General features: G+C 36.8%; 1 long non-coding RNA gene across 1 annotated transcript; it reads right to left on the bottom strand.

Moving 5' to 3' along the window:
• Window positions 1–14,797: 14,797 nt before the first annotated feature.
• LOC142333197 (uncharacterized) lies at window positions 14,798–70,944 on the bottom strand. The gene is made up of 4 exons (XR_012758551.1): window positions 70,702–70,944; window positions 57,005–57,217; window positions 47,502–48,286; window positions 14,798–14,969 (listed from the first exon to the last, which is right to left on the bottom strand). It is a non-coding gene; the product is annotated as an uncharacterized LOC142333197 (long non-coding RNA).
• Between the last annotated feature and the right edge of the window lie 1,145 nt (window positions 70,945–72,089).

Here is a 72,089-nt window from a genome sequence, read left to right as displayed (position 1 = left end):
TCCCCAAAGGATTTTGAATAGACTGAGGATGCTATGATAATCCACTAATCTTTTAAATAGCAAGAAAACAGAAATTGTAGAACCGATTAGATCGCAAGTTGAACAAATCCAACCGTCTATGTTTCACTGACGCAATCCAAAGCAAATCAAATTGCGGAGCGTGAGCATGATTAATTCTTCATACCCAAGTAGATACTTTCTAAAAAGAGCCTCTATAAAAAAAAGGCCTTGATAACTATAGTTGATCTGCCCTTCTTAAAACTGTGATAGGGATTTAAAAATAAACCGTTCTCCTCAAATAATTAAGCCGGAAATTCATGACATATCCAAGTTTATTTATTATTAGTGTTGTTTTAAATACTATCATGTCATGATATAAATATCAGGACTGTTCAAGTCCTTAAAATGAAAATCCTTAAAAAATATCTAGGAAGAACCCTCTTATCAGTTTAAAAACTGGATATCTACAATAGCCTCGACACTGTTAGCAGTTATTTTGTCTTTATTACACATCCGATTTACAATTTCATTATTGGTATAGCATTGGTAAAATTTTTTAAATGTATTATTGGGAATATTATTTAAATTTCATAAGACTTGCAAGAATTATATGATCCTCAATAAATTTGGCGCTAGTAGTTTTCTTGGCTAATCGCTCAACCGATAGAGTGAATAAGAGTAAACCGGTTCGATATAAACTAAAAGAGTAAAAAATGAATTTCTACTTTCGTTAATTTCACTCCTATTTAATCACTCCTCCAGGTTTATAAACTATGAAATTTATAAATTTATTTGGTAAAACTGTTTACTGTAAATGATTTCAAATGATTTAATAATGTTATAGGGATAAAGGAAGATTTTTTCAAACACACCACTGCCACCAAAATAACAAACAGATAAAAATTTTAGGAGGCTAAAGATAAAAATCGATATTTTAGCGTAAATGATGACCACATTTTTACAAAATTTTATCAGAGTTATAGAGCTTGAAAAATATGTTAGCAAAAAAAATAAAAATAAAAATAACGGAATTCAGTTTTCCTGTGATTTCTGCATAATGTTGGGTTTCTTACAGTATAAATAATTATTTTTAAAATAATGTAAAATAGAAGTAGCTTTCATTTGGTATAAACTGTTCTAAACTTATAAGGTTGTAAATTTATAATCGCAGAAAGTCAGATGATGCCTTCTTTTGTCGACTAAACAAGTCAAATGAAAGTTAAAACAGTGCAACAGTGTAGGCGACTTAAAAATTCCGTGATAGGAAATCTGATACGAACATTAAAATCATATCCCAAATATAAGACTGATGTTTAAGAGTGATCAGAAAAACGAGTTAAAAAAACCATTAATAAAACAGAACAAGTTGATCAAAACAGTACGTTGACAATATAGCCAAGGAGGAGCATGCTAGAAACTGGATCTCTAAGTATGGCACATTGCACGTGCAGTATGACATGATTAGTTGGAGCGCCTTAAATATTTTCTTGGTAAAAATTTCTCTTCCGCCAAAATTAAATCAAGTTTTTAATTTTACCTATTACTTTTTTTTTGGAAACCACATTCTGAATCGATAAAGCCCTAAATCTGTTTTTCTTAGAGGGCACATCGGTAATTTTAACCCGTAAGTGTCAGACCCCACATCTCAGGAATATAGTAACGGTGCCAATTCCCTTTGGTCTAGGCCACTACCTCCTCCTAACCTTTTACTCCCAGTACCGACTTTAATATCGTGCAAGGTCATTTCTGTTGTGCGTTCTGGTGAGTGAACATCTTTATTTGAGTTTGTCTAGCGATCCCGTAGATGAACGATAGTGATTATGTAACTTTTTTTATGTATTGTGACAGAATTAATCATTTTGATTCGTCTAACTAATTCCTTTTAACTTTTGAAGACGTTCTTTCGATTATTATTTTCATAGAATTACTATAATTATTATTTTCTTTTACGTCATGGACGAAGCGACAGCAGGTACCTTATTGATTTCTTTTATCTTTATCTTGTATTTCTTGTTACATTAGACATCAAATGAGTGTTTGTTATTTTAGATGATATCAAATCGAAAAGAAGAATCACTGGAAGGTCCATCTACACAGACTCCTTCCATGCGGTCTGCTGATGGCCCCAAATGTGATATGTTGAACAGATATCGGGTGAAAATAATGAAACGCTACATCCCCTACAGACAGCAACAATGACCCCGACTTTGAAATCCGAAGTGAACACGAATCTGATGATTTAGTTGACAATGAAGGGGAAATCATCGATGACCTAGAAGTTGAACAAGACTTTGGAGAAAAAGGAGGCGAGCCTTAAAATTTATTTTATTTTGGAAAAAAACGTTGCTTCAAATGGAGGAAAGGACAGCCAGGCAGCACAATATAATAACACAATTACCAGGGCCATGGCCTCCAGTAAAAATATTTGGAGAGTCTCCCCGTATGAAAAAATACGGTCACTTTATTTTACCGAGAACATTTTGGAAGAGATTTTGAAATGGACCGACGTGAAAATTGAAAAAGCTCGATACTCGAGGAAAACATTGAACCGGTTTCAAGACCTGAATATCATTGAAGTAAAGGCATTCCTTGGTTTCCTTATTTTCACATCTGCGTTCAAATCAGAAGACGAGTCGGTTCACAGTTTATATGGATGGTACTGTACAGAACATTTTCAGATATACCATGTCAAAACAAAGATTATTGTTTATTTTGACATGTTTACGGTTTGATAACCCCCGTGATTGTGAAGAAAACCCACCGGGTTGGTCTAGTGGTAAAGGCGTCTACCCAAATCATTTGATTTGGAAGTCGAGAGTTCCAGCGTTCAAGTCCTAATAAAACCAGTTATTTTTACACGGATCGTGGATACCAGTGTTCTTTGGTGGTCGGGTTTCAATTAACCACACACATCTCAGGAACGATCGAACTGAGAATGTATAAGACTACACTTCATTTATACTCATACATATCATCTTCATTCATCCTCTGAAGTATTATCTAAACGGTAGTTACCGGAGGCTAAACAGGAAAAAGAAAGAAAGAAAGTGATTGTGAAGAAAGGAAAATACAAGACCCAACCGCACCGATTTCCAATATTTTTTCTACGTTCATAGAAAATAGCAAACGTTTATATTTCACGGCTGCCTATGTCTTCATAGACGAAAAGTTGGTTTCATTCGGGCGGTGCCGATTTCGGATGTACATGCCGAGCAAGCCGGCCATAATCGGCATAAAAGTGCAACGCCTCACAGATGCAAGGACGAATTATCTATATAATGTTTACATATACGCCTGAAATGATAGTGACGGGATTACCTTGAAAGAGAGAAATGGAAAAAAAATTTCAATACCTACTCAGTCCGTTTTACAATCTATCCCGCCTATTGAGAATACCCGACGAAATCTAACTTCCGTAGATTTAATCGCAGAATTGTTAAAAAGAGGTATTACGTAAGCCGGGTCTACGAAGAAAAATAAAAGGAAGATTCCCCTTCGGTTTTTATCAAACAAAGTCTGTACGGGTTCACAGAAGACAGGACGCTGTTATTTGTTTCGGATAGGAATAAAGCGGTCGTCCTGATATCTTCAATGCACCACAAGACTTCTACACACCCGTCGACCGGAAAATAAGAGTTAGTGGAATTATAATGTCACGAAAGGGGGAGTTGACAGTCGACAAAAAATTCGCCGACTACTCATCAAGCCGGAAAACACGAAGGTGGCCGATGGCTACTTTTTTCACGTTGCTTGACGCAATGACTGGGGTCAACTCTTATATATTGTACAGCCGGTACAAATTCACTCCTGAAAATCATACTACTTTCTACAGAAAGCGATTTAATTAAAGATTCAAAATATTGCTACAAGATAAATGACATTGTAAAAGAAGACGTGAACCGTAACTTATTTTACAAACCTAAAAAAAGGTAACTCTTAAGCTTTACTACCGATCCTAGTAATGTAATTTGTGAAAACAGTGAAAGAAAAAATTTTAATCGGTCAAGCGGTTTTTTTAATTTTTAATAATATCAATTCAAACAAACAAATATTTTGACATTATCAAAATGACTTTAATATTAAGTGTTATTACCTCATTAGCATTTAATATGTTTATTTTCGGTGGATATTTAAAGTGCGCTTTATTCACTATTTTATTACACTTTGAACTATTGAAATTAATATTATCAAACGTTAGTAAAACTATATTTTGAAAAGGGCATGCTGATTTGAAAGTAGTGTTTTTCAAACATTCTCCTTCAATCGCGGTTAAGATGATTAAAGTCATACTCAAAGTACGTAAAATATTTTTTAACATTTTCTAATCGATCAAATAACATAACATATTTAACACGTGTAGGTTTAGTTCCGATCGGAATAATTTGTGGAAAAACTGTATATACTCAGTACGTGTGTGCAGTAAGCAAATGATTACTTTTCAGAATATATTTATGTGCTTTCAGTATTTTATTTACTTGTTTGAAAGGTAATCATTTACATAATTATGTTACGTTTATTAGTTAAATTGAAATCTGTCTTAAGAAGATTTATCGGTAAATTTACAATACAACCGGTACCAGTATTTGTTTACTTTCTGTCAAACTTTTCAACACAGTGTTTATGTTATTCTTAATCAATACATTGTTGAACTATTGCGTTGTCTAACTGCCATTATTTTTAAAGTGATAATAATATTAACTGAAGTTTTATTTATACAAATCTAGTAACAACTGTTGTTCGAATTTTATAATTAATGAAGATAATTTTGTTTGATATAAAATAACAAAATATATATATATATATATATATATATATATATATATATATATATATATATATATATATATTTTACTGATAAATAAAATTCTGCAAAACTTTATTAATAACGAAATAAATTGAGATCTGGGTGAAAACCAAATTTTATTTAAAATTATCAGTTTTGTGTTAATCCTAACATACTGAGGTAATTATTTATCATATATCGTTACAATTCTCACTATATCTGATATTTCCCAATCTGCCACCCGGGTAGTTATCCAAAGGGAAAAGTGTAACACTTTTACAAAACATGAGATTACAAAACACGATTAAAATTTACTAATACACATTCGTAAAAGGAATAAATTACTTTAAAATTTAAAGAATATTTTATCTGTAATTTAAAATAAAAAAAAATTTAAATCGTTTTCTTTCTTTCTTGAAGTTTATATCTCTATTAAATATAGTATTGTATTAGAAAAAATCTGTTAGCTAGAAATGCAAGAAAAGACATTTATAATGATGAAAAAAAAATCTCAACAAAATGTCGAGAGCTCATCACTGACAGTAAATTAAAGTCTTGAGTACGTCTGGAATATGGGATTGTGTTTTATTTAGCCTAAATTTTATAACTATTTTCTTCAAGTTTCATGCGACTATACTTAGAATATCAAATGACATTATCCTTTTGCTGTATATATATTTATAAAATTTGTCGGCTGTCTGTTAAAAACCGCTCCGTGGTTTTAAATTAAATTTTTCTTTATCACATTTAATTACAAATGTACCTATTTTATTATTACATGAAAGTACAAAGTAAAGATTTTTTTTAACCTCTAAATGTAACTCAACATGAGCACCATTTACAGCCCTGCAGACGTCGGGATAATCCAGGTGGATTATCCCGATAATCCACTCTGGCAAGCAAGTATGCAGGAAACGGTTCCACGGCTGCTGTCATTCTTCGGCTCAGATAATCGAGCGACTGAGTTTTTTTGGTGTACAATGTATTTTACGTATATCAAAAAAAAGAAAAAAGAAAGACCTTGCCGTCAAAACGGAACTTCGTGGTTGCAACCGATGACAACATCTCTTCAGATCCGATCTTCTGGGATCGGATTTTTGTCGATTCATTTTGTCGTTGAGCGCACGCAGTCTGCAAACTTTTTGCTTAATATGGAGAGGTTCTATGTTATTGGAAAATTAGGCCTTCCAAATTATCAGTTTGTCGAAACAAAAAGTTCTCTTAATATGCTCGTAATAGTCTGATCGTGGAAAAATGACCCAAAAATTCGATTATGCATGATACCGTACCAGACATTCACTTTCGGACAGTTGCGGGCGAATTTCACAAATTTGTATGTATATTCTGAGCGCATGCTCACACAGATTCACACGACTCGATGAATATGAAATGATCCTTCATCAAAAAATAAAATGCGCAACAGAAATAAACTAAAACAAGGTCGTTACAAATTGAACTGTTCGTGGCTTATCGTTAGGTTTAACTTCACGAAGTAGCTGCGGTTTATAAGCTCGAAGTTTCAATTCCTTGCAAATACCGTACGCAGCGCTTACGGATGTTTAGTTGACGGACTGACACTACGAACTGAAAGTTTTGGACTTGGCCTCTCTGTCTTTGGCACTTTTTTTACAAAACGCTTTTCCTTTACAAATGACTGTCCTTTCAAAAGGCTTCCTACTTCCGAAAACTGTTCTCGCCACTTACGGTGGCGAGAACAGCTGGTTACGGTGGCGCCACTTACTAGGCTCATAACAGCTTGGTCCGTGCAACAGTCTAATTCAGCAGCTACATGACAGACGATGCGTAAATTAAATTAAAACCTAACTGTTGTCCACGTAAAACTATATTCGTTCTTGAAACCCCGGATTTCTTTTTCGTACACTCATTGTACGAGTATAAAAATAAGATATACGTATGATTAAAAAAAAAGTTGTGTACACACACACACACACACACACACACACACACACACACACACACACACACACAAGTATATACACATAATACACTCACCTAAGTTATCTGGGAAATTTCCTCTACAATATAAAAGAAAAATCAATAAAATCAGGCCAGCATGTGAATCGAATCGAGAAAACCTTTTTGTTAGTCATGTAAAAGCATCGGTATTTTAAATAAGTTTTCTTCTTATTTTGTCTGTGTATTTAGAATAGGTTAAAAATTCTGGATTTGTAATTTGTTATACCTGTTTGTGTTGATTTAAAGCGAGAATCAAAGAGCAAGGAGGACAGTTTTAGTTGCGCGCATGGCCGTAAATTGATTACCTACTGATTTGAGTGTTATTTTCTGCCTTTTCCAGTTTTGTCACTACTTTTAGTACTACTTTGGATTACTACTTTTAGCACTACAGAGTGCTAAAAGTACGTAGTTTTGAGAATTGAGGTACTCCGAAACGCGTGAACTACGAATGTTGGAGTAACAATACTAGGAAAGGGGGAAAATAATTTACAAATAAATTTTAATAATCTTAACTGAAATATAACATATTTTGAAAAAAGTTTGATTCTCTCTCTATCTTTTCACTCGATAGCTCCTGAACAGAAAGCCTTCTGTCCTTTGCAGTCGGCTAAATGTAAATCTGTAGTTACCGTTCAGCATGCGTTACGTAGAAAGTTTAATTGTGATCCTTCGAATGATAATAACACTCGCCGATGGCAAAATCGGTTTGAAATGACCTGATGTTTCTTAAAGGGACGATCGACGGTGTCTGAATAAAATATTGAACTTATAAGGGAGTTATTCCTACGTAGTCCTAAAAAACGTCTGTTTGGAAGGCCGGCCGTGAACCAGCAATGCCGGTGATAATATTGTATAATGTTTCACGCCGTTTGCAGCTGTTACAGGCTCTGAGGCCTATCTATTACGCGTGTCGACTTTGCGTTCGAAATGTTGTAGCATAAAACGATGACTTTCTTGATCGTTACGTGTTTAATAATGCGTCATTTCATCTTAGTGGAAACGTTAACGCTCATAATGTACGTAGGTGTAGGTCAGAAATTCCCCGTGAAGTGTTACAATGCCAAAGGGATTCTCCAAATTAAATGTTTTCCGTGGCATATCCCGATGGCAAGTTCGCCCGGACCGTTCTTTTTCGCTGAGAGTACAGGAGTTGTGTATCTAGATATGCTCCGTACATACCTTTTTCCTCGACCGCAATATGGACCGAAGAATTTAATTTGGCAACAAGATAGTCGTGATCGGTCGAATGATATTTTCTCCGACCGCTGCATCGGTATACATAGACCCGATGACAAAGACCTCTAAGTTACCCGATCTGACCCCGTGAAATCTTTTTCTTTAAGATTTTATAAAAGCTATCTCGTATTTGGCTTCGCTACCTGCTAATCTACTCCGTTTGAGGTAAGGATAGAAGCCGCTGTCGCTTTTGTTACTCCAGATATGCCAGTTAAAGCACGTGACGAACTCTCGTATCGGTTTGATGTTAGCCGCGGGAAAAAGGTGCTCAGATTGAACATATTTGTGATTCGTTACTGCGATAATTTTATCAAACGATTATACAATAATAATAATTTATAAAAACCACTTACCGACAAACTTTTTTTATATATGTTCAAGTACTTCGGATACCAAATCCATCTTCAGAAACTCAAAATACTTTTATATTATTCTTAAAATGAAAAAACTAAAACTCATTCATCGTATGTAAGTCGTTATTAAGTAGTATTAAGTCGTTACTAAGGAAAAAACTTGCGAAATGTTTTGTGTGGAGTGTAGCCCTTTACGGGGCAGAGACATGGACTATTAGGAAGGGAGAGGACAGAAGACTGGAGGCCTTTGGAATGTGGATTTGGAGGAGGATGGAAAAGATCGGCTGGTCGGAGAAAGTTCGGAATGAGGAGGTGCTTCGTAGAATGGTAGAAGAGATGGCGATTATTGAAATAATAAAAAGAAGAAAATTCAGTCGGTTGGGACTTTGGCTGAGACGTGACTGTCTGTTGGTGATGGCATTGGAAGGATTTGTACCGGAGAGGAAAGCAAGAGGTCGGAGAAGAATGAAAACGGTAGACGATATAAAAAGGGAAGAAGTTACTATAAAATGAAACGGATGGCACAGAATCGAGCAGAATGGAGGGCGGCCATGTGAAAACCTGCCTTTCGGCAGAACACTTATTATTATTATTACTTCAAAATAAAAAAATTTTCCAATTTTCTTTTCTCTTCTGATTGTGTGTAGGATTGCATCGCCTCAACAATCTTTCTAAGCACCTCCTCATTTTTCACTTGATCCAGCAGTTTTATATTTCCATTCTTTTCCAAGATAGAAATTAATTAAAAATGTCTATCTTAACCTCTCTCTCTCTCTCTCTCTCTCTCTCTCTCTCTCTCTCTCTCTCACACACACACAAAATATGTAATTTATATAAAATACCACTTTTATATTCTATTTTATTCCATGTATTTCCTAATGGAATTAATGTTTAAAAAAAGTTTTATGGTTAAGATTTAACTCCTTAACATTTAGTGTTAGAATTTGTTTAACCATTACACCAATACAGTAACGCATAGTAGAATGAGGTACTTTATATAGTACTCAATGTTGTATTTAATCAGTATGTACTGTACAATGTCCTAGGTACACATGAATATACCAAAATTATACATCTAATTTGAACACTCTATAAATTTTCTAACCTACCAACTTTTTTAGACTCAACATTCCACGCTCCTACTCGTAGAATGTTATTTTTTAATTTTCTGGTGACCTCTTCCTTAGTAGTTTCCACCCGGAGATCCGAACCGGGGACTTGTTTACCTCCGGAATATTTTACCAAGGAAGGCGCCTCCATTTTTGTTACGTGAAAATGCAGAGCTACATTTTTTTTGGAAAAAAGACAACAGCAGTTATCCATTGCTTTCAGCTGCGCAGTACTCAGGAGATTGAGTGATGTTTATACGGCCTTTAAGTTATGACCTACGCCCTTAACAACTACTGAAAGAGGTACTCGATCGTGGTAGGACCCCAAGCGGGTAGGGTTCCGGCTTAGGTATTGGATCGGTTGGAGGTAGACGCATTGGCATCGTGCCACGGTTATATTGGTGTTGTTTATGATTCGATTTGGGGCTCTCGCTGGTGGGGGTGGCCGCGCCGCCGGGGTATGGTAGCCCGTGCTACCGGGGGCGTGGCTTCGTTCCGCCGGTGGCGGTGCTGATGGTGACTTGTCCCACACGAGACTCCATGATGGGACCGGGTGGACGTACGGGGTTTGTCCCCGGCTCCTGCGCGGACCGTAATGAGGTTACGTATCCCTTGTTAGGTGACCTTAAACCGGTTGACTTATTAGGGTGTATGTCTGAATTTCTATGTTGCGCGAGACATAATTTTGCGAGTGTAGCACTGATTTACCTTTCAACTCGTTTGTTTTTTCAGGCATTCACAGTCACGAAAGGTGCTGTCAAATCTGGACTAGGCGCGGGGTTCGCGCTTCCGAGGTTTCGGTCGGTTAGTTTGAGGGAATCATGTCAAGTTGGATGTGAAGATGTCCGTTTGAGGCCTATGCGAAGGCAAAATTTGATTTGTATTTTACCGATGCAAATGTCTGCCGAGATATTTACATCGGTGGGATCCCGATCGAGGCCTGGCTGACGGCTGTGAGCTGCAATCAGTTAGAGGGTCTAAAGACGACCTCCGGTAAAGCCCCTCAGGGCTCGCAACAGAAGGGGCGGTGTGGCGACCGGTAACTTTACAAAGTGAATGTCTTCCCCCTACGGGGTTGGGATGCCTTCTTTCAGCAATCATTCCTTAATCTGGCTCTCAACAGATACCTCTCCGATACGGTTGCACCTTCGGTCCAGCTACTCTGTATCACCGAGTGCTCAAGCCCTCTCGCCATCGGCAAAGTTTCGTGATTCATAGAGTAAGATTACACACTTGTAGACAATTTTATTGCGATACTATCGTTCATAATCGATTTCTTTCGACCTATTGATTATATACCTCGATGTCAAACTATAATGTTGTTTTCGTGTTTTTAATGAGCGACGTAGGTTAATAGTTTTACATTTATGTTCGGTTTTTTTGTCTACTACTTAAGTATTGTGTCTGTTAGTCTATAACTAAGAAACACACTAGTTAATTTTTCAATATTTATAAAATCTTTGTAATTTTTTTAGCGTTAGCAATACCGGTATTTTTATTTTTCGTTTTATAGGAACGTTCTGTGTAAAATGCAGTTTGTGCTTATTTTTTATAGGTTAGTGTCGGAATAAAACTAATTTATAAGTTTGTTATTTACTTTGTGATTTGTTTGAAGTAGCGATTTGTATTTTTTTTGTACTCTTTTTTATTTTATAATATGGCAAGTACATGCAAAAAACTTACTGAAGCAGAAATTTCTGCATTTTTTGGTACTAGTATGTCTGGTTATAGTAGCTGTAGTTCTTCAGACAGTGATTTTGTATTACCTGCTCTTGAGAATATTTCTGATTTAGAAAACGAATCTGATGATTCTAATGCTGTTTCAATTGTTGTTCCTGCAGCAGGCGGTAATCATGCCCCTGTTTTTATGTGGAACATATATAAACGTAACGGTTCTAATTTTGATATTCTTCTTTACTCATGCGGCAGGGCTATAAAGACCGCAACATTATGAGCCACAATCTTCTCTTGAGTTTATTTAGTAATTTTTCACAGATTAACTTCTGACAGGAGCAGTAAATGAAACTAACCGTTACGCTCAAGAAAAATTAGTTAGAGGCCTGGGAAAGAACCTTCAAGTAATCGATCTGTATGGTATTCTTGGAGTAACGTTACATTCCCTGAAATAAAAGCTTTTCTTGATATTATTTTGAATACGGCATTGAATAATAAACTACATATTGAAGAGTATTTTTCTATAAAATGACTTTATAAACAGAATCGTTTTACTGATGTTTTTTCAAGCGAACGGTTCCAGCAGATATTCTGGGCTTTCCATATCTGTCCTGCAAACCCCATAAATCAAGGGCGTACCAGAAGCGGCAAGATAAAAAATTTAGTCGCTCTCCTTCAGAATAAATTACAACAGTATTTTATGCTTCATATCGTATTTCAATCGATGAAATTACAGCGGGTTTCAAAGGGCAAATTTATTTAAAATCTTATAATAAAAATAAACCGACTAAGCGGGGGGTCTTATCAGATGCATGTTCTGGTTATATATTTGCGTTTCTACCACAACTTTGTAGACCAGATCCGGATGTAACAGCTCGTGTTGTGTTACAAAACTTAAAGTTTATCTCAAAGTTTTCCTGGATGTGGTTTTCACATGTACACGGACCGGTATTACACAAGTTTACCGCTGGCTATGGCTCTGAAAGGAATGAAAATTCATTTCACTGGCGTAGTAACGAGTAATCGTATTGCCTTATCGGAAGAAGTAAAAGGTAAAAATTTGAAAGCGCTCCAAAAACTAAAAAAAAAAAAAAACATTTCAAAGTCCAGAGGATGACGTTCTTGTTTTTGCATGGCGGGATAAAAGAAACATCATTATTTTGTCTTCTTTTCATAATAATAAATCAAAAATAATTAAAAGAAAGGTAAAAGATAAAGGAGAAGATAAAATATTGAAACCTTACGTAATTTGTGACTATAACATGTACACGGGTGTTGTAGACAAACTTGATCGTTACGTTTCATCGTACAATTTTTCTCGAAAATCACTCGAGTGGTGGAGGTAGTTATGTTTTTGGTTCTTGGATGTGTCCATTGTAAATAGCTAACTGCTGCTTAACATGAATTTACAGAAGCAAGCAAAATCAATGACGGTTCATAAAGAATATGGAAAAATAGCGATAGAGGAACTCATTGACCAACACCGATGTAGAATTAAACAACCTGGTTGTCCATCAAGCCTCGACCGAGAAGAAAGATTGAATCGGCAACCTCCCTTATAAATTTATAAAACACCAGCAAGGACTACAGTCCTTGCAGCAACAAAGCTGTTGCTTATGGGTTATACGGGATCCCTCGTCTGATTAAACGGATTTCAACGCATTATCGCGGGTTTATAGAGGGAGATATTAGCTATCGTGTGCTGCCACGCCTAACTCGAAAGTACCTTTTGTCTTCGTGTAGCACCCTAGTGTGCAAAATTTAACAGCCGAGCTCCTATTTAGTATCTTCGTGTCTATACGTTTCTATTTCAAATAGTTATTTTGAACTTAAACCTTATATATATTTTACCATCCTCATCCGTCACGGATCAGGCTCATCGCTTTCCTGGGCATCCAATATCTCTTATTCTCCTCGGTTTGTACCTCCATACTTGAGAAGGAAGTCTACAAAGCGATATACGCATCAAATGGTCGCTCCATTTTTTACGACGGATAAATATATACTTTATTATTAATTGTACATTTTGTGATGCAGCTTTGATTAAGGTTTATCGTTATCTATTTATGACAAAATCTTGCCTTACTTTATTTTTACAAAGGTAATATGTCTAAAGTAATTTTTTATAATAATCTTTGACATCAAAGAAAGAATCAGGAGAGGTATTGGTGATTCCGGTGTTGAAAAATTCTGCTGCTAGCAATCAGCGGTGAGAATTTGGTGGATGTCAAGATTAATCTGGATGTTCTTTCCACTCAAAAATTCCTTTTTAATCTCGGGAAAAAATTTTAATTTAAATGAAAGATATAAATTGCTGTCAGATCATCTTTATATATTTTAATGTTTATAAAAAACTACATTTAAAAAGTCAAATTTATAGTAAGCGAAGAAAATTATTATTGTTTCTATTTAATTATTTAAGTTATATTTTCCTTCTCCCAATAATTTCAGAATGAAATTATTAAGAAAAAAAGCGGGTTTAAATATATGAGTATGTACTGATTTTTTGCTTGTATGTACTAACAAAATTGCTTAATGTATTCCCTTAACAAATCAATATTTTGTTTAAGTTTAAATAAATAATGGAATTAGCACCATATAATATATTTTTGTTTTTTAATTAGCAAAGCGATGAAGTAAATTGTTATTTTTCATAATACTGTAACTCTTTAAATGTTTTTAGGTAGGTTTCATAAGAAGGCTATACATAAATAAAGCTTTATTATATATATATTTCACTTTCTTGTGTACACGATAACTGCCGTAATTTTGCACTAATCACTTTCAAATTGTTCCTTAAAAATAACTCGTCCGAAAATCTCGTTCGAGTTCGTTAACGGCCAAAATCGGACCGTGGGAGTAGTAACGGGGAGGCTTTTTCGAAAAAAAAAAAAATATCGCTATAACTTTCTTATTAAGTAAAATATCGAATTCGTTTAAACTTACTACTATTCTTTGGATAAGAGCCTAAAATTTCTCAAAGTAAATTGTCTTTATATCACCAACCATTGGCCCAGCGGATTGAAAAAATGGGATTTCGAAGACAAAAGAATCATACCTCCCTTAATAGGCACAGTATCGAATCTGTTTAAAGTGGTCGTTAGTCGTATGAACAACATTACCTAAAACTTATATTTTAAACAATTTTTGATATGACCAACCCTTACGGCAAGGGATGACCAAAATGTTGCTGGAATTGTAAGATGCGCCTTGTCGTATGATAAACATGTGAAATTTTTTTAACATGCAACCGTTGTCGTATCGAGTAAATTTGAAGTTTTTCTTAACTTTAAGGTGGAAATCTTTTTTATCCCCTATTTAGCACCGGTGAAATCTACCTCCGCCTTCCAGCGTGCCGAAAGAAATTATTTTCTTTGCGACTAATATTTATTTGAAAATAAAGTTGCTGTTAGATGTGTAAATAATATTTTATTAAAAATTTTAAGGGAAAAACAGGAATAGGTGTAAACAGGTTTAAATCTACACGAATCGTCATAATCAGCTGAATTAAGCGGAAACAATACCAATTACAATAGATTGTTGAACCGCCTTCCAAAGGATTAATGTAACAGATAAATAAATAAAAAGAACTAAACTATTATTTAGAACTCTTTGATGACAAATTTACGATACAAATGTTAAAAGTTTTAATATTAGATCTCTGATGATATATGATTATACCGCAAAACATGTGTATACACATAGTATTGACTTTTGTAAGAACGATTTATAATACAATACTATTTTGCAATTTAAATGTACTATGCGGTTATTATTAAATTTAAAAATCATGGTTGTTGCATAATTAACATTCTTCATCGCTTATTATTTTCCACTCTGAAAAAATAAAACCGATATGTGTACAGGTATATTTATGTTACAGACATATTATTATCGATTAGTTACACTAAATAGCTTAAAAATAAATAAAACGTTGTTTGTACCAAAAGTAATTTAAAGCAAACTTGTACAAAGGAAAGCTCAATGAAAGAAAAAATTTTTACACTTTTTACCAAGTAATAAGTGACAAAACAGTAAGGAAATTTTGTTACTGTTTTAGTACATTAATGTTTTTTTAATGGCATTTTTTTCTCATAAGTAAACTACTTCTTCCTCTAACCAGTCCCATATTTGCATTGGAATAGCACTTATTGTCTTAGTAAGTGACCTTGTCGGACGCCTTGGCAGTGTCGAGTTCGCAAACAGGTTTCGCAAGATGTTATTAAATACGTATGTGTTCCTGCGATCTACCGACTAAACCTCCACCCCCGGCTACTCAAACTTCCTGGTACAGCTGGTGTGCACTACTTCTGGAAGAGGGGAATGCGCCCTCACACACATTCAGACACCACAGTCAACAGACACTGACCTCACACGACCACAAGTTACCTCACATCAGACTAAAATCACACCACATACTCCACGACATCCAATCATCGCTCCAGAATGCCTCACGCCTCACAGTCCACACATCGTGCCACAATCGATCGGTCGCATCCGATCGCATAAACAAACACCTCACAGGCAATCGAACACTACAGCGTACTTAACTCACGGGTAACTAATCGGACGCGGGAGCGGGGTGCCCACGACCTCATCACACCCAGGCGACTCCCACACGTACGGGGAACCCCCTAGGCTCTCAGCCGCGTGCCTGTCCACCTCCGAACCCTCCGACGACCACTTCTTCTACCCCTGCGAGACTCCTTCCAGATGTACAGCTCCCCCATGATTTTCCTAACAAACCTTGCTACAGCCGTCCAGTTTTCCGCGGTTTCCAACATGATCTGCTGCAATTCCCTTCTATCTATGGTGTCCAATATTTCTCTCCTCGCATCCTCAAATCGGGGACAACAAAGGAAGACGAAATACGCTGTCTCTTCCTCGTTTACTCACACCGGACGACTAGCGGAATGATCAAGCTTAAACCAAAAACTATATTCTCTTAACCCAGCGTGGCTCGCTAGAAACTGTATGAGACTGTAATCCGACGAGCCATGAGACCTCTCGCACCAACTTCTTAGGTCCCCGTTAATGCGGTATGTCCATCGGTCTGTATCGCTAGTGTCCCACCGCATCTCCCATTCTCTCCTCGTTTCTTCCATAATGGAGTTAGCCACTCTCCTTTTTTCCGCAGGTGTTGACACCCGTTGCTCTTTAAACTTCTTCCTGCGGGTGATCTCCAGGTCGGTAATATTCCCGCCAACACTTGGACTGCCTCTCGAGAAAATGTGCGAAGTGCAGCTGTAATACGGAGGCAGCTCCTTCTGTGTACCGACTCAAAAGTACCCCTGTATACGCCGTATCTAGTGATCCCTCCCCGTATCTCGGCACCGTACAGTAACGTGGAGTATATCACTCCAGACAGAAGCTTCCTCCTCTGCTGCCTCAGTCCCCCGCAGTCCGGTAGTAATCTGGCAACCAGACGCATCACCTTTTCATGCCACAGACCTGCTAAAAAAAATTAAACGTTGAAATTTAAAGCGAATGAAAATTCTTACCTCGATTGTAGTTGAAATGCGGTGATGCTACGCTCCGCTTTAGAGATGGGTGTTTTTTAGATATTTCCGTTCGACAAAGTTTTGTGTATATAAATAATGTACTACAATCTATAAATCTTTAAATATTGTATTCCTTATATAGAAGTTAGAAACTGAAATTAATGCATCATTAAAACACCCTCACAGTGTATCCTTACAGTGTAATCCTCACAGTGTAATTACTTATGAGACAGAGCGTTTCTAAAACGGTGGGCTGGCTGCACTTTTTAGAATTCTAATCGTAAAACCAAACAAAAAATACCGTTAGGAAAAATGGCAATTTCTCCTTCGTTCTCCCACGGTCCGCCATCTTGTGATTTTTATATAAAAATGTATATCTCAAGTTCGGAAAAACGAACCATATTAATATTTGGTAAGCGTCTTGGTAATAAAGTATTAAAATTAGCGAAAAACAGGTCTTAAATACCTTCGCAAATTACAAAATGGCGGCCATGTTTATTTTCCAATCCGTTTTATCTCAATAAATATTAGTTTTATCAAAATTTATATTATTTGCTAAAATATTAAGCCTTTGAACAAAATGATGTTTTATTTTTTTTTTTAAATCGGTTAACAAATAGTCGAGTTACGGGAAAAAACTTTTGTGTATAATTATTAGGTGTATTATTGTGAGAAAATTATTACTTATTTGATATAAATTTACAGTACTAGAATTAACAATAAATAGAAACAATATTTCATCGAATTGAACGTAAAGTGGAGGTCATGAAAACACACATAATTACAACATCAATTTTCTCTAGTAACTCGGCTATTTGTCAACCGATTTTAAAAATTAAAATGTCATTTTGTTTAAAATAAAAGGCTTAATATTTTAGAAAATAACATAAATTTTGATAAAACTAATATTTACTGAGATATAAAGAATTGAAAAATAAACATGGCCTCCATTTTGTAATTTGCGAAGGTATTTAAGTCCTGTTTTTCGCTAATTTTAATACTTTATTACCAAGACGCTTACCAAATATTAATATGATTCGTTTTTCCGAACTTGAGATATAAATTTTTATACAAAATTAGTTTTACAAGTAGAATCCGAAAAAGTAAGCCAGCCCACCGTTTTAGAATGCAAAAAATCAAACAAAAAATTTAAAGAACAAAACTCAGTAGATGACTTTTAGAGATGCATTTTTTTTAAAAGGTAACTTTACGATTATTAAAGCAATTATATAGTATATATACATACAAAAAGTGAAATGCGTAATGGCTGCCATGTACAGTCGGCAGCACTACTTTACGCAAAGGCAAACTTGCCACTCCGTCTTCATGGAGCAGTGGAAAGTCGAGGGCTTTTGCCGTAAAAATGTTTTACAAAACTAATGAGAGTTTGGAGGGTACACAGAGGGAATTGTAAAGTTCCCATTCTTTTTTGTGTCATCTGAATTAACGCATAACGTTTTACAGTCAGCATTATTCATCGCGTTAAGGCTATACAATCGTGAAATTGTCTAACTTACTTTGTGATCCAAATAGCTTGCAATTTTTCAGCAACATGTCACAAAGAGAGTCAAAAGTTTTATACGTCATAGTTTTGTCTCCGTTGTATGCGCAAATCGGTTGACATACAAAATAAAGAGGACACTGAAAATCTTTATCGGTGCAGTTTACTTCATACGTTAAATAAGTTTCACTTGTTTCTATATTTAAAATTAACGAAAGCCAGTAGACACATATAAGTGAAACTAATAAAAAATATTAGTAATTTATCTTTGTTTTATTTCTACTTTACTAGTAAAAAAAGACCTAGGATAAATTTTCTCACTACTTGGGAAATATAATTTTTTTTAGGGAGGGACAGATACCCGACTAACCCACACTTGCATGCTTTGGTGATAAAGTAACAATCAACACTGGAAACTACCAACAATATGTTGTTAAAATTAACCTAATTCGGACGTATATATACGTCCATTTCTCGATTATACAAAAGATATGAAAAAATAAAGTTTAACTTTTGAAAATGACGTCATCCAGAAGACGTATATTTTTCATTAGACATACTTCAAGCCTTTCACCAAATCTCTCATAAAACACAACCGTTTGCGTTACGGTAGCATTTTCCTTTCTTATAGTCTTCTGAAGTTCATCCAAATTAGGGGTCTATTTACGTACACTTTGGATTTAGGAACTTCCTTAGGAAAAAATAACATCTACTGAGGTTACGAGAACGAGTAGGCATTGTTTGGCATTTTTGTTACATTTTGGTGTAACACCAAAATGGTATTAAGGGAACGCTGTTCAAATTCGTTTGTTTTCTTTGTTCTCCTGTCATCTTCTTTCTTCCTTACGACATGATCACTCGAGCGGATAGCCTTGATTAATACTTTTTTATTATCCTTAATCGTTAACGTAGTGCTAATAGTTAAGTGATAGGTGATAAATAAAACCGTATCATTTTCTTACCGTTTCGTTGTAGGGTAATTGCAGTAAAATATTTTACTATTATAATAAAATTTATGAAATAGTTGATAATAGTTGTAATTAATCGGCAGAAAATATGTTTTTAAATATTACACTACCTAATTATTTTGTTTTCTATTACAATAACGTACTTAGTCATCGTACTTTATTAATTAATTTCGCATTTTATCGGATAAATTTGGATTTAAAGTAATACGTGTAGTTTATGCTATAGATAAAGTACCTTATTTTAAGATCGTATTTTGATTTTAATATCAACTAAATATATTAATTAACGAATTCATAATAATTATTTATAAATTACGTATTAATGAGGTGTATTACGAAATAGTTTAATTTTGACGAATGTTAGTTCTGCAGTTTACATTAGCCGTACTACAGGTGTCAGCCAAGCACGATATTTTCGGTTAGGTTGGTAACGACATGGCTGCAGATATTTTGGCTCAATACTATATCACCCACCGGGTTGGTCTAGCGGCATCGCAAATCAGCCGATTTCCAAGTCGAGAGTTCCAACGTTCAAATCCTAGTAAAGGTAGTTACATAATTTTATATGGATTTGAATACTACTAGATCGTGGATACCGGTGTTCTTTGACGGTCGGGTTTCAATTAACCACACATCTCAGGAACGGTTGACCTGAGAGCGTACACGACTACGTTTCATTTATTTTAACACATATACCTTACGGTGGCTCCGGAGACAGAAAAAATCTGATGTGGGAACCACATGACTTCCTTGTACGCCTATTAAATTTCATATACACATTTTTTTTTAATGAAAATGTACATAAAATTTTATTTTATAAATAACTTGTGATATTTTTTCATCCTTTTTTTTGTTATTGTTATTATTAAATTATATTTATCGTATCGATTATTTTTTACAATCAGAGGTTAATAATTATTAATGAATCGATATATTTAAATTAAAAAAAAGAAGAAAAAGTCTGATTTAAACCGCCTTCCCCGTGTAAGATCCAAATATTTCATTAATTAACATTTTACTTGTCTATAACTTTGAACCGATGAAAATAAGTACCGCTTATGATATATCGCTGAAAAGCTCTCTCTGAATGAGGGTTTATTACTGCGGTTAAGAAAAAGTCCAAAATCCAGTTTTTTTTTGTAGTTTGAGCTTTTTTGGACACTTTTGGTCCAGTCGATTGCAATCAAAAGAGAGGTGCACAAATAGATGTTACAACAGTCCTAAATCAAACATTTCAATACCCTACGGCTAATCGTTTTTGAGTTATGCGAGATACATACGTACGTACGTACATACATACATACATACATACATACATACATACTTACATACGTGCGTACAGACGTCACGCCGAACTAGTCAAAATGGATTCAGGGATGGTCAAAGTGTATATTTCCGTTGAAATTTGAAAAACGAAATTTTTCGTCATCGCAATACTCCTTTACGTTCCAACGCGATGCAGTCGAAGTGGAAAATTGACTTATTCATTATTTACGGAGATATAAACCGAAAAACTGTTAAAGATGCGACCTGAAGTTTAAGAGGTGATAAATTAATTGTACGGGCTTGTATAAAACTTTGAGCGAGATTCGTAAGAGTAGTTTTTTACGACAAGCGATTGAAATCAAGCTACGCGACAGAAGACTAAAAAACCGGTGCCCTTTTCCCTTATGACAGCAAAAATATACATTTAAAAATGAATTTTAAAGTACGTTTAACATCATCAAACGCAGAATGAAATTATGTTAATTTTGATTCGGCTTGTTTTCGAAAATCGGACGGGGAGTTTTGTGTTTTTATAAGGTTTGAAATTCGAATAGTCGAGCGTAGAATGTACTTTCTGATTCCGTCGAATAAAATATTTCCTTTTTGTAAGAGGGTTAAGGTACAACAGTCTACATAGATCACAGGTCTGTCAAGTAATTCTATTTACCGAAAACCATCAAACCGATATAAAATGTTTTTGGTATTTCATTACTTTTACCCTAGTTACAATTTTAGAGAAATTTAATTTTATAAATAAAAAATGCAAAACGCAAATTAAAATTTCGTTTTTTTACGGCTTTAAATTCTGTATGCCTTCACCAACCCGGAAGGGGGAAGACATCCACCTTGTGACGTTACCGGTCGCCGCACCACCCCCTCCGTTTCGAGCCCTGAGATCCTCTAACCGATTACTTCTCTCAGTCGTCAGCCAGGCCTCGGTCGGGATCCCACCGATGTAAATGCCTCGGCAGACATCGCATCGGTAAAATACAAATCGAATTTTGCCTTCACGTAGGCCTCAAACGGTCATCTTCACATCCGACCTAGCATGATTTCCTCAGACTAACTAACCGAAACCGCGAATCCCGCGCCTAGTCTAACTTTGACAACACCGTTCGTGACTGTGCACGCCTCAGAAAACAAACGAGTTTTAAGATAAATCAGTGTTACACTCGTACCGATCAAAACGCCTTCACCGACCGGTTCAAGTTACCTCTTTTACGTCGCATTTATGAATTATAATTTTAAAAAAATTTATATTATCTGTACATTGAATTTTTCCTATCCTATCAAAAAATGTTTTTATAATGCGATTCGTTTAGATAAATTTGTTGTTCGCGTTCATATACCGCAAATAATTTTTTTTTTCACAAAAATAACTTAATTTAAAAACTATATCTAATTACCTGACACATCATTCAACGTTTTTCCTTTAGCCAAATACTCTTTTTTATATAAATTTTTTATCGAAGTAAGAATTAAAAGCAAAAATCATATATCTAATAAAATCGTTTCCGAATGCCGATCGGCTGGTCGGTTGGTGACGATAATTTTTTTAAATCTATATTTAAAAATATACTGTCGTTTAGAATTATTTACATAATTATACTGAAACATGGCGAATGATGATTACTTACAAATTAGTGTTGGATTTAAAAATCCTGATTTTGGCATATTTCTTTTAATAAAAAAATTTACCCGTTTCTGCTTATTTTTAAGAATTAATTGGTAGTACGGCCAAAGTATTTATGCGGTACATTAATAAACTGAAATGATAGTTTAGCAAATAACCGATAAGTCACGTACTACACATTACGATTGTTATTTAAATGCCTCTTAAATATTTTTAAACATTACTAATTATTAAACTGAAAACTTTAAATAAAAATGTTATTTTTTTTACTAAAAACTTTACTAAAGCCTTTTACTTAATTTTACTTTTTTAATACAGGTATACGAGTACGAAACAGTTTTTCCCTTATTCACAGCCTGGGTGGTTAGTACTGATAAGATAGATCTGAATCTCTTAACCGGCTTCGCCAACCGCTCTTCACATTTTCATTATCAGTAGCGGCTCGTAGCTAAAATCAGCGGGGATCAGTCCTTTTCAAGGCAACGGTTGAAGTTCTATACGTACGTACGTACAGACGTCATGCCGAAACTAGTCAAAATGGATTTAGGGATGGTAAAATGAATATTTCCGTTGAAATCTGAAAACCGAAATTTTTCTCCATCACAATACTTCCTATACTTTGTACAAGTAAGTAAAAACCTACTTTTATTGCAAATTATAAAATAATTTTTTTAAATATATGTACTGTATTAATAAAATAAATCATTTTTATTTATTTTCACGTATCGATTTGTTTTTAACTTGCAAAATCTCACAATATATAATAATTTAGGTGACAAAAATCAGCGATCAAAATTTGCATTATTATATTACATTATTATCTTTACAAAATTAAAAATACATAAATTATTTTGCCGATTTTGCTACAAAATAATTCCCGGCGATTGGTTTACCAAGTTTATATTTTTTCATAAATGCGCTCGTTTTGAAACTCTTTCTTTCCGCCCTATCACTGAAAAGAGAAAAATACATAAGTAATAAATTATAAACCTTTGCTCGCTTCAACCGGTAGACCGGAATCACATAAAAGTATTACATCCCACCATGTAGGTTTGAAAATACAGTTTTAAGATGTTGCGATAGCACAAGCAATAAATGCGCTGCTATTACACGTCAATAAATGTTTTATTCTCTTTGTATTTCTATATTTGAGCCGACAGTGCCGACGATTAACATATTACTAATTAAGGTATGCTTTTTTTTCGATAGTTTTATTAAATAAAAAGGAATCTAAAGTTAGGTTCGGCTAAATAATTTTCTTTTACATTTGTTTTACTTATGTAAACAGACAAAAAATTGTTTGTTTTATGATTCGCATAAAATATCTATACGGTTTTTAACTTCCAAATTAAAAAATATCGTTTATTATTAGATCGCCTGTTAAAAAATCAACACCCGTATTGGTAGTAACTATTTACGGGATAGAATTATCATAAACATCGCAAGAAGGTCGACACTGTTCTGAAAAAAATTATAAAGCTACAGGGGTTAACTTGTAATAACAAAAATATCTTTTCTTCTTTTTCTTTGATCCCTAGCTGGCGACTGGAGGAAGAGACTGGCCGCGCAACCGGTATACGATGCTGTGAGTGCCGCACTTTTCCGAACTTTGTTCACAACACTTTTCCGTGCTTTACCGTCTATAGCGATGATCCTGGCCTGGTCGAGATCAACTCGCCGATTCCTCAGGTCATCTGCAATTTGTTTTATCCAGATTTTCTTTGGTGCAGCTCTTTGAATTGTAGCAAGTCGCCTACAGAGGAGTCTGTGCGGCAAGCGATCTGGATCCATCCGGTACGCGGTTGACCAAGCCGTCTCAGCCTCCGCAATTGGATCTGCTCTTCGACTGTCGGTTCCTGCCCGCATCTGGTGATCTGATGACTTCATTTCGGATGCGGTCGTAAAGCTAGACCCGTATGATCAGATGCAGGCACCGCATTTGGAAACCCTGTAGCCGGTTCAAGTCTGTTTGGAAGAGGGTCTAAATTTCTGATCCGTAGAGCAGAATTAGGATGATAAGCGTGCGGAAGAGGCGGATTTTTGTCTGCATGGTAATCTTTGCTCGCTTTCGTAGGCACCATTTTAGCGAGACGAAAGCTGTAGCTGCCTGCCCGATCCTGGCGTGGATTTCAGCTGTAGATGCCGCTTTGTTTTACTGGACCGGCGATCCGAGATATGTGAATTATTGTATCTGTTCGATCTCAGCTCCTCCGAGGTAAACGATGGACTTTGAGCCGTCAGTTTTTAGTACCTTCGTTTCGTCAACATTGATCCTCGGTCCAAAGGACTCTGCTACACTGGAGATCTCATACGAAATATCTCGGCATCACTGGCAGCAAATATGGCGCTGCCGACTGCAAACATCAGGTCGGTTAGATAGTTATCCTTATCATACTGTACTCCACACCTCTCTGCAAATGCTTTTCTCATTATAGCGTCGATTAAAATGTTTAATAGTAGCGGAGAGATGACATCCCCCTGGCAAACTCCTGTTTGAATGGAAAACGAATTAGATAATTCGTTTCGGATTCGCACACAGCCGGTTGATCCGTTGCATGATGCTTGGAAAAAGCGAACGGTTTCCTGGGGTACGTGTTCGGCTTTCAGTGCATTCCACAGTGCAGACCGGTCGAATGCTGACTTGAAGTCGATGAACGCAACAACTGTTCGTATTCCGCACTTGATTTTTTTCTTCCATCAGCTGGCGGATGGCGAAGAACTCATCACATCAGCCACGATGCGGCCGAAATCCAGTTTCCTCTTCACGGCTCGTCTGTTCACGATTTTTCTGCAGTCCCACTTGAATGACTTTCATAAAGACTTTGCCGATGATTGAAAGGAGACTGATGTCACGGTAGTTTTTGCAATTTTGACTGTCCCGCTTTTTACGGATCGGTATGATGAAGGCTTTCTTCCATGTGGAAGGTACATACTCTATGAGCCGGATCGACTGAAATAGCGTGTGGAGTCGGTAAAACAGAATGTCTCCTCCAGCTTTGATCGCCTCCGCTGTGACGTCATCCACTCCCGGTACTTTTCCATTCTTCAATGTCCTTATTGCTGCTTTAACTTCTTCAATCGTTGGTTGATCACGACCAGTTCAGTCTGGCTATGGGTAGTGACTTGCGCATGGCGCGATGAAGGCGAACATGTATTTTGGGCCGAATTAGGTAGTGTTCAGATCCACAGTCTAGTCCTCGCATGGCACGCATATCCTGAAGCGATTACCGGAATCGAGAACTTTTCAGAACATAGCCCGACGCTGCAGAGTCAATGCCAGATTGATTTTGCCAAGTGATTTGGTGCTTGAGTGGATGTTGGAAGATCCTATTTCCTACAACCAGATTATTTTATGCTGCGAAGGGCAATAAGCGAAGGCCATTGTTGTCGATTTCATGCCTGAAGTTGCCCTTTGTTAGCTTCCATCCAAGCCTATTCGTACCGACGCGGGCATTGAAATCGCCGGCCAGAATGATCATCTCAATTGTTTGGATTAAATCCAGCGTGTGTTGGGGCTGAGTATAGAATTCATTCTTGGCTGGATCGAAGCTTGTTTCAGCAGGGGCACGGACTGACAGGATGTGGGTCCTGATAGAGCCATCAATGCTGAGGACTGCTAGCCGACATGATATTGGCTGGAAGGTGACTACGTTTTAGCCGCTCCTAAAATATATTTTTTTAAATATTAAATCAAACATTAAAAAAGTACATTCATCAGGAAATACACGCAATATTTATTTTAATAGTAGTCTAAAGCACGATAATTGCGGCAGTTCAGTTGTGGCACAACGTTGTTTTTTGCCAGCAAGCATATGAAGTCAGTAAATGAACGATTGCCTTATACGTAAATCTGTTGAGGAGGACGGCAGCAAGCGAAGTACTGAGTACGGCCGTGGCGAGCGCTCAAGTCTGTCGTCTGTTGAAGCTGACAGTCAGGTATCTGGTGTCTTGTTGCGCCATGGCGATTTTCCTGCCATTCTGCTGTTTCAGTGAAAGTTCTTTTATGTAAAACGTTTACATTAATTTTTTTAAAAATGTAACTTGCTTTAGTTAAAATCCTAGGATATTCTAGTGCATTTATTTTCTAAGTACTTAGTTCAGTTAGTATACTTTTGGTCTAAAGTTAAGTTTGGTTATGTTATTTTAACCAAAAAAAATGGATGGACGCAAAAGGCTTAGCGGTGCAAAATACCGAAAAGTAGCGGACCAGAAGATAATTAATTTTAATGAAATAGTAAGTAAAATCGTAAAATTAGATAATTAGAAAAAATATTAATCCAGGGGAGACTTCTTCCCTACCTGATTCGATTAAAGAGTATCTACGATCATCGATTGAACGCAGCGATGCTATATTGAACGCACCGTCGAACGCAGCGTTGAACGCAGCGATGCTATATTGAACGCGAATAGATTATTTGTTTCAGTTTTTAATTTTTTTATATATAGAACAATGTATAAGAAGGAGAAACAAATGATGGAAATTGATAGATTGAATAAAGATTTTAAACGTAAACGTGCGGCTTTCATGTTGGGTTTAGCCGAAGAGGAAGCTTTATTCCCTAAACGTTTCAAACCGATAATCGAACCGATCCAACAAATTAGAGAAAAAATAGATAAACCAAAACCGTCTCCTCTACCTCTGACCGATGGAGAAATTGATATAGATAGAGTAGGACGCGAATTGGGCGATAGACTGATGAGTAATTTAGACAGACATGAAGAGAGATGTGAACAGAGTTTATTGGAACAAGATTTAGAAGTTTCAGATGATGAAGAAGATGTAGCTTCTTCTACAATGTTATCTCAACAAACAACCCTACCATGTGAACAAACTCAAACTGCGTATGAAGGTGACGAAGAGCTTGTTAAATATATACATATTTTGCCAGACACTCCATCTACACAAATTTCTGAGACGCAAGAAACAATTACAGGTGAAGATTATTCAGAAGCTATAAAACCATACAAACAAATGTTGAAGACCGGTCCAAAAGTATCTCTAGATCATGTAAACGGTGTGAAATACGATAAAAATACAGATACGGCTACATTGGGCGATATTAAAATTGAATTTGTCGGTGATAAAATCCATTTGGGAGAGATGATATATTCGGCCACACCGGGCGTTCTCGAGCTGTTGTTGTTTAAAAATCCAGATCTGAGAAAAGTTCACACGGCAGATATGCAAACTTACGGTGAAATGTTGAAGCGTACCGGTGCTCACTTGACGGACGCCGGCGCAGTAAAAACGAATAAATCTTTCAAATACAACGAAGTCATCAGAAAACTGTTCCCTTCAAAAAGACCCGTCAAATCAATTTCACCATATAAGACACCATCGTCATCGTTCAGCGGCACCGGGCTGTTGCACGCGCAACTCAATTATAATCCGGTCTATTTATATTGGCACGATCCAAACGATCTGGTAGCTAGATTGCATACTCTTGTAGGCGAATATGACGCTGGAAACAAGGGCGTTTCTAACGAACTGATATCCATATTAAAGAATTGAAACAAGTTGAATTTGAAGAATAGATTATTTGTTTTTAATTTTAATTTTTGCAAATATAGAAATGTCACGATTAAGATTAGGTCGTAATGGACGTCGAACAGCGAGAAAACGAGGGCCTCCTGGGGAAGGTTTTTCGTCGACTAGTGATGGAAATTATGATATAAATCACCATAGATTATGCAACGTGTCCGATCCTATCGGTGATTCGGATGCGGTGAATTTGAAACATGCCAAACAAATTTCGTCGGGTTTCCCCATCACAACCGATGGAAATTACGATATAAAAAATCATAGGTTGTGTAACGTGTCCGATCCTGTCGATGATGCGGACGCGTTGAATCTGCGTCGAAGCAAAACTATGTTTGATGAATACACAATCCATCTGTATGAAAAGTTTATAGATTTAGAATGATTAAATGCATACGATGAGGTTATTAGAAAATACATAGAAGATGAAATGGAAAGGCTTGCTAACGATACTTTACGATTTATAAATGATGAAAACATCAAGTTTAAAACAAAAGTTGATAGATATATAGATGATGCGATAGAGACGGCCATTAAGGAAATTTTGGAAGCGATTAACAAAAACAATAATGATGGCATAAAAATAAATTTGGTTCGTCACGATGAATAATTTATTTGAATGAAAAAATAATTTTTTTTATATAGAGAGATATGAAGGTGAAGAAGAAAAATATTTCCAAGAAAAAAGGCGGACGCGGTATAATCGGGTCAGTAATCAATAAGGCTGTAGATTTATTACCGTTTGAAGCTCATATACCAGGTTACAATTATTGCGGTCCGGGCACGAATTTGGATAAGAGGTTGAAGCGTGGTGATAGAGGCTTAAATAAATTAGATGAGGCGTGTAAACTGCACGATATAGCATATTCGAAATATTCAGATAATAAAACAAGATCACAAGCCGATAAAGCGCTTGCCGAACGGGCTTGGAAACGTGTGGTCGCACCCTACGCAGTAACTAACGCGATGAAACTTAAATCCAAATTTGGCGGTCGATTGAGATTGAAGAAAGGCAGCGGTACGGCTAAGAAAAAAAAAAAATAATAATAATCGATTCAATACCAAATCGCGCTTTGTACGATCACGAAATGATTGAATACGTGAAACAATTGAAAATTCCACACTTCCGCGGTGTTTTTATGTTGGACGCTTTACCGAAAATGATTTGGAAAAATGAATGCTCGATAGTGAATTTAGACACTTCAAACTGCCGCGGTACGCATTGGGTTTGTTTCCGAAAAATCGACAAAAACGTAGATTATTTTGATAGCATAGGCGATGCGCATCCGCCTCCAGAACCGATGAATTATTTCAGAAACTCTAACGTAACGTACAACTACAATAGATATCAGACCGATGATGATGTGATTTGCGGTCGATTATGTTTAGAATTTTTATCCGAATAAATTATACGTTTTTTGTTTTTTATTTTTTCTAAATAGATATGTCGTGTCTATTATCGATTGACGGTAACAGTTCGATGATTAAAAAATCATTTTTTCCTCCGATCGATCTTTCAAAAGGCCAATACGAATCGGGTCTCAAATGGTTGATGACAGCCAACACTATCCCGAACGTCGAGGAAAACAAAAATAATAAATTTTGTTTCGCTTTGGAAAAGGATGTCAAAAAAGATGAAAATAATAATTATGTGTTGACAAAAAAGCAATACATAACAATACCAACGGGCAGTTACGAAATTGAAGATATCAGTAACTATATACAGAATAAAATGAATAAAATTAATCAAACCATCACATTGCGAGCTAACCCAAATACGTTACAGTGTGAAATTAAAAGCACCGTATGGATAGACCTGTCGGATACAGATTGCAGTATCGGCAGGCTGTTGGGCTACGGGCCGATAATTCTGAAAGCGAATGCAACGCATCTTTCGGATGAAATAATAAATATCGCTTCCGTGAATATAGTACGCGTGAAATTTAACATTATTTCGGGCAGTTATAGAAATGAAAATCAAGACCGCATTTTATATGAGTTTCCGCTGAGTGTAGATCCGGGCGATATGATTGAAGAATATCCTCCCTATATTGAATTTCTACCGGTAGATGTGAGAGCAATTTACGATTTAGTTATATCGTTGACCGATGAAAATGATAATTTATTGAATTTGCGTGGTGAACGAGTAAACACGATGTTAGTATTGAAAGAATCAAGGACCCATCGGAGTTTCTGAATATAATATTGTAATTTGGATTTTTATTTTGTTATTTTAGATAGACATGCCGCTAGTATTTGAAAGTGATGATGAAATTAATGTTAAAAAACGTTACAAATTGACCGAAGAAAGCGTTAAAAAATTAAAATCTTTAGGTTTTGAAATCGTCGACAGGAAACTTAAAAGCACCATTACGTTATTGAAATAAAAAAAATTAAACTTTCTCTATAGAGATGAATTATTTAATAGTTAATAAAATAGCGCGTTCAGATGAGTCCCTAACATATAATCAATTTCACAATCACTATTCCTTAGCGAATAAAATCGAAAAGGAGATTAAAATCCCTATAAATCAACCAGACGTGTATACCGTTCCGGGTGAAAGTTATTTGATTGTTTCCGGTAAACTCGTCGGAGCAGACGGAAAAAAATCAACTACTTCAGAATTAGTTAATTTTTGTGTGGCCTTCTTATTCCAGGATATACGATATCTTATTAACGCGCAAGAAGTAGCTTCGGTGAGAAATGTAGGCGTGACAACGGTTATGAAAAACGCTCTTTCAATGACAAATTCTACGTTGACATCTGCCGAAATAGCGGGATGGATTAGTGGAAAAAATAAAGTCCATTTAGATGAAAATGGTAATTTTAATTTACGCGTACCGTTATCGATGCTGTTGGGTTTCGCTGAAGACTATAAAAAAATAATCATAAACAACAGACAGGAATCGGCGTTGAGACGTTTTGATAGCGATGTAAACGCGATATGCGCTACGGTTTCCGACCATAAATCTAAGATAGAATTAACAGACATCGTGTGGGTTGTTCCGTACCTCAAGGTGGCACCCGAATATGAATTGGAATTAGCTAAAATAAGAGATCAAAATAAAGATGTGCGTATGGCGTTCAGAGCGTGGGACCTTCATGAAAATACGGCGGTTCCTCAAACAAATTCTTTTATACGGAATGTGACAACGTTGTCGCAAATTGATAAACCGCGTTATGTTATTGTAGGTTTTCAAACCGATAGGAAAGATAAAGCCATGAAGGACGCGTCAGAATTCGATTCGTGTAACGTTAAAAATATTTGTGTAATGATTAATTCGAATAAATATCCGTATGAAGATTTACGAGGGAATCAAGCGTTGATGTATAGAATGTTTATTAATTTTCAAAAATCATATTATAAAAATATAGATTCACCGTACACGTTTTCAGATTACAAAACCAAATACCCTCTGTATGTGATCGACTGCTCGCGTCAAAATGAATCCGTAAAGATTGGTGTAATCGATTTGAAGATTAAAGTTGAAGCGGAAGAGAATTTTAAACCAAATACAGTAGCATACTGTTTATTGATATACGATAATGTAATCGCGTATTCTCCGCTGACTGGTAAAGTGATAAAGCAAGAATAATAAGTGAAAGGTCGCAGATATTTTTATTTTCATTTTTTTGCCATCGATAGATTTTTAGTTTTGTATTATTTATTTTGCGCGAACAAAGGTTAATGCTACAGACCAGGGAATCCCCATGATGTCATGCATACGCTTTATTATGTTATTTGTATGAATGACTTACATTTCTACCGTTTAATCGGTATTTTGCAGCATATCACAAATCTGAAGGAACATATACAATAGATAAATAAATAATTTTTTCCCTCGATAGATTATTTGCATTGAATTATTTATTTTACAATATAGATTTCAAATGGAAATTTTTAAAATTAAGAAATTGAATAATTTCGTTGATTTTCCTAAATACGCTACCGAACAAAGCGCCGGTTTAGATTTAGTTTCAACGATCGATACTATTTTAAAGCCGGGTGAAATAAAAATAATCGCGACCGGCATTGCTATATCGCTGCCTAAAAAGTATGAAGCGCAAATAAGGCCTAGATCGGGTATGGCTATGAGCTATGGCATTACTGTTGTGAATTCACCGGGTACAGTCGATGCTGATTATCGCGGTGAAATTAAAATCGGTCTTATAAATTTGAGCGATAAAGAATTTACAGTGCAAAGAGGAATGAGAATCGCGCAAATGGTAATATCGAAATACAAACGCATATCGTGGACGGAAAGCGAAACATTAGATGAAACCGAACGTAATGATAAGGGTTTTGGCTCGACTGGTCTGAGACAATAATCTGTTCTTAATTCGTATGAATGACTAACATACAGATAAATTTATCATCAAGGCCGCGCTGTTAGATAATTTAACATTAACAAAAAATATAATGTTTATATTTAATTATAATTAATTTTTTATAATGTTTCTGTTAACGATGAATATATTTTATTTTTTCGTTTTTGCAAATGTTTTTCAGTAACATATACAATAATGAATCGTCAATAAGAAAATTGTGATTGCGAAAGAATGTGAAATATGTGATTTCTTCCTGTAAATGCTGCATATATGTAACTTTTTCTCTAAAACAGTGTGCACGTCTTAAGTAAGTTGATCGATTGAAATTGCAAACTCTACCCACAGTCTGGACGACGGCTCTCTCCGGGCTGTGGCTCGTCTAAAAAAATATAAATATATTTTTGCTTTAGACCAGGGCTTCTTAAACTGCACACTTTGAACACGCCATGCGTCGGGGTTGATCTGATCGTAATTTGTTGTCATTGCACTGGTAAAGATTCGAGTGTAGTTATTTTTCTGTTTGTACTTCAGTTTGGACTCAGCTTTGTCTTCGTAGTGACATGTGTGTATTTACTGTGTAATTTTCAGTTGGTGTTTTTAATTATTACGTTAAAGTTCAACTACATTTTGTTTAATTATTTATTATTATTTAACCATCATGGATAAATGGCTAATTAAAATTCCAACTAATAAGTCTGCCACGCCGTCACAACCAAGTTGCAGTGCTTCAAATCCGACTTCTAGCAAAACAAAAAAAAGAAAATATGACGAATCATATTTGCAGTATGGCTTCACATGCTCTTCTCACAACAATGAAGAACAACCAGTGTGCTTAATTTGCAAAGAAGTTTTGGCTGCAGAAAGCATGAAACCGTCAAAACTGCAACGACATTTGAATACTAAACATGCAACGTTATCAAAAAAGCCAATAGAATATTTTGAGCGTCTTTTGCAAACATCAAATAAAGAAAAGAACACTTTGGAGAAGTATGTTACTTTGAATGATAAATATCTATTGGCATCGTATGAAGTTTCGTATTTGATAGCAAAAACGAAAAAGCCTTTTACTATTGGAGAGCAACTTTTACTACCTGCAGCTATAAGAATGTCTGAAATTGTTCATGGAAAACAGTATGCTGCTGAAATTAGTAAAATTCCATTATCAAATGACACTGTGTCCAAAAGAATTTCAGACATTAGCAATGATCAATTTCAACAGCTTCTTATGAGGCTTAAAGACAGCTCAAAGTTTGCAATACAACTGGACGAGTCGACAGACATTTCAAAAATGGCACAGTTGTTACTTTTTGTAAGATATATTTATGAGGGAAGCATTCTGAAGATATACTGTTTTGTCGTCCTCTGGAAGGTCATACTCGTGGAAAAGATATATATAAAAAAGTAAATGAGTTTTTTGAAAAAGAAGGATTAAATTGGAAAAATTGTGTTGGTGTGTGCACGGACGGTGCTGCAGCAATGACCGGACAAGATCTTGGTTTTACAGCATTTGTTAAAGCTGGAAATGATCATATTACATTTACACATTGTATGATTCACCGAGAGGCACTTGTTGTTAAAAAAATTGCACCAGAATTAAACACTGTGTTTTTTGATGCAGTCAAAATCATTAACTTTATTAAAAGTCGAGCACTTAATAGTCGATTGTTTAAAAATTTGTGCATTGATATGGATTCGGATTATACAAGTTTATTGTTACATGCTGAAGTTAGGTGGCTATCAAAAGGTCGAAGTTTGAAACGATTATTAACTTTAAAAGATGAAGTTCTTATATTTCTAACAGAGCAAAATTCTAATTTGGCCGATTATTTTCAAGATAATTTATGGCTTCTCAAGCTATGCTATTTGGCAGATATTTTTGATAAAATCAATGATATGAATTTATCAATGCAGGGAGTCTGCGTTAATATGTTTATGTTAAAAAATAAACTTGAGGCCTTTGTTAAAAAAATTCTTATATGGAAGAACAGAGTGGAAAGTGGATCGCTCGAAATGTTTCCATTTACTGACGAGTATATAATTAGTAACAATATTTCAAAAAAAGATACTCCTATAACAAAAATTATAGTTAATCATTTGAAGGATATGGAAGTTTACATGCATAGGTATTTTCCCAATGATATCGATACACAACAATGGATTTGCAATCCATTTTCAATTGAAATGGAAGAAATTAATTTTTTAAACTTAAAAGCACAAGAAGAATTTGCCGAATTAACAAGTGATACTACCTTGCGACTTAGATTTTCTCAAGTGCCTGTACATGAATTTTGGATAGAAATCAAATCAGAATATCCCCTACTATCGGAAATGGCAATGAACAAATTACTGCCATTTTGTACAACATATTTATGTGAATCAGCCTTTTCCACATTAACTTACATAAAATCAAAATACCGTTCAACTTTAATAAACGTTGAAAATTTATTACGATCTGCACTAACTCAAATTGAGCCTAGATTTAATTATTTGTGTAAAAATAAACAATCACATCCGTCACATTAATATTGTTTGATGTTGATAATATGTTTTTATTAAAAAAATTGTTACAAAAGTTTATTTTTTCTATTGAATAAATATATATATAGTTTTATGTCATTCTATTTATTGTGTTTTATTACGACCGATATCCCGTCAACGTTTCCAATTATATATATGTGAAATGAATGGGTACGTATTCTTTAATCCTTATTTTATTTACATTGTAAAATAGTGCGATATTACATCTACATCTACGGTTAATATATATTTCATTATATGGAGGAGGGGGTCGTTTAAAATTTCCTAAGCTTGAAGGGGGTCGCTATATAAAAAAGTTTAAGAAGCCCTGCTTTAGACGATATAAGGATGGCCGAACCGTTCGACGATCACCTATGGTCAACAGCTGCCATAGGGACGCTCTTTGTCTGTCTACTGAATTCGGCCGATTTAAAGGTCGGGAAAAAGCCACTCTATATATGCATCTATACAAACCAAGCGATATATGTTATTGATGTTAGCATTCACTCTATGTATATATAGCCATGTAAAAGATTGGGATTCCCCATGACGTCATAGATCTGACTTTCACATTGAAAACTGCCTTGATAGATAATCTTATTTATTAACATTAAAAATAAATAATCAAAATCGTATAAGTAAAGCGCATTTAGTATAAATCATTCTTTAATGTAGTCGTATAATTTTGTTTCAATATTCTGGGTTGATTATTTAATGTAATGTAAATCGTTCTTTAATGTATTCAATATATTCATGAAAAAATGTTCTCGATAACTGGTTATTTAATGTATTATAAAATCGTTCTTTAATGTATCGCGAAAACGACGTTCAGGTTCTGCTTAAATTGTCTGGCCGACCAGTCCTGAGAATTCAAGCACAACCTGCACAATATATACTACTCCTATAAACGTTTATTACTTTAATACGGATTTTATACTAAAAATTGGATACCGGTGTACTTTGGTAGTTTTTTTTAACCCTGCCTCCCGAAATCAGACCCCCCGATTAAGGATGAACACGGTTCCGAGAGATGCCTTTGCCTCTATCCGCCAGATGAGGGAAACGCCAGGCCCGGCTATGCCGTTCCCGGCCACCATCATCCAGCAACCAGGACTTGGACCTTTGCGCTTTGCCTCTAACAGGGACACCCTCAAAGGGACCGCCCCGCCGGGATTCAGTCTTTTAGCTCAGCGGACGAGAGTACCTGCCCTTCATCACCACCGCCTACCCGTGTAAGAACGGGCAAAGGGCAGCTTTGTACGTAGCCGTCGCTAACCCTTTCTCGCTTCACGATATTATAAAACCCGTCTAAGTGTCGAACTTCGTAACATCGTTCCAACGATGGTCCCCCATCTCGAGATGCCCAGTTACGGCAGTACAGTCGCGGCGTTCCTCGTCATACCGAGGCACTGGAATATCACGTGCTCCGGCGTGTCTAACTCCCGACAATAGGGGCAGAAGGGGTCTTCAGCTCTTCTTCGTCCAGACAGGTACGAACGAAAGACCAAACGGCCGGTCAGGAATTGTGTCAACCGTACTTCGGTGGTAAGATTCAATTACCCGCTCGTCTTAGTAACGGTCGGCCTGAGTCTGTACCAGATTATACTTCATTTACATATCATAGATATCCTCATCTCATTTTACCGTGGGGGATTGCTTATTGTTCACTAGTTAAACAGGTTGCAACGTACACATTAGTAAAATAAAATTAAAAATAAACCCCAGGAAAAATATGCAATTTTTTGTTTTTTTTATTTCATGTTTTTTTTTTTTTTTTTAATACAATTCCTTTGCATGAAATATCTATTACACACACAATTTTTCGATTACGCGATAAAAATAGCTTTAAAAAAAATAAGTTTTCATATGTAGATTAAATTATAAGCGATTTGTATGCAGAGTACAGTCAATAAATCACACAAAAAAATAATAATAGATAAATGAGATTTACAGATGAATTTTTTTATTAATATTTATTCATTTTTTTTTATATCACCGGATTAATATTTTATCCAGAATCGTATATGTACGTGATGAAATACTTCCATTATATTTTTTAAAATATAAATTTAAAAAAATAATTTATTTGATTTTATATAACAACTAAGCTATGCATAAAAAAGTTTGAATACGGTATCAAAGATTTATATATATTATGTGTTAATGTGCGCGCGCGTTGTGTGCGTGCGTGTGAATATACGCGTAACCGGGCATATTTATACGTAAAAACAAAAAACGTAATACGAATTTACCGTATTGTAAATCAAATTTTTGAAAAGAGTATCGGCGTATTTTTTTCGGAAGACCGAGAATTCGGCCGAAACGAAAATTGACGTAATCGAGTATATGTCAGGCAGGATCGAAGCTATTCGACCGGGACCGACGCCATATCGACCGTCCGGACGCCCCGGTGATGCCTATACCCTCTGCGTCGGCGTATTTTTTTCGGAAAACCTAGAATTCGGCCGAAACGAAAATTGACGTAAACGAGTATATGTCAGCCAGAATCAAAGCTATTCGACCGGGACCGACGCCATTTAAACCGTACGGCCGCCCCGGTGATGCCTATACGCTCTGTATCGGCGTATTTTTTTCGGAAAACCGAGAATTCGGCCAAAACGAAAATTGACGAATTCGAGCATATGTCAGCTAGGATCGAAGCTATTCGACCGGGACAGAAGCCATATCGACCGTCCGGCCCCCCCGGTGATGCCTATGCCCTCTGTATCGGCGTATTTTTTTCGGAAAACCAAGAATTCGGCCGAAACGAAAATTGACGTAAACGAGTATATGTCAGCCAGGATCGAAGCTATTCGACCGGGACCGACGCCATTTAGACGGTACGACCGCCCCGGTGATGCCTATACCCTCTGCATCGGGGTATTTTTTTCGGAAAACCAAGAATTCGGCCGAAACGAAAATTGACGTAAACAAGTATATGTCAGCCAGCATGGAAGCTATTCGACCGGGGACCGACGCCATTTAGACCGTACGGCCCCCCCGGTGATGCCTATGCCCTCTGTATCGGCGTATTTTTTTCGGAAAACCGAGAGTTCGGCCAAAACGAAAATTGACGTAAACGAGTATATGTCAGTCAGGATCGAAGCTATTCGACCAGGACCGACGCCATTTAGACCGTACGGCCGCCCCGGTGATGCCTATGCCCTCTGTATCGGCGTATTTTTTTCGGAAAACCAAGAATTCGGCCGAAACGAAAATTGACGTAAACAAGTATATGTCAGCCAGCATCGAAGCTATTCGACCGGGACCGACGCCATTTAGACCGTACGGCCGCCCCGGTGATGCCTATGCCCTCTGTATCGGGGTATTTTTTTCAGAAAACCAAGAATTCGGCCGAAACGAAAATTGACGTAAACAAGTATATGTCAGCCAGCATCGAAGCTATTCGACCGGGACCGACGCCATTTAGACCGTACGGCCCCCCCGGTGATGCCTATGCCCTCTGTATCGGCGTATTTTTTTCGGAAAACCGAGAGTTCGGCTGAAACGAAAATTGACGTAAACGAGTATATGTCAGCCAGGATCGAAGCTATTCGACCGGGACCGACGCCATTTAGACCGTACGGCCGCCCCGGTGATGCCTATGCCCTCTGTATCGGGGTATTTTTTTCGGAAAACCAAGAATTCGGCCGAAACGAAAATTGACGTAAACAAGTATATGTCAGCCAGCATCGAAGCTATTCGACCGGGGACCGACGCCATTTAGACCGTACGGCCGCCCCGGTGATGCCTATGCCCTCTGTATCGGCGTATTTTTTTCGGAAAACCGAGAATTCGGCCGAAAAGAAAATTGACGTAAACGAGTATATGTCAGCCAGGATCAAAGCTACTCGACCGGGACCGATGCCATTAAGACCGTACGGCCCCCCCCGGTGATGCCTATGCCCTCTGCATCGGCGTATTTTTTTCGGAAAACCAAGAATTCGGCCGAAACGAAAATTGACGTAAACAAGTATATGTCAGCCAGCATCAAAGCTACTCGACCGGGGACCGACGCCATTTAGACCGTACGGCCCCCCCGGTGATGCCTATGCCCTCTGTATCGGCGTATTTTTTTTCGGAAAACCGAGAGTTCGGCCGAAACGAAAATTGACGTAAACGAGTATATGTCAGCCAGGATCGAAGCTATTCGACCGGGACCGACGCCATTTAGACCGTACGGCCGCCCCGGTGATGCCTATACCCTCTGCATCGGCGTATTTTTTTCGGAAAACCGAGAATTCGGCCGAAAAGAAAATTGACGTAAACGAGTATATGTCAGCCAGGATCAAAGCTACTCGACCGGGACCGATGCCATTAAGACCATACGGCCGCCCCGGTGATGCCTATGCCCTCTGCATCGGCGTATTTTTTTCGGAAGACCGAGAATTCGGCCGAAACGAAAATTGAAGTAATCGAGTATATGTCAGCCAGGATCGAAGCTATTCGACCGGGACCGAAGCCATATCGACCGTCCGCCCCCCCCCCCCCCGGTATGCCTATGCCCTCTGCATCGGCGTATTTTTTTCGGAAAACCGAGAATTCGGCCGAAACGAAAATTGACGTAAACGAGTATATGTCAGCCAGGATCGAAGCTACTCGACCGGGACCGGCGCCATTTAGACCGTACGGCCGCCCCGGTGAGGCCTATACCCTCTGCATCGGCGTATTTTTTTCGGAAAACCAAGAATGCGGCCGAAAAGAAAATTGACGTAAACGAGTATATGTCAGCCAGGATCAAAGCTACTCGACCGGGACCGATGCCATTAAGACCATACGGCCGCCCCGGTGATGCCTATACCCTCTGCATCGGCGTATTTTTTTCGGAAAACCGAGAATGCGGCCGAAAAGAAAATTGACGTAAACGAGTATATGTCAGCCAGGATCAAAGCTACTCGACCGGGACCGATGCCATTAAGACCGTACGGCCCCCCCCGGTGATGCCTATGCCCTCTGTATCGGGGTATTTTTTTCGGAAAACCAAGAATTCGGCCGAAACGAAAATTGACGTAAACAAGTATATGTCAGCCAGCATCGAAGCTATTCGACCGGGGACCGACGCCATTTAGACCGTACGGCCGCCCCGGTGATGCCTATGCCCTCTGTATCGGCGTATTTTTTTCGGAAAACCGAGAATTCGGCCGAAAAGAAAATTGACGTAAACGAGTATATGTCAGCCAGGATCAAAGCTACTCGACCGGGACCGATGCCATTAAGACCGTACGGCCCCCCCCGGTGATGCCTATGCCCTCTGCATCGGCGTATTTTTTTCGGAAAACCAAGAATTCGGCCGAAACGAAAATTGACGTAAACAAGTATATGTCAGCCAGCATCAAAGCTACTCGACCGGGGACCGACGCCATTTAGACCGTACGGCCCCCCCGGTAATGCCTATGCCCTCTGTATCGGCGTATTTTTTTCGGAAAACCGAGAGTTCGGCCGAAACGAAAATTGACGTAAACGAGTATATGTCAGCCAGGATCGAAGCTATTCGACCGGGACCGACGCCATTTAGACCGTACGGCCGCCCCGGTGATGCCTATACCCTCTGCATCGGCGTATTTTTTTCGGAAAACCGAGAATTCGGCCGAAACGAAAATCGAAGTAATCGAGTATATGTCAACCAGGATCGAAGCTATTCGACTGGGACCGAAGCCATATCGACCGTCCGCCCCCCCCCCCCCGCCGGTATGCCTATGCCCTCTGCATCGGCGTATTTTTTTCGGAAAACCGAGAATTCGGCCGAAACGAAAATTGACGTAAACGAGTATATGTCAGCTAGGATCGAAGCTATTCGACCGGGACCGACGCCATTTAAACCGTACGGCCGCCTCGGTGATGCCTATACCCTCTGCATCGGCGTATTGTTTTCGAAAACCGAGAATTCGGCCGAAACGAAAATTGACGTAAACGAGTATATGTCAGCCAGGATCGAAGCTACTCGACCGGGACCGGCGCCATTTAGACCGTACGGCCGCCCCGGTGAGGCCTATACCCTCTGCATCGGCGTATATTTTTCGGAAGACCGAGAATTCGGCCGAAACGAAAATTGACGTAAACAAGTATATGTCAGCCAGCATCGAAGCTATTCGACCGGGACCGACGCCATTTAGACCGTACGGCCCCCCCCCCGGTGATGCCTATGCCCTCTGCATCGGCGTATTTTTTTCGGAAGACCGAGAATTCGGCCGAAACGAAAATTGAAGTAATCGAGTATATGTCAGCCAGGATCGAAGCTATTCGACCGGGACCGACGCCATATCGACCGTCCGGACGCCCCGGTGATGCCTATGCCCTCTGTATCGGCGTATTTTTTTCGGAAAACCAAGAATTCGGCCGAAACGAAAATTGACGTAATCGAGTATATGTCAGCCAGGATCGAAGCTATTCGAGTGGGGACCGACGCCATTTAGACCGTACGGCCGCCCCGGTGATGCCTATACCCTCTGCGTCGGCGTATTTTTTTCGTAAAACCTAGAATTCGGCCGAAACGAAAATTGACGTAAACGAGTATATGTCAGCCAGAATCGAAGCTATTCGACCGGGACCGACGCCATTTAGACCGTACGGCCGCCCCGGTGATGCCTATACCCTCTGCATCGGGGTATTTGTTTCGGAAAACCAAGAATTCGGCCGAAACGAAAATTGACGTAAACAAGTATATGTCAGCCAGCATCGAAGCTATTCGACCGGGACCGACGCCATTTAGACCGTACGGCCGCCCCGGTGATGCCTATGCCCTCTGTATCGGGGTATTTTTTTCGGAAAAGCAAGAATTCGGCCGAAACGAAAATTGACGTAAACGAGTATATGTCAGCCAGGATCGAAGCTATTCGACCGGGACCGACGCCATTTAGACCGTACGGCCGCCCCGGTGATGCCTATGCCCTCTGTATCGGGGTATTTTTTTCGGAAAACCAAGAATTCGGCCGAAACGAAAATTGACGTAAACAAGTATATGTCAGCCAGCATCGAAGCTATTCGACCGGGACCGACGCCATTTAGACCGTACGGCCCCCCCCGGTGATGCCTATGCCCTCTGCATCGGCGTATTTTTTTCGGAAGACCGAGAATTCGGCCGAAACGAAAATTGAAGTAATCGAGTATATGTCAGCCAGGATCGAAGCTATTCGACCGGGACCGAAGCCATATCGACCGTCCGGCCCCCCCCCCCTACCCGGTATGCCTATGCCCTCTGCATCGGCGTATTTTTTTCGGAAAACCGAGAATTCGGCCGAAACGAAAATTGACGTAAACGAGTATATGTCAGCCAGGATCGAAGCTATTCGACCGGGACCGAAGCCATATCGACCGTCCGGCCCCCCCCCCCTACCCGGTATGCCTATGCCCTCTGCATCGGCGTATTTTTTTCGGAAAACCGAGAATTCGGCCGAAACGAAAATTGACGTAAACGAGTATATGTCAGCCAGGATCGAAGCTACTCGACCGGGACCGGCGCCATTTAGACCGTACGGCCGCCCCGGTGAGGCCTATACCCTCTGCATCGGCGTATATTTTTCGGAAGACCGAGAATTCGGCCGAAACGAAAATCGAAGTAATCGAGTATATGTCAGCCAGGATCGAAGCTATTCGACCGGGACCGAAGCCATATCGACCGTCCGGCCCCCCCCCCCCCCGGTATGCCTATGCCCTCTGCATCGGCGTATTTTTTTCGGAAAACCGAGAATTCGGCCGAAACGAAAATTGACGTAAACGAGTATATGTCAGCCAGGATCGAAGCTATTCGACCGGGACCGACGCCATTTAAACCGTACGGCCGCCCCGGTGATGCCTATACCCTCTGCATCGGCGTATTGTTTTCGAAAACCGAGAATTCGGCCGAAAAGAAAATTGACGTAAACGAGTATATGTCAGCCAGGATCGAAGCTACTCGACCGGGACCGACGCCATTTAGACCGTACGGCCGCCCCGGTGGTGCCTATGTCCTCTGTATCGGCGTATTTTTTTCGGAAAACCAAGAATTCGGCCGAAACGAAAATTGACGTAAACAAGTATATGTCAGCCAGGATCGAAGCTATTCGACCGGGACCGACGCCATATCGACCGTCCGGCCGCCCCGGTGATGCCTATGCCCTCTGTATCGGCGTAATTTTTTCGGAAGACCGAGAATTCGGCCGGATCGAAAATTGACGTAATCGAGTATATGTCAGCCAGGATCGAAGCTATTCGACCGGGACCGACGCTATTTAGACCGTACGGCCGCCCCGGTGATGCCTATGCCCTCTGTATCGGCGTATTTTTTTCGGAAAACCAAGAATTCGGCCGAAACGAAAATTGACGTAAACAAGTATATGTCAGCCAGCATCGAAGCTATTCGACCGGGACCGACGCCATTTAGACCGTACGGCCGCCCCGGTGATGCCTATGCCCTCTGTATCGGGGTATTTTTTTCGGAAAAGCAAGAATTCGGCCGAAACGAAAATTGACGTAAACGAGTATATGTCAGCCAGGATCGAAGCTATTCGACCGGGACCGACGCCATTTAGACCGTACGGCCGCCCCGGTGATGCCTATGCCCTCTGTATCGGGGTATTTTTTTCGGAAAACCAAGAATTCGGCCGAAACGAAAATTGACGTAAACAAGTATATGTCAGCCAGCATCGAAGCTATTCGACCGGGACCGACGCCATTTAGACCGTACGGCCCCCCCCCCCGGTGATGCCTATGCCCTCTGTATCGGCGTATTTTTTTCGGAAAACCGAGAGTTCGGCCGAAACGAAAATTGACGTAAACGAGTATATGTCAGCCAGGATCGAAGCTATTCGACCGGGACCGACGCCATTTAGACCGTACGGCCGCCCCGGTGATGCCTATGCCCTCTGCATCGGCGTATTTTTTTCGGAAAACCAAGAATTCGGCCGAAACGAAAATTGACGTAAACAAGTATATGTCAGCCAGCATCGAAGCTATTCGACCGGGACCGACGCCATTTAGACCGTACGGCCGCCCCGGTGATGCCTATGCCCTCTGTATCGGCGTATTCTTTTCGGAAAACCAAGAATTCGGCCGAAACGAAAATTGACGTAAACAAGTATATGTCAGCCAGCATCGAAGCTATTCGACCGGGACCGACGCCATTTAGACCGTACGGCCGCCCCGGTGATGCCTATACCCTCTGCATCGGCGTATTTTTTTCGGAAAACCGAGAATTCGGCCGAAAAGAAAATTGACGTAAACGAGTATATGTCAGCCAGGATCGAAGCTACTCGACCGGGACCGACGCCATTTAGACCGTACGGCCGCCCCGGTGATGCCTATGTCCTCTGTATCGGCGTATTTTTTTCGGAAAACCAAGAATTCGGCCGAAACGAAAATTGACGTAAACAAGTATATGTCAGCCAGCATCGAAGCTATTCGACCGGGACCGACGCCATTTAGACCGTACGGCCCCCCCCCCCGGTGATGCCTATGCCCTCTGTATCGGCGTATTTTTTTCGGAAAACCGAGAGTTCGGCCGAAACGAAAATTGACGTAAACGAGTATATGTCAGCCAGGATCGAAGCTATTCGACCGGGACCGACGCCATTTAGACCGTACGGCCGCCCCGGTGATGCCTATGCCCTCTGCATCGGCGTATTTTTTTCGGAAAACCAAGAATTCGGCCGAAACGAAAATTGACGTAAACAAGTATATGTCAGCCAGCATCGAAGCTATTCGACCGGGACCGACGCCATTTAGACCGTACGGCCGCCCCGGTGATGCCTATGCCCTCTGTATCGGCGTATTCTTTTCGGAAAACCAAGAATTCGGCCGAAACGAAAATTGACGTAAACAAGTATATGTCAGCCAGCATCGAAGCTATTCGACCGGGACCGACGCCATTTAGACCGTACGGCCGCCCCGGTGATGCCTATGCCCTCTGTATCGGGGTATTTTTTTCGGAAAACCAAGAATTCGGCCGAAACGAAAATTGACGTAAACAAGTATATGTCAGCCAGCATCGAAGCTATTCGACCGGGACCGACGCCATTTAGACCGTACGGCCCCCCCCCCCCCCGGTGATGCCTATGCCCTCTGTATCGGCGTATTTTTTTCGGAAAACCGAGAGTTCGGCCGAAACGAAAATTGACGTAAACGAGTATATGTCAGCCAGGATCGAAGCTATTCGACCGGGACCGACGCCATTTAGACCGTACGGCCGCCCCGGTGATGCCTATGCCCTCTGCATCGGCGTATTTTTTTCGGAAAACCAAGAATTCGGCCGAAACGAAAATTGACGTAAACAAGTATATGTCAGCCAGCATCGAAGCTATTCGACCGGGACCGACGCCATTTAGACCGTACGGCCGCCCCGGTGATGCCTATGCCCTCTGTATCGGCGTATTCTTTTCGGAAAACCAAGAATTCGGCCGAAACGAAAATTGACGTAAACAAGTATATGTCAGCCAGCATCGAAGCTATTCGACCGGGACCGACGCCATTTAGACCGTACGGCCGCCCCGGTGATGCCTATACCCTCTGCATCGGCGTATTTTTTCGGAAAACCGAGAATTCGGCCGAAAAGAAAATTGACGTAAACGAGTATATGTCAGCCAGGATCGAAGCTACTCGACCGGGACCGACGCCATTTAGACCGTACGGCCGCCCCGGTGATGCCTATGTCCTCTGTATCGGCGTATTTTTTTCGGAAAACCAAGAATTCGGCCGAAACGAAAATTGACGTAAACAAGTATATGTCAGCCAGCATCGAAGCTATTCGACCGGGACCGACGCCATTTAGACCGTACGGCCCCCCCCCCGGTGATGCCTATGCCCTCTGTATCGGCGTATTTTTTTCGGAAAACCGAGAGTTCGGCCGAAACGAAAATTGACGTAAACGAGTATATGTCAGCCAGGATCGAAGCTATTCGACCGGGACCGACGCCATTTAGACCGTACGGCCGCCCCGGTGATGCCTATGCCCTCTGCATCGGCGTATTTTTTTCGGAAAACCAAGAATTCGGCCGAAACGAAAATTGACGTAAACAAGTATATGTCAGCCAGCATCGAAGCTATTCGACCGGGACCGACGCCATTTAGACCGTACGGCCGCCCCGGTGATGCCTATGCCCTCTGTATCGGCGTATTCTTTTCGGAAAACCAAGAATTCGGCCGAAACGAAAATTGACGTAAACAAGTATATGTCAGCCAGCATCGAAGCTATTCGACCGGGACCGACGCCATTTAGACCGTACGGCCGCCCCGGTGATGCCTATACCCTCTGCATCGGCGTATTTTTTTCGGAAAACCGAGAATTCGGCCGAAAAGAAAATTGACGTAAACGAGTATATGTCAGCCAGGATCGAAGCTACTCGACCGGGACCGACGCCATTTAGACCGTACGGCCGCCCCGGTGATGCCTATGTCCTCTGTATCGGCGTATTTTTTTCGGAAAACCAAGAATTCGGCCGAAACGAAAATTGACGTAAACAAGTATATGTCAGCCAGCATCGAAGCTATTCGACCGGGACTGACGCCATTTAGACCGTACGGCCGCCCCGGTGATGGTGATGGTGATGGTGATAAAAAATTTTTTTTTTTATCTCCGGGACCGGAGATAAAAAACTCGTGATGATGGTTACAAAAAAGACCGAAAGATCTGGAAGATTTAACACTTATTTGCCGGTAAGGTGGATATATAGCTTGTTAATTACATTTAATTAAAATATATTTATCGTTTTATTAAAATATAATATTTCTTCGTTTATTTAATTTAATTGTTCTAACGAAACCGCGTGCCCATAGCGTATTCAATTCGCGCGGATATGGCGGTACCAACTAATATAATTTCACGACTTACAACAAATTTAGCTTGTACGGTCGGCGTAGCCGTGAGGCTTTACGCACCAGACACCGTATCAACCGGGCGATCGAGTTCGCCCGGCCAGAACAAGTAAATTTTTAAATATATTCAATTACAAAACTTTAAATATTATTCGTTTATTTAATTCTGCCGCTCACCTATGGCGTCAGAACATAGCGTACGACTACAATAACATTTTTTGAGGTAAGATGCGATTTCCCAAATCGTTTTAATTTTTTAATCGTAAACAAACGCTCTTAAGAAAAATATGACCGTAATTAGGCGATATCTCGAAATACTGAGGGTGATCTTTCTCTATAGCCCCACCTCTTTGACGTTTTCAAAAAACGGTCAAAATCGGTCCAGTAGTTCTGTAAATATAAGGTTATTTAGCGGCCGACACCTAACACATGTACATCAACATCCGTAAAAATTTCTATTCGGTTTTTCGGGTTCGTTAGGTGTCAAAACGTTAAGATCCGGTGAAAACCGCATATGCCGAAATTAGAACGATTACAATGCTTTTCATTCTAAAGCTATCTAGACGGGAAAGTTAAAATATGCGATAAATAAAATTTTTTTTTTCGATTTCTGCGGCAAAATTTTTAAAATATGGCATATATTTTACAAATACTTGCGCTCACGTAAGTACTGAAATTATTATAAAGCGGTGTCATTATGTTTACAAAATTTTGAAAAATGAACCCTAACCCCCCGCCCCCGCACACCCACTCCACATCGGAGGTGTTGATCCAAAACTTCTACCAATAAATTCTCTAACATACGAATCTCTATACAAAATTTCATCAAACTCTATTTATCCATTCAAAAATTATTAAGCTTCCGACACGCCAACAGACGCACTTATATACGTATGAACATTACCCCCCTCATCGCAACAGTTAATTAGGTTTTCTGGGGTTCCTGGGTGATGAAACGTAAAGAAATGTGAAATAACCCATACCACATTTTTTGACTTATTACCATAATTTCTTTCTTCACCACAGCTTTAGAGCAGTGGTCTCGAAAGTGGTGTACGCGTACTCAGTTCCGGGGGGTATGCAAAGTAATAGTTGGGGATACAACAAATAAGTAGTATAAATAATTTGATTTTTGACTATATACACACGTGGACGCGCGCGCGCGCACACACACACACACATAAACACGCGCAACATACACATCATGAAATACAGACAAAAAAGTGTACATCTTACTGTTACAATAAAAAAAACCTTTAAATATTAACAAACAAAAAAAAATAGAAGAGTTGAAATTATGAAATATATATATATATATCAATAAACGTACCTTATTTAACTACACGTACTTCGTTGTATATCCAGCGATGACTAACTAGACCGAGTCGGCTGTTTGTTACATTCGTTACCTTCCGCGTACAATCGGTCATCTTCGTTCTTAACTATACAACTGTTGACTCATCTTGTTAGCCGAGTTCCAGATGTACATAACAAATTGTTTTTATTACTTTATTTCAAGAGAAGGAAAATAAAATTATATTTTTAAATTAATAAATCTTTTTTTCAAGAGGTCAAATAATTATTAAATTATTCAATAAAAATTAATTTTTGTAATATATTTAACTAAAAATTATTTATTTATTTATTATTATTATTATTTTGGAAAACAATTTTCATTTACCATATAAATAATATCTGTATCTGTAAAACATTGACTGTACCTAATCGATTGATTCATCATTAACGCCCAGTAAAAACTACTAAAGGTAAATTATTGAAAATTTTAATTAATGCACGTTCTTCTTAGGAAGAGCACACTAAGAAATAATTTTTTGAAATTCAGAGTGTTTATGTTTCAAATGTAATAACAATGAAATTTACTTTTTTATAATTTCTTGGTAATAAATTAAGGTATCAACTTGATTTTTGATTCGTCTAATTTTCATATGAATATCTAAAAGCTAACATCTAGATTTTTCGAAATTACAAGTTTAAAGAGTTAAAATTGATTTTGAATTTTTTTTCAAAAACGGCTGTTATTTTTTTTTTTAACTTTTTGGTAAGAGATGAAGATATCAACTTGAGTTTTGGAGTGCTTAATTTTCATGTACATATCTAAAAAAAAAAGAAACAATTTCTAGATTTTTCAAAATTATTACACTTAACACTTATTACAAATTTTCCCCATTCCCGACTATACTAAACACGATATTCACTAGATTGGAGCTTGCAAATACTGTTCAGATAAATATCTAAAAACCATTTTCGGGTTTTTGAAAATTTTTGAAGGGTGAGACGATATATAACGCAACGGTTCAACCAACGTAGTTCTCGTAGGTTCAACGTAGTAATATAATTTCTTAGACGGAACCTCTTTCTGAGGTCCTCATATATTGTACGCTCTTCTATTAGATGCTTAATTGTAAGTGTTTTATTGCAAACACCGCACATCGGTCTCTCATCGCCGGTTAACAAATATGAATTTGTTAATCGCGTGTGACCGATTCTAAGTCTGGTCACAGCTACTTGTTCTCGGCGAGTCAACTTCACGTCGCTTTTCCATTTATATGGAGAAGTTTTCACCGAGTTTAATTTTGTATTTAAACTCCTCCACTCAGTATTCCACTTGTTCTTTTACTACGTTAGTTAGACAATTTTTAACGTCTGCCACTCTTACAGGAAATGCATCCAAATCATCGCAGACTGTTGCCTTTCTGGCTGCTTCGTCTGCGCTCTCATTACCTGTAACACCAGCATGCCCTGGAGTCCATACAAATATGCATCGCTGTCCTCGTTGATTTAAAACGTATAAAATGGACAGGATGTTTGAAATTAAGACATCCTTAATGTTTTTGTTCCGAATTGCAACAAGTGCACTTAGAGAATGGGAACAAATTAGCACTCTCTCTTCTAATTAAATAATTAATTTAATTATTTACTATATTTGAACTTGAACGGGAGTTTTTTTTTTATTATTTCAGCTGATTACTTTAATTTTTTTTTTCATTTCTTGATTCAATTGCATTCATTAATATAATATTAGCTTTGATTAATTACTTTTTTTACTTTTTTCATTTGTATAATTTCTGAATTGTTACTTTTTGAATTTGTAAGTCGCTGTCACTGCTTGTTAGCAATTTTAATTATTACTTTTATTATTTGTCGATTTTATAATTAATTTTAATTTTATTGTAATACGTATTAGTAATTTTTTTTTGTTATTCTTCGCCCGTCCATAAAAAAAAAGATTCTATGAACTTAAATGTAAATTATCGTAAATCTAATAATTAAAAAGCTAACTTAAGTTATGTTACATGTATATTGTTGAAATTGGGATGAAAAAATTAAATATTAATTAATAATTTCGAAAAATAATTATATCATCGGTGTACAGTAATGAATAAAAATAAAATATATTACTTGTTTACGATGCTTTCGTTTACTAAATAGTAGTTATTTCATATGTTTATTCTTTTTTAGGTAGATTTCAATAGAAAACTACCTACTGTAACGGGTACAATGATTCGACATCCGAAAAATTTCTGTATATCTTCGCGTTTCACATCCCGCAGACTCCAAAACCACCGTCAGCTCAAAAGTTTAAAATACATTTATACATGTTATATTTCAGTTTCTTGTGGACAGGATAACTGCCGCAATCACTTTCAAATTGTTTATTAAAAATAACTCGTCCCAAAATCTCAGTCGAATGGCCAAAATCGGGCCGTGAGGGTGGAAGTGGGAAAACCTTTTTCGGGAAAGTTATATCGCTACAACTTTCTTATTAAGTAAAATATCGAATTCGTTTAAAGATCCTACTATTCTTTGGATAAGGGCTTAAAACTTATATAAATTTGATGTCAGCAACCGTCGGCCTAGGGGGTGGAAAAAATGGGGGTTCGAAGACAAAAAAGAATCATACCTCCCTTAATAGGCTGTGTCGAATCGGTTTAAAGTGGTCATTAGTCCTCTAAACATTACCTAAAACTTTAACTGAAATAATTTTTGATATGACCAACCCTTACGGCAAGGCAGACCAAAATCTTGCTGCAATTGTAAAAAAAGGGGCTGTCGTATGCTAAACATGTGAAACTTTTTTTCACATGCATCCGTTGTCGTATCGAGTAAATTTGAAGTTTTTCTTAACTTTAAGGAGGAAGGAAATCTTTTTTTCTTTTTACTTAGCACCGGTGAAATCTATCTCCGCCTTCCGGCGTGCCGAAAGGGATTTTTTTTTTAATTCCTGGATTTAAATAAAGTTAAGGCAGTACGACTAGCAATATTAACTTGCACTGCTGCGGGATAATATTTTTCAAAGTTTACCTATATCTGAAAGGATAAACAGCGATTCTCAATAAGCCTGATTTTAAACAAAAATTTATTCACCTAAGCGGCAACATAGTAAGAGGAATTTTTATAAGGTTATACTTTTTGATTTTATTTACATTTCACATCCTAAGGAAGTCTCACGTTAAAGTTTAGTAATCGCAATAGTAAAATAATATTCTGATCGCGTGTAACTGACCACCGATCGTGATTTAATATAAAATTTCTAATGAAATTTATCTGTAATTTAAGCTATAAATGGAGCGATGAAAATCCCTCTCCGCCTACTTTATAATTACTAACAGTCAGTTACTTCTCGTGAGGGGCGTGAGGCTCTCAAATAGAAAAATGAGATATAACAATCGATCACTCCATTTCAGTTATATTATTTCGACTTTTATAATTCCAGTTCGATCGGTACATTATACTTCATATACTAACTGAAATAAACAGCGTCCTTTAAAGAACTTATTTAATTTCCAACCGAAAAGAAAACATTCATTTAAATTTAAAAAAATCGATATTATTATTATCGTGTGAAATCTGTGACGCCAACTAGTGGATTACAAAAACACAACGTTCTACCAAAAAGAGACGTTTTTGAAATATCAGAAATGTTCCTATTAAAGATATTAATGCATATTTAGATGAAAAATAATGCGAGTATTACCAAACATCTTTATTGACGAGTAGTTAATTTAATTATGCAAATACTTTTCGATAACAAAGTTGACTGTAACACAAAAAACTCCAATAAAACCAAGGATCCACCATTCTTCATCGGTCATTAGACCGGTGTGCAACTCAAAGCTATATTAACAAAACAAACATTCGTAAATAAAAACCGTCTCGCAATCACGCGTAATACTCATATCCACATAAAGATTGTTTTTTTTTAATTCTACTTGGTTCAATTTTTATTCCTATGTTTTTTTTTTTTGTTTTTTTATTTGTCTATTACTTAGCGATTTGTTCGAAATGAAAATTTTCGTGAAAATCAATCTGTAGAATCCGTGTTTGAAACATTTCCTGTTTTATTTACTGAAATTTTATTTTAACAAACTTCACCCTTAGCGGTTAAATAAAAAATAAAAAAATTACTCTTGAAAAGTTGTAAAAAGTTTCTTTAAAGTTTTCCTACGATTATTCTCGGTGAATAGATCACGAATAAAAGCTTTCCGTTGGTACCGATTAAAAATCCCGTTAAAAATTATTTACTCTTATTTACGTATGTACATAAATATAAATACATGTGTTTTTAACCGATATTATATGCGAGGACTAACACCGAAAATACACACACACAATATTACCGATAAACAGAAAACTGTTTTCTGATGCGCGGCTTACACAAACAGTTACACATTCACAGGAGAGAAACAGAGAGACAGACACAGATAGATAGATAAATAGAGAGAGAGAGAGAAGAGAGAAATTTTTTTAAAAATATTTCTCAATTTATTTAATTTTTTTTTTTTTTGTCATGCTGACAATATTATAAGTGGTTGGACACCCTATAAATATTTTAATAATATAGCTGAAAGCATGTATGTAATCTTTACAAGTTTCATTAAAATCTGTATTATTTCCCGGGCAAATACGGAGACGCATGACGAGAAAATAAGTTAATTTAATTTGGGATTATATGAAACGTAAACATCTGATAAGCAGCTGCTAGAGTTAACTTTATTAAACGTTCAATAAAGTAGCTACGCAAGCACTGTTATTCAAATTATACTTCAGGTTTATATCTAAAGATTATAAAATCGTTTCGTTATCTTCTATTTGTTAATAAGTCCACTGTAAAAGGGAAAATGAAATAAGAGTCCTGCTTTTCGCTACAAGCTGTAGCAAAAACAAAGGATGTGATCGTTAAGTAACCTTTAATTATTATTAATAAAGTTATATCGTAACATGGAACGATGGTTTTAGTCGATGAAATAACAGTTAAGGCTAGCGGTGAAGACCGTTATTCCTATATTCTATACAATTATTTTTTTTTTTGTCTTCAGTCATTTGACTGGTTTGATGCAGCTCTCCAAGATTCCCTATCTAGTGCTAGTCGTTTCATTTCAGTATACCCTCTACATCCTACATCCCCAACAATTTGTTTTATATACTCCAAACGTGGCCTGCCTACACAATTTTTCCCTTCTACCTGTCCTTCCAATATTAAAACGACTATTCCAGGATGCCTTAGTATGTGGCCTATAAGTCTGTCTCTTCTTTTAACTATATTTTTCCAAAAGCTTCTTTCTTCATCTATTTGCCGCAATACCTCTTCATTTGTCACTTTATCCACCCGTCTGATTTTTAACATTCTCCTATAGCACCGCATTTCAAAAGCTTCTAATCTTTTCTTCTCAGATACTCCGATCGTCCAAGTTTCACTTCCATATAAAGCGACACTCCAAACATACACTTTCAAAAATCTTTTCCTGACGTTTAAATTAATTTTTGATGTAAACAAATTATATTTCTTACTGAAGGCTCGTTTAGCTTGTGCTATTCGGCATTTTATATCGCTCCTGCTTCGTCCATCTTTAGTAATTTTACTTCCCAAATAACAAAATTCTTCTACCTCCATAATTTTTTCTCCTCCTATTTTCACATTCAACGGTCCATCTTTGTTATTTCTACTACATTTCATTACTTTTGTTTTGTTCTTGTTTATTTTCACGCGATAGTTCTTGCGTAGGACTTCATCTATGCCGTTCATTGTTTCTTCTAAATCCTTTTTACTCTCGGTTAGAATTACTATATCATCGGCAAATCATAGCATCTTTATCTTTTCACCTTGTACTGTTACTCCGAATCTAAATTGTTCTTTAACATCATTAACAGCTAGTTCCATGTAAAGATTAAAAAGTAACGGAGATAGGGAACATCCTTGTCGGACTCCCTTTCTTATTAGGGCTTCTTTCTTATGTTCTTCAATTGTTATTGTTGCTGTTTGGTTCCTGTACATGTTAGCAATTGTTCTTCTATCTCTGTATTTGAACCCTAATTTTTTTTAAATGCTGAACATTTTATTCCAGTCTACGTTATTGAAAGCCTTTTCTAGGTCTATAAACGCCAAGTATGTTGGTTTGTTTTTCTTTAATCTTCCTTCTACTATTAATCTGAAGCCTAAAATTGCTTCCCTTGTCCCTATACTTTTCCTGAAACCAAATTGGTCTTCTCCTAACACTTCTTCCACTCTCCTCTCAATTCTTCTGTATAAAATTCTAGTTAAGATTTTATTATACAATTATTTATTATAATCTTACTTCGCTCTCTATAATCTTGAATAATAGACAAACATATTTAGAAAAACGCTCTACATTAAAAATTAAATCGTATTTGGAACAATTAGGTTTGGCGTCCAAGAGGTGATGTGGGCGCAGTGTGGAAGTAACGTGGTCATGGTGGTGTACGTCGAGTTGGTGGGTAAAAGAATTTACAAGCTTTCAGTCGTAGTGATATTGTCTTCTGATAACGAATATGTTTTATCTCTTGCGCAATTGAACAGCAAATAACAAAATTATAAACATTTTTACAAGAAATATCTGTTACAAGAAATAAATAAAAGAAGTATTTATAATAGAGATTTCTTTAAATCTGTTTATATGATCGCTGCATCAGTTTTTGGCAAGAGAAAAACATTTCAGATTATTTAATGCGTTTAAACTGATACGAAAGGTTTTAATTATTCCACTTTCTGAAAATATAAATATTCACTATTACTTTCCCGCCTTGCGCTTATAACAGAGCTATAACTACAGAAGGGAAAGTATAGTAATCGGTCCAGTTTTGGGGTATGCGGTTTTCACCGGAAAAAACAAAAATCCGGATGGAAATTTTCCGGTTGTTGGTATGTACGTGTGTGTGTGTTCGGTGTTAGGTCTCACACCCTTGCCGGCCTCCGTGGCGCGAGTGGTAGCAACTCGGCCTTTCACTCGGAGGTCCTGGGTTCGTATCCCGGTCAGGCATGGCATTTTTCACACACGATACAAAACATTCATCTCATCTCTGCGGATTGAATTGCTTAACTGCGAACCCGGAAGTAAAACAAACCAAAAAAAAAGTCTCACACCCTAAATCACTTCGTATTTCCAGAACTACTCCACCGAATTTGACCAAACTTTGGCATATTACATCTACGACGGTTATTTTTTTTCAAGGTCCGATCGGTCGCGAAATAAAAACCCTCGCAAAAATCGGATGAACCTTTGCGCATATGTGTTACGCAGCGTTTCTAGTAAGGCCTTCAATCACGCCGCGTCACTTCGTTTTGTTCTGAACACGCAGCTAGCGCGTAAACATGTCTACAACAATAGCATCTCCCGCCGAGTGTGAGGTGCGTGCGTTAATTCGATTTCTTCAGGCTGAGGGGTGTAATGCGGCTTAAATTCATCGACGAATAAGTAACTTTAATGAGTGACAGCAAAGTGCGACAATGTGCAGTAACTTTAAAGCAGGACGTACAGATGTTCATGATGCAGGCGGTCTGGGAAGGAAGCGAGTGTCAACCGATGATCTCGTTGAGCGAGTGGATGAGGCGATTCGAGAAAATCGTCGGTTCACAATTTCTATATTGAGCGATTCGCTTCCTGAAATTTCAACGTCAGCTCTCTACACCGTTGCGAGTGAGAGACTTCAGTACCGTAAACTGTGTGCGAGATGGGTCTTGAGATGGCCGCTGTCCGACCATCACAAAACAATGAGAACGGACGCCTCCCTAACGTTTCTCCAGGGTTACCACAATGAAAAAGTTTTTTTAAACAAAATTGTCACAATGGACGAGACACGGGTCCATTTCGAAACTGAAGAAACAAAAGAACAATCCAAACAGCGGATGCATTCTCATTCTCCCGGTAAATCAAAGAAGTTCTAGCGAACCTTCTCCAACAGAAAGCGTACGGCTACTGTGTTCTGGGACCGGAATGGAATTCTCTTGGTGGAATTCATGGAACGCGGCACGACCATCACTGCAGCCTCATACTGCGTTACTCTTCAACGTCTACGAAGGGCGATTCAGAATAAGCGGAGAGGAATGTAGTCATCAGGCGTTGTCTTTCTCCACGACAATGCTCGGCCGCACACTGCGCTGTGTAACAAAGAAGCTCCTGCAGCGTTTTCGTCGGGAAGTGTTTGATCACCCACCGTACAGCCCGGACTTGGCTCCGTCCGATTTTCACCTCTTTGCTCACACGAAACGCCGGCTAGGAGGACAAAATTTTGGCACAGACATCCAGCTGCAGACCGGCGTAGAAACACGGCTGAAAACACAGGCGGCTCCGTTCTATGACGAGTGTATTGGAAAGTTTGTACCGCGCTACGACAAATGTCTAAATCGGAGTGGCGACTATGTAAAGAAATAGCGTAACTATGTAAGTACTTGTTACAAATAAAAATTTTTTTATTATCACCGTGGTTTTAATTTCGTGACCGATCGACCTTGAAAAAAAAATAACCCTCGTATAATAATCGATGAAATTCTTTTCTTAAAACAGACAAAATTTTGGCTTTGTACATAAGATTTATCGTTAACATTACTTAATACTGGAATGTTATAATATAATAACATGCTAACGTACATTTTGTTGTCATTTTCTGTCGGATATATTTTCAAACAAAATTCAAGAAAATTAGTACAACAGAAAAATAATATAGATTTCTACATACCAGAACCATATGTCAAACTCAGAAGGTAGCAGTTTCTTGGCTTCTTTTGATTTTTTCTGACAAATTTTTGTAGATATATTTTTATTTTAAATAAAAATAAAATTATAAAAACGTTAAAATAAAATAATTAAAACTTTTCTAATACGTTAAAATTGAAAGATTTAAGAAAGCAATTTTTATCTCTAGTGTGTTTCTTTTGAAATCGGTTTCATTATTATTTTTCTTAAGATTGTTTTATTTTGTTTTCGGCCACTCGACCGATCTATTAACAGCAAATAATACGTTACTTTGACATTCTGATCTGACCTTCTAATTTCACCATTTTTATAGATTAACAACACAAAATTTGGCTTTGACTTTATAAACAAATCAAATTTATAAAATGCAGGACTTCCCTGCAGTCGAACTGTCCCGGAAATCAACACATTATATCACGTTGGCTACAGTATTTTTGTAATGAAAATTATTTTTGTATAAATTAATTTCTACTAACCAACAATTTAAAAAGTGTAAATCCTAGTACTTTCGGAGCTGTAACTCCATCATCAGGTATGTTAATTTAAATTCAAATAATCCATAATCAAAATTATATATATATATATATATATATATATATATATGAGAACAATTTAAGAAAAATGATAGAAAAGTATCATAACGAAGAGAAGTACTAAAGAATGACAAAGATAATCATAGGCTGTTAACAGTATAAAAAAATTAAAATATCTTTTTCAGGGTCTTTTACAGAAAATATAATATAATTAAACAGGAAATTCTAATATTTACGTAAAAATTAAGAAAAAACGTAGTAAATAATAAAAAAACAAATATATTACTGACCTTATAATAGCTAGTGGATGTTGATATACAGGCATCATAACATTTCTAATATAATTTCTAAAGAAATGTCCGAGGTCCCCCTCGGACCTCGGTGGTCCCCCTCGGTGTGTAAATATATCAATTCCATACCAGACTGCAATATCCTCATCTGAATTATTACATTGAAATAAAGCAATCGTTAAGATGAGTTAAATTACATTCTTTAAAAAACATCTGAAAAAAAAAGATTATAATTCAGTTTGTTGTAATATATTGTGAATTATAAGATTTAACACACGCATTGTAATTATGCAATATTAAGGAGGTTTTTTTGTAGAAATTTTGTTAAAGACAGAATAATCCTCTGTTGAACTGAAGCATAAATAAATAAAATTTTTATCCTGATCGATTCATAACAACACATTATATAGATGATTTCATAAACGGTACTCGTATACTATTCCGTGTAAAAAGAAAAGGAACTGTGGCAGCCTTTGCCGGATGAATCGTAGAAAGCCAAGGTAAAACCATCCAGATTAGCGTCACAAAATAACCGTTTACATGTATTTATATTTTAAGTTTATTAATAAGAAAGTGGAGATTGAAATTCCTGGGTCGTGTGTACAGAATGGACGAACAGCGACTAAATAAACAGATTTTCATTAAAATCTGTGAACAAAAGAGCGACTTTGGGACCTACAACGATGAAAAAAGAATTATAGAACTTAGGGATCCGTGAACAGGAAACGAAAGATAGAAAGCTAATCTGACAAAAAATACGTAAAATTGAGTTAGAAATGTGCGATGAAGGAAAAGACATACCAAAGTGAAACGGTAAAAAAAAAAATAAATGCCAAACATATATAAAGAACAAAAGAATGTTGAAGGAAATGAAAAAGAAAGCGGAAGAAATGACATTTGTGTGGTTTGTAGTCGGCCTAAATGCAAAAAATAAAAACATGAAATAATGTTACGGTATTTTAATGGAGATACAAAGTATAAAAAATAACTAACAATTTAGAAGGCATAACGAAAATTATTTTACTCCATATTTACGTACATATTAATAATAAGCTGAATAAGGTGCAGAAAATTTAGAGTTTTTTAAACATTTTCAATTATTATTTAGAAATTTATTTTCAGAATTAATATTATGTTTTAGTAAAACAGAATATTTTAATTCTATTTAAAATAAATTGTCGGGAGAAGTTTTTAAACGATTTGGTAATCTATTTAAAATCACAACAGAAGCATAAGGCCCTTTGTCGTAAGCCAAAGTATTGCGCTGAGTTAAATGAAACCGGTTCTAATATCGGCTACAGATCTGATTACGAGATCATGGATACCGTCGTTCTTTGGTGGTTGGGTTTCAATTAACACCGATCTCAGGAGCGGCTGACCAGAGACTTTAAAGACTTTAGTTCATTTACATTTATACACGTCATCCTCATTCATCCTCTGAAGTAATATTTTACGGTGGTTCTGGAGGGTAAACAGAGAAAGAAAGAAATTCTTTATCGGCATTAACCGGCCGAGGTCTAGTGGTGAACTTATCATAGTGAATCATTTGATTTCGAAGTCAAGAGTTCTAAGATTCAAACCCTAGTAAAGGCAGTTAGTTACTTTTATACGGATTTGAATACTAGATTGTGGATACCGTGTTCTTTGATGGTTGAGTTTCATTTAAACACACATCTCAGGAATAGTTGATGCGAGACTGTACAAGACTACACTTCATTTACATTCATACATATCATCCTCTGAAGTAATACCTTACAGTAGTTCCAGAAGCTAAACAGAAAAAGAGAGTTCTATTATCAGATTTGATAGCACGGATATTGTTATTTTTTTAAAAAGGGACTATTTTTGGAAAAGAATGCACATTCATAAATATAAACTCAAGGATAACTAAAAATATTTCATTTTCTAAATATCAATCTACACGATTCATATTTATCGTCGCCAAACAATTTTCTAGCAGCCTATTTATTCATTTTGAAAATTTGTTTTCACTTTTTAGGGAAACCGTAAAGAGGTTTACTATACTTTAAAATTCAATATACATAAGTATAGTACATATTCAATAATTGTCAAGCGTAAAGTTTTATAAAATACTTCATACGCGTTTACTTTGCCGTTTTTAATAAATTATCAAACGATTTAAAAAATCTTAGAGCCATTTATTTAAAATACAGACGGTTCAAGGAGCGACACAATCTCACGGAAGAATGTTTTCTTCTTTTGTTGCAAGTTTAATCGGGTAAAACGGGTTACAAAATGCAGCAGAATATATTCGTCGCCTCCCGATACATTAGATGTGCCAGTTACGCCCAGACCCAGAACGCCTTCACAGAAAAGTAGTTCTCCATCAAGCGGCAGAATCAAGAGTCAGGGAATGCGATAGACGCAGCCAAAAGCGCTCGACCGAAAACGGTAGCATCAGAAAAGTCGATCGGCGTGCAAGCTTTATATTCTGTTAGTGCCAAGAAATCTGTGCGACGTCTATCTAACCGTTTTGATCTTTTTTGGTAACGCCCGCACGGCATGGAACAAGCGTTTAAAGATGCGTTCACGCAGAATTGCTGTCGTTCACGAGTCGTTACCTGAAGACACTGGAAAAGGTGTAGCTTTCTGTCAGCGGTTCACGTCATAACTCGGACGGGGATGAATTCGACGATCGGTTTCGATCCGACGAGGCACGGTTCCAGCAATACGGAACTACCATGAACGCACAGAATTCACGCATCTCGCGTACGGAAATCCACATCGGTGCACTAGTCTCCTCTCCGCGGACAAAAAATGGGAGTTTCGCGTGCAATATCAGCAGTCGAAACTTCATACATTCTTTCCGGCACTGTGAACTATGAGCGCTACACACAGACAGAGCAACAATTTGTAAACACTATACCTCCAGACCGGATAGATTACACGTGGTTTTAATAGGACAATGCTACCGCTCATATAGCCGACTTTCTTGTATCGGTGTTTTCGTGGACAATAGATTTCGAAGGGATTGTGGCCCCCTCGGTCTCCTGATTTATCCTTTCCTGACTTTTTCTTGTGGGGGGATACCTTAAGGATGCCGCTTACAAAACTCATCCTCACACCGTTCCTGAATAGCAGAGCGAAATTAAACGATGTGTCGCGAAACACATCGTTTAAAACGATGTTTTAAACGAAAAATATCTATTTTTCGAAGCGAATGAATTATCAACCCCACGAATTACAAAACGGTTTATTTCAGTATTTTTTTCTGCAATCTAATGTTTTAAGTAGATTTCAAAAGATAAGCTACGTATTGCAATGGATACAATGATTTGATTTCAGGAAAATTTCGACATATCTTGGCGTTTCACAGCCTCAGACCCCAAAACCACCGTCAACTCAAAATTTTATATATGTATATTTCAATTTCTTGTGAACACTATAACTGCCGTAATTGTTCAAATTGTTTCTTAAAAATAACCCGTCAGAAAATCTCGGTCTAGTTCGTTAACGGCCAAAATCGGATCATGGGACTGGAAATGGGGGAGGGCCTTTCGAAAAAACAAAATATCGCTGTAACTGTCTTATTAAGTAAAATATCGAAAAGTTTTTACTATTCTTTGGATAAGGATTTTTTTTAAACTTATCTAAGTAAAGCTTTATGATATTATTTAATTTTATATTATTTTAATATTTTTTCTGATGCCTTTCCCTCAAAAATTATTGCATACCAGCACGAAGCCGACTAAACTATAGCTGATATTCAGCCCTGAAATTAGTCTTTTTACTCTGTTCATCGCATCGAACGGTTATATCGTGTCATAATAAACGTAAAGAAATCAACTTTATATGTTATCACTTATATATCTTGCACGACTTGTATAACACAGAAGTCACAGATCAGGAATTTATAATGTAATAACTTGTTCAAACGCTTCTTCATTCTGTTTAGCGCTGGTAAAGAAGCAATCGAAGAAAGACACGATGATATCGTCGTTTCCAACTTGTAATTCTGTGTTTTGTAATTCATTTTTTGTGAGCAAGCGAACAGTGAAACTAAAATCGGTAGATGATAATCTCATGTTCATACTAATATTATGAGCGCGACATGACGCCAGAAAATCAGAGAGAAGTGAGCCGTACAGATTCAGATGATATTATTGAACTGAAAAACGATTGTCGCAACATTTCGGGAACAAAAGAATCTACTAACAGAATTGATGGAGCTTGGGACTGCAGCGATATCAGAATCTTATTATGAATTGAAGGATGCTAAACAAATCAAACGGTGCAGGCTGCTCTCGATGGCTGTTATTCGTCTGAATGAAAATGCATAATCTTACCCTGTAGGCCACTTAAAGACTTTAGTTGTCGGTTCAAGTTGGAGATTTTTATTGTCCGGACATGCTTGAGTACCTTCTCTTTATTAAGATAAAGATTTGTCTGTTAATCGGTATAATGAACTAACAAGGTGCTCAGAAATGGACGGGTGGTGCATTTCAAAATTCATTTCTACAAAAGTCGGTGTTGTGGTGCAACAAGTACCCGAGAGTGGAAAGCGACTAGACGAAAGTTTAGTGCAGATATGTTTGTAAGATATAGCGATCCAAATAACAAAATATTTAGACAACGTTTTTTTTTTTTATTACCAGAAATCATAAACATGCTACATTTGTCTATACATTGAGGAGAAAGGACTTTTCACGATAGCTTTAGATTTTTACTAAAGTAAAACTTGCCGGTTTTTTATCCGTTTGTCCTAACATCGCATAAGAAGAGCCGAACAATTTTTTGTAATTAAGAATTACATTAAACCCGATTGAAGTTTAGATATTTATTTTAAAACACGATAGATAATCGCAGCCGATACGATAATTTTTTTTTATTTCTAATTGCTTAAGAAGAAATTGTAGTTTGAAAAAAGTCAATAAAATATTTATAGACATTTATACATGTCCATTTGCTTATTTGCCGTAAACAAAGGATCGAATGCGACAAGATACGTGATACAAGTCCCACAAGACGGCATTGCCGTTCTCAAGAAAAAAGCATTTCACGACGGGCATAATAAGGAAAGCGAGGGCTGAAGCGATTACCCGTTGTCTTCTACCCAGAGTAGGCCACCCCACTAAAACGCAGGAAATCTTTCACCTGTACAAGCGACACCTTCGCTCTGTTCAACACTGGGACCGGTCGCGTATGTAAATCAATATTCTTAATGAAAGCGAAAGCAATTTTATCTCTTGCATCTGTTGTGCTTTATATGCATCACCGCATTGTGATTGCGACAGATTATGTAATTAAACAACTTCTGCTAGGTCACAGGTAACGAATCGCAAAACGTACCTCACAGTCGCGAACAGTAACATCATGCGATGCATCGACTCCATGTACGAAATTTAAACCGTCACTTGACCTAAACATTCTCCCATCTAACAGCCAATCGTCAGTCACCAGATGCGTAACAACAGAAGAGTTTTTGTAAAGTTTTCATATATAGCCCTATCCTTTTTCACAAATAAGTCACACTGATATCTATGACTAGATGTCTAACAGAAATTAAATTTTGAATAATCTCAAAACTGTAACCGATTTGTATAACAAAAACAGTTTACCTCATTTTGTTCTAAGTTAGTAACTCACCGGGTCGGTCTAGTGGTGAACGAGTCTTCCCAAATCAGCTTATTTGGAAGTCAAGAGTTCCAGCGTTCAAGTCTTAGTAAAGTCAGTTACTGTTATACGGATTTAAATACTAGATCGTGGATATCGGTGTTCTTTGGCGGTTGGGTTTTTTCAATTACCCAAACATCTCGGAAATAGCCGAATTGAGACTGTACAAGACTGCACTCCATTGAAACTCATAAGCAGCATCCTCATTCATCCTCCGAAGTATTATCTAAACGGTAGTTACGGGATGCTAAACAGGAAAAAGAAAGTTAAAATGTTCTAAATAAGTAATCGTTTTCTGTATGTCTGTCCAAATACGAATCTGAACTAGAATAGTTAAGAGAACTTCCGAGAATTAATTATAATTTAGATTTGTCAAATGAAAACCCCAAAGGGTGTAGAATAAAGTTGCTCGCTTCCTTAGGTTTCTGGCCTCGCAGAGGATGGCTAAAGGAGTTTGTTGCTCTAATAGACAGAGTGAAACCCGGATGGCTAGGGGCCGGTTTGGGCGTTTACTTCACCAAGGTAGGCGTTTTGGCATCGAGCCACGGTTAGTTTAGTTATTCGTCTTCAATACAGAAGTAGAATAAGTTAGAAATTCGGTGATGGAGCTAAAGTGCGGGAGGGTGAAGGTTTCCTCGTTCCCAAAAACGAATCAGAACAGAGTAAGTTAGTGTTTGTTTCGTGTTAAGATTTCATAATTGTCTTTGACAGACTGAGATGGATTTGGATATATGTTGAACAAAACTGTCGTTGTTGCAATAATCATTTATTAAAGAAGTATAAGAATAAAAATGTAGATGTTTCTAGTAAAGTCGAATGAAATCTTATATATAGATAACGATGTCTAGTTTGAAACTGAGTTATGGGAAACGGTTATTTTGTTACCATCGGTCACAAAATAACCATTTTCCTGTTATATAATCAAAATTTCCCATAACTCAGTTAGGCGCGTGGATCACGCTTCCGCGAAACGGTTATTTAATTAGTTGAGAGTTACAAATAAGAAGAGGAAGGCGACTTTTGGTCAGGTGATTTTAGAGTAATTAACTCAGCGTCAAATAATGGGCAGGCAGGAGTAGGTTTCGTGATGAACAAGAAGATAGGGAGGAGAGTGGAGTATTTCAAAACGCATAGCGATAGAATCATTGTAATAAGGATAAAATCAAAACCTAAACCGACAACGATTGTTAACGTTTATATGCCTACAAGCGCCCATGATGATGATGAGGTAGAGTGTGTATACGAAGAGATTGATGAAGCAATTAAACACGTAAAGGGAGATGAAAATTTAATAATAGTTGGAGATTGGAATGCAAGCATTGGAAAAGGCAAGGAAGGAAATATAGTGGGTGAATATGGGCTGGGCAAAAGGAATGAAAGAGGGGACCGACTTATAGAATTTTGCACGAAGTATAATTTAGTAATTGCCAACACCCAATTTAAAAATCATAATAGAAGAATATACACTTGGAAAAAGCCAGGCGATACTGGAAGGTATCAGATAGATTATATCATGGTTAAGCAAAGATTTAGAAATCAACTCGTTGACTGCAAAACTTACCCTGGAGCAGACATTGATAGCGACCATAATTTGGTGATAATGAAATGTAGATTGGGGTTTAAAAACCTGAAGAAAAGTTGTCAGATGAATCGGTGGAATTTAGAGAAGCTTGAGGAAGAGGAGGTAAAGAAGATTTTTGAGGAGGACATCGCAAGAGGTCTGAGTAAAAAAGATATGGTAGAAAATGTAGAAGAAGAATGGGAGAATGTTAAAAAGGAAATTCTTAAATCAGCTGAAGCAAACTTAGGCGGAATAAAGAGAACCGGTAGAAAACCTTGGGTTTCAGACGATATATTGCAGCTGATGGATGAACGTAGAAAATATAAGAATGCTAATGATGAAGAAAGTAAAAGGAACTATCGGCAATTAAGAAATGCTATAAATAGGAAATGCAAACTGGCGAAAGAAGAGTGGATTAAAGAAAAGTGTTCAGAAGTGGAAAGAGAAATGAACATTGGTAAAATTGACGGAGCATACAGGAAAGTTAAGGAAAATTTTGGGGTACATAAATTAAAATCTAATAATGTGTTAAACAAAGATGGTACACCAATATATAATACGAAAGGTAAAGTCGATAGATGGGTGGAATATATTGAAGAGTTATACGGAGGAAATGAATTAGAAAATGGTGTTATAGAGGAAGTTGAGGAGGATGAAATGGGAGAAACAATACTGAGATCTGAATTTAAGAGAGCATTAAAAGATTTAAATGGCAGAAAGGCTCCTGGAATAGACGGAATACCTGTAGAATTACTGCGCAGTGCAGGTGAGGAAGCGATTGATAGATTATACAAACTGGTGTGTAATATTTATGAAAAAGGGGAATTTCCGTCAGACTTCAAAAAAAGTGTTATAGTTATGATACCAAAGAAAGCAGGGGCAGATAAATGTGAAGAATACAGAACAATTAGTTTAACTAGTCATGCATCAAAAATCTTAACTAGAATTTTATACAGAAGAATTGAGAGGAGAGTGGAAGAAGTGTTAGGAGAAGACCAATTTGGTTTCAGGAAAAGTATAGGGACAAGGGAAGCAATTTTAGGCCTCAGATTAATAGTAGAAGGAAGATTAAAGAAAAACAAACCAACATACTTGGCGTTTATAGACCTAGAAGAGGCTTTCGATAACGTAGATTGGAATAAAATCTTCAGCATTTTAAAAAAATTAGGGTTCAAATACAGAGATAGAAGAACAATTGCTAACATGTACAGGAACCAAACAGCAACAATAACAATTGAAGAACATAAGAAAGAAGCCCTAATAAGAAAGGGAGTCCGACAAGGATGTTCCCTATCTCCGTTACTTTTTAATCTTTACATGGAACTAGCAGTTAATGATATTAAAGAACAATTTAGATTCGGAGTAACAGTACAAGGTGAAAAGATAAAGATGCTACGATTTGCTGATGATATAGTAATTCTAGCCGAGAGTAAAAAGGATTTAGAAGAAACAATGAATGGCATAGATGAAGTCCTACGCAAGAACTATCGCATGAAAATAAACAAGAACAAAACAAAAGTAATGAAATGTAGTAGAAATAACAAAGATGGACCCCTGAATGTGAAAATAGGAGGAGAAAAGATTATGGAGGTAGAAGAATTTTGTTATTTGGGAAGTAAAATTACTAAAGATGGACGAAGCAGGAGCGATATAAAATGCCGAATAGCACAAGCTAAACGAGCCTTCAGTAAGAAATATAATTTGTTTACATCAAAAATGAATTTAAATGTCAGGAAAAGATTTTTGAAAGTGTATGTTTGGAGTGTCGCTTTATATGGAAGTGAAACTTGGACAATCGGAGTATCTGAGAAGAAAAGATTAGAAGCTTTTGAAATGTGGTGCTATAGGAGAATGTTAAAAATCAGATGGGTGGATAAAGTGACAAATGAAGAGGTATTGCGGCAAATAGATGAAGAAAGAAGCATTTGGAAGAATATAGTTAAAAGAAGAGACAGACTTATAGGCCACATACTAAGGCATCCTGGAATAGTCGCTTTAATATTGGAAGGACAGGTAGAAGGGAAAAATTGTGTAGGCAGGCCACGTTTGGAGTATGTAAAACAAATTGTTGGGGATGTAGGATGTAGAGGGTATACTGAAATGAAACGACTAGCACTAGATAGGGAATCTTGGAGAGCTGCATCAAACCAGTCAAATGACTGAAGACAAAAAAAAAAAAAAAAAGAGCAAAAATTTGGAAAAGCCAGTAACGAAAGGGATAGTAAAGTTGAATTAAAACACAGGAAATGTCTGCCCAGGAATTCGCATCGATGGTATCCCGACAGAGGCCAAACTAATACTGTGATACGTAATCAAAGTCAGAGGGTCTATAAGATGATCTCCGGTAAAGCCCATCAGAACTAGGAACGTAAGGGGTGTTATGGCGTCCGAGATCTTCCTCTACGAGGGTGAGGATGTACGTGAATGTATTTATGTATTTTCAACTTTTTCGAATGATAATAATTTTCGTCCATAATCCCTAATAAGAAAGTCGAGGAAATGGACTTTTACATTACGGTTTTACGTTACGGGTTTTTATCTTACTGAAAAATAAAACTTTTGTTTTATATGAATAAATATATTTGAGTCGACTACAAAAACCGTCTCACTGGCCTGTTACTTATGAAGATAGAAATAATTAATTTTGTATTATATTTTCAGAACGGATAGCTTTTTTTTAAAGTAACAATGCAAAAAGGAAAAGCTTAAGATCGTATCGTAAATATTAATTATGACAGTCGTGTAATCATTGACTTTTTTCTTAGAGAAAGTAATTTACTCGGCGTTTTAAAATATCACTGCACGAATAATAAACGTTTAAAACTTGTGATTATCTCGATTTAAGTTACTACTTAAAAAATTATGAAGTTATCCAAATAAATTTAAAATTAAGCAGTTTAGGTCGTAAAAAATACGTACTTACAGAACCATTAGATCGTTTCAAATCATATAATTCACAACAAATATCGGTAAAAATACACAGACATGTGTACATGTATATTAGGTACGACACAAAAATTTGATTGTAACAAGTTTTCTGTGAAAATATGAATTATTCTACTGTTATTTTTTACCGCTCTTATATTAACTCGCTCTTCGACTATACGTGAAATTCACGGTACGGAACCTTCCGATCGAATTTTGAAGCCCTTCCGCTTAACCATTCGCTCTGTAATTTTTCATACAGGTTTGCTCCTGATAATGACATACTTTAACAACATTTACAAGTCTCTAAGACGCCCCTAAGTTGCTAACTGAAAAAAAAATGCCTCTCGAACTTACGCAACCTCGTTTACATGCATATTTTCTTAGTGATAGAATTATCCGTGTTTAATTTATCCATTAAACATGAATAATTCGTAACATGATATTGTCGTTTCAATCGATTAGATTGAATGAACGTATTTTTTCTACCGCCGAGAAAAAAATTCAAATTTCATATAATCGCTCAAACCTGTGCGCTAGTGCAGCTGCAAAGTATCAACTTTTGAAGACTAAGAAGTAGAAATCAAAAAATAAATAAAAACAACTTTTTTTAAAAAACAGTGTTATATTAAATGAACTAAAACATAGAAATTAAAAAAAAAAAAATTAAACACATTACTCTTAAATTAAACGTGCTAAAAGGTAAAAAATAATTTTAGGACGATATCTCAGAATGGATTTGACAACAAGCTTTGATGATGATATGTTAGATTATGTGAAAGTCATAGCTTCAAGTTAAAAATTTGATGTTTTTGTCAATTTTTTCATACGCGTGATGAATGGCCCAAAGAGTGGGGTGCCCATGTTAAAGTACAAATCTTTGCATTATTAAGTAGTATACTAATTATTATAGTTTTAGTTTTTTTTTTTTTTTTAATTAATATTGGTACCAATTTTAGGCAATTTTAAAAATGCTCAATACAAAAATCTATTTCAGTTAGATTTTATTTATCCTAGCTTTAAATTATTTACATTTTGTTACTAATAATAATATTTTACGTTCAATAAAATTTTAAACTAAAAAAAATTTATTCAGGATTATTATATATATATATATATATATATATATATATATATATATATATATATATATATATATTTTGTTTTAATTAAAAAATTTCAGAGTATATGCATCCAGTTTAAACAGATCGAACCTCAAGTCCCATGCAAATACAATACAAGGACAGAACGGCGTATAATAGGTATGTGAAATCAATAAAACCAGGCGTAAATGGAAATTCTTTGGAAATAACTAAAACCAACAATATATAATGAATAAAGAATAAAAATTTAATAACAATAATACTTGCCCGGTACTAGTACTTGTATTGTACAGTTTTACTTTATTCTAATTTACTTGTTAAGTTTTTATATCGCTAAATAACAAGCCTTTAATTCAATAGCAAACAATATATGGAACACTGAGGAAGTTATTTAAAGTGCAGTGTTTTAAATCTGTTTATTTACACAGATCACAACGAATGTGGACAGTTTTAAATTTGTTAATCGTATTTGATGCGTAACAACACATCTACTGTTCATTAATTATTTAAGAAAAATACTTAAAAATTGGCTTAATTTACAAACAGCAAATTTTGATCCTGACGAGCCATCTTGAAAACTTGTTTAGAATTGCAGATTCAATGACAAATATTGATAATTTTCTCAAATTTATTTTGATCAGGGTTTTGAAAAAGAATTTTTATTTTTATTATTAGAAACGAGTTGTTTTTAAAATCACTGAAACTTCGAGGTTTATGTAAGCTTCCGAAAAACAACGACAAATATTTAAATGTATATACTTTTTCTTTTTAAGAAAGAACGAGTATCAACAGCTACGGTCATTAGCCCGGTGAAAATCGATAGCGTATGAAAAGTTACCGTAGCTGACCGGGATTCGAACCCAGAACCATCTCGCTATTTAAATATTGTTTTATTAAATTACGTGAAAAAAAGATTAATATGGCTCAGTCTTTTAGTTAATTTTAATGAAAATATATTTGCAAATATACCGAACTAGATATTACATTTTATTATAAATTTAGATTTTTTTAGATATAATTAACATAGCACAGTTCAAGAGAATTAATCTAAGTTATTTCAATTATGTCCATTTTATACACATCTTTTAATGGACTTCAGAAACCTATCGTACATACATTGCATTTTTTTTCTTTCACCTCTGGGACCACCGCTAGGTAATGCTTCAGAAGATGAGATGAATAATTTGTAGCGTGTGAAAATGCCATGTCTGAACGAGATTCGAACCCGGGACCTCCGGATGAAAGGCCGAGGACTACCTCTCGCGATACGGAGGCCGGCAAAAATTAAACTATTTAGATATCTCTATATGTTCTGCGAATATCTCGTCTGAAGCGTAGTAAAATAATCCTAAAATAAGATAGAGGCTGCCGATGCAGCTTTTAGTATCTTTCGTAATTTTTTTAGGTTCAGTTCAAAATCATATTAAACTGCTATTCAAAAAATGAATTTTTCGATTATAAGCAGGCATTTTCAACAAAGTAAAAAATAAAAATAAAAAATGTTCGTTTTTATTATTTATATACGTAACGTTTTACATCCTCTGTATGTCCCGAAAGAGAAGTAATATTACATCGTATAAGTTAAACGAAATTTTAAGTTATCTCATTATATTAAACTACTAAATTTACTACGGGGTTTAACATTTAGGTCGCGTAAATGTTAGATACGGCGTTAAACTGATATTATGATTTTAAATGAAGGTATCGCAAGTTAAGAAAGGACGGAGTATGAAATTGTCCTATAGTTGTCGGGATGATGAGAGAGAAGAGAATGATGTAACGTGTGCGAAACAGAAAGATCGAGTGAGTGAGGAACAGGCATGAGACACGACTAAAATTAATGGAAGTAATGTTGCAGAATACTATGAAAGTTATTGTAACTTGGTCTAGCCGAATAGCCGGACATGTCTTCCTGCCAACGATTCTCCATTACATCCAGCTAACTCAGCGATATACACGTGTTAACCTGTATATGTACCAACTACATATGAATGCACAAGTGGTATTGCGGTTGAATGTGCGTTTGTTCACACAATTATCTACAAGATAAAATTAAACGAAAGAAAGAACGAAATAGTAAGACTTGTGGATGAAATTTACGTAAAAACTTATAGGCGTAAAATATTATAATATATGACTACGTTAATAATGAATCAAAATATTTGCATATATGTACAGTATAATAGAAGTTACAGAAACAATAAAGTTGCTATACTTAACGGCAATTGGATAAAGCTTACAAATTAGCATCTGAATAGTAAAGTTTTAATTAATAACAAAATTTAAACTGATTTGTTAAGTAGTAAAATATTAGACTTATTCAACCGTACAAAGTACCAAGTTACCATAAATACAACCAAATTAATCTTAAAATTTACAGTTTTTTTTTGTTTTATTCTTAACTGATTATTTTATTATTTTTTTTATTCAATTTAATTTTGATTAGTGAAATGAGTTAAATTAACATACATTACCTGAAGAGTTAAACTGTAGAATTAATGCCAAGTAGTAGTTGATTACATTCAGCCTTACAATTTGTGTCTATAGAAATTACATTATTTCCAACGTTTATAAAACTTAATATTTTATATATTAAATTTTTAAAAAATAAACGAAACTAAACAATTTTCGACATCAACAACAACACGCGTAAAACGAGAAAATACATTAAACTCTATTACATATTAAACATTACAAAAATTAAATCAGAAACACGTAACACAACACGCACGTCTCATTTTTTAATTCAACAGTATAATAAGAATCCGTCAGACAGCGCGCTTTCAGTCATTCCCCACCCCGTCGATGTTCAGTCTAATGTTCGGTTTTGTTCATAGACAACACATGATACCTACCTAATTTTTGTAACTAGTAACTAACTGTTCTTTGTAGTTGTATAACCGCACGTCAAGCAAATAAAATACGAATTACTTTGTTTTAACATTACTCCATCAGTTTGATGTTCATCTTTATATTAGTAAAAAAAAATAAAATAAATGCCATAAATGTATTCGTAAAATAAATATAGTACATTAAATAATACCAGTGACATGTGCAAACATGTTAAGTTTAAGTGAGAGTTGTAATAAAGCTTTAATTTCTCTTTTTATATATATGTATATATCTACATAAAAGCGCAGGATGTAATCTTAAAGAAATAGAAAAATATATTAACTGCGTTCATCGCTTATTTGTTACCGTAGGAATACAAATGAAGGTTTATATAGTGTAATCACCCCTTAGTAAGACAATAACCGAAACATATAGTTACTATATTAAACGACTTAAGAATAATCAATTCTATATTTTTATTTATAACAATCGGTTCTTACGATAATGAAAAAAATTTAATTTGTCTTTCACTACTCCTCAAAATCGTAATTAATGGCCCAAGTTTTTAATACATGACCTGCAGATGAATTTCACAAAAACACCAAAACCTTTTCGTTAATTTTTTATTTGAAGTGCTGTCCATCGTCAGCTGTTTTATAATTATTGAATACTTCATGTAGAATTTGAATTTGTAGTTTCTACAAATTACAATTTCTACATGAAATATTTTTATATCAGGTGACATAATTAAATGAAACTTGTACTATTTTGGTCGGATAATATATAAACGAAATACAATTCCCAAAACTAGAATAGTTTTTTCTTGCGATACCCATAGGGTTGGTCTAGTGGTGAATGCGTCTTCCCAAGTCAGCTGATTTAATAACTATTGAGTTTAATAATAATTAATTTTTTTTTCGGATAAATAATTATTTTTATTATATAACTTTAATAGGTATATAAAAAATTAAAAGCTTTTATAAAGAGATGATTCAATTGAAATCAAAAGGAGTTATTTTTAGTCGCCTAC

Source organism: Lycorma delicatula, chromosome 12 (assembly GCF_047948215.1).
Source record: "Lycorma delicatula isolate Av1 chromosome 12, ASM4794821v1, whole genome shotgun sequence".
Classification (NCBI taxonomy): Eukaryota; Metazoa; Arthropoda; class Insecta; order Hemiptera; family Fulgoridae; genus Lycorma; species Lycorma delicatula.
Note: the sequence above shows the minus strand (reverse complement) of the source record. Positions and strands in the feature narration are given on the sequence as shown.